General features: G+C 43.8%; 1 protein-coding gene across 1 annotated transcript; it reads right to left on the bottom strand.

Moving 5' to 3' along the window:
- Positions 1 to 24,871: 24,871 nt before the first annotated feature.
- LOC143990164 (anosmin-1-like) lies at positions 24,872 to 68,552 on the bottom strand. Its single transcript, XM_077490307.1, has 14 exons — positions 68,144 to 68,552; positions 67,281 to 67,328; positions 62,669 to 62,731; positions 59,493 to 59,700; positions 59,231 to 59,415; positions 58,127 to 58,256; positions 52,071 to 52,276; positions 51,853 to 51,988; positions 46,951 to 47,073; positions 42,353 to 42,447; positions 35,663 to 35,831; positions 30,412 to 30,614; positions 27,440 to 27,569; positions 24,872 to 25,099 (listed from the first exon to the last, which is right to left on the bottom strand). Exons 1-13 carry the CDS (start codon positions 68,384 to 68,386, stop codon positions 27,441 to 27,443), a joined length of 1,938 nt encoding a protein of 645 aa, XP_077346433.1. The 5' UTR covers positions 68,387 to 68,552; the 3' UTR covers positions 24,872 to 25,099; position 27,440.
- Between the last annotated feature and the right edge of the window lie 3,537 nt (positions 68,553 to 72,089).

Below are 72,089 nucleotides of genomic sequence, written 5' to 3'. Positions count from 1 at the left end.
ATAATATTACAGGATAGTTGCATCTCAGCAAATACTTAATTGATGGTCCATGCTTCCTCTAAACTTTGGGTTCCCCTTGAAAAACCTATGGCAGGCTGCAATCTGTCATATGCACCCTGGGTGCCTTTGGGTGATAGAGGCCTCTCCGACTGGGTATCCCCATTGACCATTAAAGTCTGGGATAGATTGAGAAGGTCCTTATCGCTGGATCCTCTTGTGTTACTGCTGGCACCTGTAGGGGGTTACCCATGGCTCCACCTTGGAGAGACTTTGAACAGTGTCAGTCTGACACCCCACATCTCCAATCTGGGTAAAGAGCCTCTGATGGAAACCCTTTACCATGTGATCAGCTGTGTCCAATCACAGCTGATCACAGTGTAAACAGGAAAAGCTGCGTAGCCGTGCTTTTCCTCACTGGCGTCTGAGAGCTGAGAATGCCCACCCAGGGATGCCACCACTGATGACCACCAGGTATGCAACCCATGGCCACCAGGGATGCCAATGTGTGTCCACATATGATGCCAATCAGTTCCCATCGGCAATGCCCATCAGTGCCACCCATAAGTAACCATCAGTGCTGCATATCAGTGCACATTGGTGCCACCTTATCAGTGCCATTAGTGCAGCCTCATCAGTACCCATCAATGAAGGAGAAAACATACTTATTTACAACATTTTATAACAGAAACTAAGAAAAACTTTATTTTTTCAAAATATTCAGTCTTGTTTGTTTAGCAAAAATAACCCCAGAGGTGGTCATATACCACCAAAACAAGGCTCTATTTGTAGGAACAAAATTATAAAAATGGTGTTTGTGTACAGTGTAGCATGTCTGCGAAACTGTCATTTAAACAGCGAAAGCGCAGAAAGCTGAAAATTGGCTTGGGCAGGAAGGGGTGAAAGTTACATAGTTAGTCAGGTTGAAAAAAGACAAAAGTCCAACCATAAAAATAAATAAATAAATAAATAAAATAAAAAATATCGCACAATCCAATATACCCATTTCCATACCCACAATTGATCCAGAGGAAGGCAAAAAACCCCAGCAGAGCATTCTCCAATTTGCTACAGCAAGGGACAAAATTCCTTCCTGATCCCCCAAGAGGCAATCTGATTTTCCCTGGATCAACTTTACCTATAAATGTTAGTACCCAGTTATATTATGTACATTTAGGAAAGTATCCAGGCCTGTCTTAAAGCAATCTACTGAGCTGGCCAGAACCATCTCTGGCGGGAGTCTATTCCACATTTTCACAGCTCTTACTGTGAAGTAGTGGTGGCCGAACGGTTCGCCCGGTGGTCGTTTCGCGGCGAATTTCGGCTGTTCGCGGTCCGCCCGTTCGGCGGACTATTGGCGCCGTTCGCCCGGCAGACTTCCGTGTTTACTGTGTAAAAGAACTTTGACCTATGATGACACATCCATCATGGGGTACAGGACAGCCAATTGAGACATTACAGCACATGGACACTTGGACATTCCCCCTAACTTATAAATACACCCGATCCGGTGGCCATTTTACATTCTTTCTTCTGTCACTATAGGGAGAGGTTGCTGTGTGGAGCAGGGAGAGATTGCAGTGACCCAAATCGCTAGCTATTTGGTACACAAAAGTTATTTTCAGGACTGGTATAGGTGTTAGGTGTATATAGGTTTGCTGTGCTACTGATTGTTGCAGCAGCCAGAGTGTCTTTTGTCAGTTTAGAGAAAGGGACAGGATGGTGTGTGCTGCAGGGAGAGTCAGTTTAATCATTAGCTGTTACTATCAGGTCCATAACAGTGCTATTCCAGTAACCAGTTATTGTTCCAGCAGCCTCTGTTTTGTCAGTTTATATAGGGACAGGCAGGAAGCAGTGTGTGAGGCAGTGAGGGTCAGTTTAATCAGTAGCTGTTACTATATTAGGTCCACAAAGGTTCTTTTCAGGACTGGTATCAGTGGTATGGTAATAGGTTTGTACACGTATAATATTCTTTCTTCCAAATATAGAAAGAATATTATACTTGACTGCTGCCCTTCTGCTGCAGTCTGCTAATCATTCACAACCTACTTGTTCCACAAAGGTCCTTTATAAGGACTGGTAATAACCTGGTGTAGGGTGCTATAGTACATAGGGTTGAGTGAGGTACAGTCTGCTATTCTATAAGGACTGGTATAGGTCCATAATACATAGGGTTGAGGTGCACTACTGCTGACCGCTGCCCTATACTGCAGCAGTCCTTCATCAGTATAGGGACTGACGTACAGTCTGCTAATCAGTCAAACACAACCTACTTGTTCCACAAAGGTCCTTATAAGGACTGGTAGCTTGGTCTGTCTAGGGTGCTACAGTACATAGGGTTGAGTGAGGTACAGTCTGCTATTCTATAAGGACTGGTATAGGTCCACAATACATAGGGTTGAGGTGCACTACTGCTGACCGCTGCCCTATACTGCAGCAGTCCTTCATCAGTATAGGGACTGACGTACAGTCTGCTAATCAGTCACACACAACCTACTTGTTCCACAAAGGTCCTTATAAGGACTGGTAACCTGGTGTAGCGTGCTACAGTACATAGGGTTGAGTGAGGTACAGTCTGCTATTCTATAAGGACTGGTATAGGTCCACAATACATAGGGCTGAGGTGCACTACTGCTGACCGCTGCCCTATACTGCAGCAGTCCTTCATCAGTATGGGGACTGACGTACAGTCTGCTAATCAGTCAAACACAACCTACTTGTTCCACAAAGGTCCTTATAAGGACTGGTAGCTTGGTCTGTCTAGGGTGCTACAGTACATAGGGTTGAGTGAGGTACAGTCTGCTATTCTATAAGGACTGGTATAGGTCCACAATACATAGGGTTGAGGTGCACTACTGCTGACCGCTGCCCTATACTGCAGCAGTCCTTTATCAGTATAGGGACTGATGTACAGTCTGCTAATCAGTCACACACAACCTACTTGTTCCACAAAGGTCCTTATAAGGACTGGTAACCTGGTATAGCGTGCTACAGTACATAGGGTTGAGTGAGGTACAGTCTGCTATTCTATAAGGACTGTTATCGGTCCACAATACATAGGGTTGAGGTGCACTACTGCTGACCGATGCCCTATACTGCAGCAGTCCTTCATCGGTATAGGGACTGACGTACAGTCTGCTAATCACTCACACACAACCTACTTGTTCCACAAAGGTCCTTATAAAGACTGGTAAGGTATAGGGTACTACAGTACATAGGGTTGAGTGAAGTACAGTCTGCCATTCTATAAGGACTGGTATAGGTCCACAATACATAGGGTTGAGGTGCACTACTGCTGACCGCTGCCCTATACTGCAGCAGTCCTTCATCGGTAAAGGGACTGACGTACAGTCTGCTAATCACTCACACACAACCTACTTGTTCCACAAAGGTCCTTATAAGGACTGGTAAGGTATAGGGTACTACAGTACATAGGGTTGAGTGAGGTACAGTCTGCCATTCTATAAGGACTGGTATAGGTCCACAATACATAGGGTTGAGGTGCACTACTGCTGACCGCTGCCCTATACTGCAGCAGTCCTTCATCGGTATAGGGACTGACGTACAGTCTGCTAATCACTCACACACAACCTACTTGTTCCACAAAGGTCCTTATAAGGACTGGTAAGGTATAGGGTACTACAGTACATAGGGTTGAGTGAGGTACAGTCTGCCATTCTATAAGGACTGGTATAGGTCCACAATACATAGGGTTGAGGTGCACTACTGCTGACTGACCGCTGCCCTATACTGCAGCAGTCCTTCATCGGTATAGGGACTGAGAGTTTTGTCACAGGGTAATTTAAAAAATGACAGGCAGAGGAAGAGGCAGGCCCTTCCGCAGGGGTGGTAGGGGTAGGGCAGGAGCAACAGGCTTGAGCCAAAGTGGGAAGTTGCAGAAGGTGTGTTCAATTACTTTAAAGGACGCACCAGACTTGGTTGAGTGGCTCGCTCAGCCTTACTCTTCTGCACCCTCCTCATCCTCTCGATCTGCACCCTCTTCTTCACTCTCTGCTATGTGCACCCCCAAAGACACTACCACCAACAACACCACCACCACCACCACATACCTTCCGCTTGAGTCACAGGAATTATTTTCCGATCCATATCAAGAGGACATTTCTGATGCGCAGCCACTCTTGGCATTGGATCAGGAAGAGGAGGTAGCAACAACCGCTACTCAGCAGTCTGACGACAGTACCCAGATCAGCCCAAGGAGGAGGTTGGTCCCCGGTGTTGCTGCCTACTCCGAGATCTCTACTTATAGCGGTGGGGAAGGTGACGTTGATGATGACGTGTCTAGTGATGTCACATGGGTGCCCACAAGAGAGGAAGAGGAGGATAGTTCAGAGGGAGATATGGACCAGCAGATAGGGAGGAGAAGCAGGAATAACTTACATTGCACAGGAGGGACAAAGCAGACTGCAAATGTATCAGGAGCGAGTCATCGACCATGTATGGTCACATCTGGCGCTCCCAGGACACCGGCACATGGCTCTGCAGTGTGGGCTTTTTTTAACGTGTCCGCTGACAATAGCGTTGCCATCTGCAATCTTTGCAGTCAACGCATTAGTCGCGGTAAGCCCAACACTCACCTAGGGACCACCGCCTTAAGAAGGCACATGAGCAGCCATCACCGAGCCGAGTGGGAGCAACGGAACACACAAAGCCACACTGCAGGCTCTCACCGTCCAGCCTCATCTTCTACTTCTCCTTCTCCTCTCTCCTCGCAATTGTCCTCCACTCCACCTTCCATCACGTTTTTCTGCAAAAAGGCAGGCTTCCGTGGGCCTAATGTTCGAGCGTAAAAAAATGATGACGCCGGATAACCCTCTTGCCCAACGGTTGACGGCTGGCTTGTCATAACTGATAGCCCGCCAACTACTGCCATATAAACTGGTGGACTCGGAGGCCTTTCGCAAATTTGTGGCAATTGGAACACCACAATGGAAGGTCCCAGGAAGGAAGTATTTCTCAGAGAAGGGCATCCCAGAGCTATATGGCCATGTTCAGCGGCAAGTGAATGTATCTCTGGCACACAGTGTCGGTGCCAAGATACATCTGACCACAGACACGTGGTCTAGCAAACATGGGCAGGGAAGGTATATCCCTTTTACTGCCCACTGGGTGAACCTTCTGACAGCCGTCAAGCATGTAACTCGTGGCACCCGTGTAGATTTGGTTTTACCGCCACGGATTGCATGCAGGCCTGACTCTTCTTCTCCTCCTCCTCCTACTCCATCCTCCTCCCTCTCCTCCTCGGCTGACTCCTCCTTTTCTGCTTCTAGCGTCTCTTCCGCTGTGCCGCCCAAGCTCCCCAGAACCTATTCGACATGCCAGGTGAGACGTTGCCATGCCGTGCTGCGTCTGTTGTGCCTGGAAGCCAAGAGCCACACTGGCCCGGCACTCCTTTCAGCTTTGAGTTCACAGGCAGACCAGTGGCTAACACCACTCAATTTGACAGTTGGTAAAGTGGTGTGTGACAACGGTGCCAATCTGCTTAGCGCATTGAAACAGGGCAAAATCACGCACGTGCCATGCATGGCACACGTCTTAAACTTGGTCGTGCAGCGATTCCTTGTCAAATACCCTGGGGTCCAGGACATCTTGCGGCAGGCAAGGAAAATCTCGGCCCATTTCAGAAGATCTTACACGGCCATGGCTCGCCTTGCTGACATTCAGCGGCGACACAATCTGCCGGTCAGACGTCTTATTTGCGATTGCCCGACGTGATGGAACTCAACCTTCTATATGCTTGATAGGCTGCTCCAGCAGAAACGCGCAGTTAACGTCTACCTGTATGAACTCTGCGGCAGAACCGGTTCTGGGGAGCTGTTTTTTTTTTCACCGCGCCAGTGGCTGCTCATGCGCGACGCATGCAGACTTCTGTGCCCATTTGAGGAGATCACCAAACTGGTCAGTCACAGCCATGGCGCCATCAGTGACATGGTACCTTATGCCTTCTTTATGGAGCGTGCATTGCGTCGTGTCATTGATCAAGCTGTGGAGGAGCAGGAGCGGGAAGATGAGGAAGTCGCAATGCTGGATGAATTCCCAGGGGGGGGCTACTCTATCTGAGACAAGTCAACAACAGGAGTCTGAAGAGGAGTCAGAGGAGGATGGTGCCGGGGTGGATGAGGAGGAGCAAGAAGAGCATGCTTTAAACCTTTCTGGGATCCCTGTTGTGCGTGGATGGGGAGAGGAGAATGAAGAGGACGACATTATCCTGGATGATGAGCAGGAGCCAGGCCACCACACCGCTTCCACTTTAGTGCAAATGGGGACCTTCATGCTCCAGTGTTTTAATAGGGACCCCCGTATAAAAAGCATAAGGGTCAAGGACCAGTACTGGGTGGCAACGTACTTAGACCCCCGGTACAAACACAAAATGGCGGAAATGTTACCGCCGTCACAGAGGGCTGTCAGAATGGAGCACTTTGCTTCGAGAAATGCTGCATTCTGCTTTTGCGTGCGCTGGCAGAGGAGCAATTCCCACTCCCAGAGAAGGAGTTGCGGGTACCAATCCAACAGCGCCTGCAAGAAGAGGCCGGTTTGAAGATGTGTTGGTGACTTCGGATATGAGGTCATTCTTTCAGCCGACCCATCGACAGGTGTCATCCGGATCCAGCATCAGGGAACGCCTAGACCGCCAGGTGTCCGACTACATCGGGTTAATGGCCGATGTGGACGCTCTGAGGAGTGATGAACCCCTGGACTACTGGGTGGGCAGGCTTGACCTCTGGCCAGAGCTTGCCCAATTTGCAATCGAACTGTTGGCTTGCCCCTCATCCAGTGTCCTGTCCGAAAGGACGTTCAGCGCAGCAGGGGGGATCGTGACCGATAAGCGTACTCGCCTAGCTCACGACAGTGTTAACTACCTCACATCTAAAAATGAATGAGGCATGGATCTCGGAGGAATTCAACACATGTGACCAGTAGACCATGTATACGTCTATAAACAATTTTTTTAATCGAGCACAGAGGCCTTCTTTCTTCATTTGGCTCACTTCCTTGTCCAAAAAAAGCACACCGTACTATATGCCCGTACCCTCCTCTTTGAAGAGGTTGAGCGGTGTCATATTTCTACTGGGGCTGCTTATTATGAGGGGCTCCCACCATCCCTGTGCTATGCTGACATCCTCCTGGGGCTGCTTATTATGAGGGGCTCCCACCATCCCTGTGCTATGCTCATTATGAGGGGCTCCCACCATCCCTGTGCTATGCTCATTATGAGGGGCTCCCACCATCCCTGTGCTATGCTCATTATGAGGGGCTCCCACCATCCCTGTGCTATGCTGACTTCCTCCTGGGGCTGCTTACGGTGCAGGTGTCAGTGCTGTATATCACGGTGCTGATGTCAGTACTCTTTATCACGGTGCTTCTGTCAGTGCTGTATATCACGGTGCTGGTGTTAGTGCTTTATGTCACGCTGCTGATGTCAGTGCTCTCTATCACGGTGCTGCTGTCAGTGCTGTATATCACGGTGCTGGTGTTAGTGCTTTATGTCACGCTGCTGATGTCAGTGCTCTCTATCACGGTGCTGCTGTCAGTGCTGTATATCACGGTGCTGATGTTAGTGCTTTATGTCACGCTGCTGATGTCAGTGCTCTCTATCATGGTGCTGCTGTCAGTGCTGTATATCACGGTGCTGGTGTTAGTGCTTTATGTCACGCTGCTGATGTCAGTGCTCTCTGTCACGGTGCTGTTGTCAGATGACTCTATCACGGTGCAGGTGTCATTGCTGTATGTCATGCTGCTGGTGATCATCTCCTGCACCCTCTTCTTTGCCTACCCTGGTCCCTGACCTTCCCTCTCCTCCATTGCCTTCATGCGCTCCACAGTCCTGAATTGTCACAACAATTTCCCATATAAAAAAAGAATGCTTGTAGTTGTCGATCCCAGATTCACCTCATACATGTGTTATGTCATTGGCCATGTGGTGGGACTATGTTTGCACAGCTATTAATTATTTTGTGGCTGCAAATTTGACCTGTAGGTTTACGAAGTTTGCCTCCCATTGAAGTCAATGGGGCCCGCCACAAATGTTCCGGTTCGCATACTATCGGCCGCGTTCGCGGTCCGCGTTCGCGAAACGTCCCGTTGGAAGTTCGTCCATCACTACTGTGAAGAAACCTTTCCGTATTTGGAGATGAAATCTCTTTTCCTCTAGATGTAAAGAGGGCCCCCGTGTCCTATGTGTTGACCGTAAAGAGAATAACTCAACACCAAATTCACTATATGGACTCCTTATATATTTGTACATGTTGATCATATCCCCCTTATTCTCCTCTTCTCAAGAGTGAATAAATTCAGTTCCTCTAATCTTTCCTCATAGCTGAGCTCCTCCATGCCTCTTATCAGTTTGGTTGTCCTTCTCTGCACTTTCTCCAGTTCTCCGATATCCTTTTTGAAAACTGGTGCCCAAAACTGAACGGCATATTTCAGATGAGGTCTTACTAATGATTTTTACAGGGGCAAAATGATATCTCTCTCTCTGGAGTCCATACCTCTCTTAATACAAGAAAGGACATTGCTCGCTTTGGAAACCGCAGCTTGGCATTGCATGCCATTATTCCCCCTAGCATGTATGATGCATGCATATTCTTAGCCCCCAAGTGCATAACTTTACATTTCTCAACATTAAACCTCATCTGTAGGGATGAGCTTCGTGTTCGAGTCGAACGTACGTTCGAGTCGAACGTACGTTCGACTCGAACATTGGCTGTTTGGGCGTTCGGCGAAATCCGAACTCTTGGTCCGTTCGCGTCAAAATTCGTATATGGCGCGCGCGGACCACAATGCACTGCGATGGCGCAGTGCATTGCTGGCTCATAATTGGCCAAGCATGCACTGTGACCCCGCATGCTTGGCCAATCGCAGCGCCAGCAGCGAGGAGAGCCATGATTGGCCACAGGCATCCTGCCTGTGGCCAATCATAGCTCAGGCTGTGTAGTGCACGCCCCACATTATATAAGGCCGCCTTTGAGGCAGCCTCGTGTAGTGTGTTGGCATCTGAAGCAGTGGGTGTTCTGTGTACCTTCAACACAGTTACACACCAATCGTTTTTGGCTGATTTCCTATCTTGCTCTTGTGTAGTGGTTATTGTCTGTGCCCTTACCGCAGTATACACCACTATATTCACCTCACCTATATAGCTAGTGATCTAGCTTTAATAATAGAGCTTGCAGTCAGTAGTATTAGGAGATAGTGTGTGCTGTCTGCGTGCTCTGTACCCAGTACATACCGCTATAATCCACCTACATAGCTGTTCTCTATTTGGGCCCAATTGCCATCTGCAGGAGTTATTGGAAGTTGTGTGTGCTTCCAGCACCGCACAGTATACATCTGTATATACCCCTTTAACTCTGCTGTTTTCTGGTTATTGTCTGCGTGCCCTGACCGCAGTATACACCGTGATATTCACCTCACCTATATAGCTAGTGATCTAGCTTTAATAATAGAGCTTGCAGTCAGTAGTGTCAGGAGATAGTGCGTGCTGTCTGCATGCTCTGTACCCAGTACATACCGCTATAATCCACCTACATAGCTGTTCTCTATTTGGGCCCAATTGCCATCTGCAGGAGTTATTGGAAGTTGTGTGTGCTTCCAGCACAGCACAGTATACATCTGTATATACCCCTTTAACTCTGCTGTTTTCTGGTTATTGTCTGCGTGCCCTGACCGCAGTATACACCGTGATATTCACCTCACCTATATAGCTAGTGATCTAGCTTTAATAATAGAGCTTGCAGTCAGTAGTGTCAGGAGATAGTGCGTGCTGTCTGCGTGCTCTGTACCCAGTACATACCGCTATAATCCACCTACATAGCTGTTCTCTATTTGGGCCCAATTGCCATCTGCAGGAGTTATTGGAAGTTGTGTGTGCTTCCAGCACAGCACAGTATACATCTGTATATACCCATTTATCTCTGCTGTTCTATAAAAAAGGCATCTGCAGGAGTTAGTGGGTGTTGTGTGCCTCCAGCACAATATAAACTACCCAACTACTGTTTTACCCAACTCCCTTCAGGCCATTACCATGTCTGGAAGGCCAGCAAGGAGAGGCAGACAGGCGCGAGCCGATAAAAGAGGGCAAGCAGGCTCTGTGTCTAGAGACAACAGTGCTGGTCGTGGACGCGGTGCATTGTCATCAGCACGTGGCCATGGGACATGCTTGTCCTTCTTTTCTGCAGCTGGACATGTTGAACCGCAACATGCCAACGACTTGGTAGAGTGGATGACCAAGCCCTCTTCATCCTCCTCATCCTCTCTCACCCAGTCTCAGGGTAGTAGCAAAGCAGCTGCCAACACATCGTCTTCCCTCCTCTCAATGTCATCATCAGTGACTCCTTCCCTAGACCCACCACGTTCTCCTGAGGAGTCTCCTGAACTCTTTGAGCACAGTGTTGGGTATATGCTCCAGGAGGATGCCCAGTGTTTGGTGGGCTCTGATGATGACACTCAGCTAGAGGAAGGCTGTAGCGTGAGCGCAGAGAGAGGGGATGCTCAAGAAGGACAGCAATCTGGCAGTCATGTTCCACAAGCTGCAGCATACTGCCAGGTTTGCTACAGCGATGAAGAGGGAGGGGATGATGAGGGCACTGACTCCACGTGGGTGCCTGGAAGGAGGGAGGAGCAGGAGGAGGAGGAGGCACATGTCCAACGAGGCAGGATGCCCTCCGGGGGCCAGCTTAGGGGCAGCACACTGACTGAATCACACCGCAGATCTCCGCCTGTGCAGAGCGCTTCCTCTGCGCGTTATTCTAAAAGTTCTTTGGTGTGGGCCTTTTTTGAGACGAGTGCATCAGATCGCACCGCTGCTATTTGCAACATATGTCTCAAGCGTATCTCACGTGGCCAAAACATCAGCCGCTTGGGCACCACATGCTTGACCAGACATATGTTGACCTGCCATGTAGCTCGTTGGCAAGCGTACCTCAAAGACCCACACCAAAGAACAAAGCGGACCTCTCCTTGCCCCTCATCAGCTGGCATCTCCAACCCCACTAGACCTTCAGTGCTCTCTGAAACCTGCTCTGAGAGGAATGAAGGTGTAGAATTAGGTGTGTCACAGCCAAGTGCTTCCGGGAACTCTGCTAGTGGTACATCCACATCCGATTATAGCAGGCAAATGTCCCTGCCCCAGCTGCTGGACCGGCGGAAGAAGTTTACTCCCAGCCATCCACATGCCCAGCGGTTGATTGCTAGCTTGGCTAAATTGCTAGCACTTCAACTGCTGCCTTTTCAGTTGGTAGACTCGGCCCCCTTCCGTGAGTTTGTACAATGTGCGGTTCCTCAGTGGCAGGTCCCCAAACGCCACTTTTTCTCACGGAAGGCGATTCCGGCTCTCTACCGGCATGTGGAAGGCAATGTCCTTGCCTCGCTGGACAGGGCGGTCAGCGGTAAGGTGCATATTACCGCTGACTCATGGTCCAGCAGGCATGGACAGGGACGTTACCTGTCTTTCACGGCCCATTGGGTCACTCTTCTGGCTGCTGGGAAGGATGCAGGACAAGGTGCAGTAGTGTTGGAGGTTGTTCCGCCACCACGCCTCCAAAATGCTACTATTGGTTGTGACACACCTCTCTCCTCCACCCCCTCCTCTTCTTCTTCCTCCATGGCCTCTTCCAGTGCTCTGTCCTCAGAACCAGCGGTGCTCCGTAGGCGTTGCAGGGGCTACGCAAGTACGCAGGCAAAACGAGGCCATGCCGTGCTTGCGCTGGTTTGTTTGGGGGACAGGAGCCACACTGGGGCGGATGTTTTGTCAGCTCTGCAGGGGCAGGCCGAGAGGTGGTTGACGCCACGCCAGCTTAAGCCAGGAATGGTGGTTTGCGACAATGGCACCAACCTCCTCTCCGCCCTCCGACAGGGACAACTGACCCATGTGCCCTGTGTAGCTCACGTCCTTAACCTGGTGGTGCAGCGGTTCTTGGGCAGGTACCCCGGCTTACATGATGTCCTGAAGCAGGCCAGGAAAGTCTGTGTGCATTTCCGCCGATCATTTAATGCCTGTGCTCGGCTGGCTGAGCTCCAAAAGGAGTTGAACCTGCCCAAGAACCGCCTTATATGTGACATGCCCACCAGATGGAACTCAACATTGGCCATGCTGCAGCGGCTGCACACGCAGCAGAGGGCCATCAATGAGTACCTGTGCGACTACGGCACCAGGACAGGGTCAGGGGAGCTTGGTTTTTTCTCACCACGCCAGTGGGGCATGATCAGGGATGCATGCACTGTCCTGTCACCGTTTGAGGAGGCCACAAGGATGGTGAGCAGTGACAGTGCATGCATCAGTGACACTGTACCTCTTGTCCACCTCTTGGAGCATACGCTGCGTGGAATAATGGACAGGGCACTTGAGGCAGAACAGAGGCAGGAAGAGGAGGACTTCCTTGCCTCTCAAGGCCCCCTTTATCCAGACAGTGTTCCTGCTGTGCCACCCATCACACAGGAAGAGGGTGAGGAGGAGGAAGAGGAGGAGGAGGATGATTGTGTCAGCATGGAGGTGGAGGCTGGCACTCAGCATCAGCATCAGCAGCAGCAGTCTTATAGGGATGATTTACAGTCCCAAGAAACACGTGGACTTGTACGTGGCTGGGAGGAGGTAGCTGCGGATCATGTTGTCCTTAGTGACCCAGAGGACTCCGGACCGAATGCCTCAGCTAACCTACGCTGCATGGCCTCCCTGATCCTGCAAAGCCTGCGGAAGGATCCTCGTATTCTTCGGATCAAGGAGAGGGACCATTACTGGCTGGCCACTCTCCTTGATCCACGGTTCAAGGGTAAGGTTGCCGACCTTATCTTGCCATCGCAGAGGGAGCAGAGGATGAGACATCTCCGGGAGGCCTTGCAGAAAGCTCTGTGCAACGCGTTCCCAGAGACTGGGAGGTCATAAACTCCTGGTCCTGGACAACGTGTTGCTGAGGCATCAGTCAGAAGGAGCGGTGGAGAAGGTGGCCGTCTGACTGATGCTTTCAGACAATTTTTTAGTCCGCAGCCCCAAGGTATGATTGGTTCCAGCACCCATCGCCAGCGTCTAATTTACATGGTGCAGGAATACCTAGGGGCAAGGTCAGACTTGGACACCTTTCCCACCGAAAATCCTCTGGCTTACTGGGTCTTGAGGATGGATCACTGGCCAGAGCTTGCACAGTATGCAATTGAGCTACTGGCCTGTCCTGCATCCAGCGTTCTTTCGGAACGCACCTTCAGTGCTGCTGGTGGCTTTGTTACCGATCACAGGGTGCGCCTGTCCACCGAATCAGTTGATCGACTGACCTTCATCAAGATGAATCAGTCTTGGATCACCCACAGCTACCAAGCACCTGAAGCTGATGTAACCGAATAATTTTTTTTGAAATATCACATCCCTTCAAGACTGCCTATGCTGATGCTGAGTGACTGTCCTGTTATATTGATTGTCTATCCTCTTCCTCCTCCGCTGATATGTTGGAAGAACATTTTTGGTTCTGGGTGATGCCAGCAGCCCAATTTTTCTGCCCCTGTTTAACAGGGGCGTTTAAGTACAATTTTTGATGCAATGCTTTGCAGCAGGGCTAATTCCTGCAATAAAACTAGAGTATATGGCAGAGGTTGCAGTGTGATGGCACCAGTGCCTAAGGCCCAATTTTTCTGCCCCTGTTTAACAGGGACATGTAATTACAATTCTTGATATAATATTTCACAGGAGGGCCCCTTCCTGTGCCCACCCAGAGTAACGGTGAGGACTTATAGTGTTGTGGCACCAGCACCACAACCACCAAAGGTCAATTTTTCTACCACTGTTCAACAATGGAATGTAATTACAATTCTTGATATAATCGTTCACAGCAGGGTGCTCCAGCGCCCACCAAGAGTCACTTTGAGGGCTTACAATGTTGTGGCAAAACCAACACCTTGTTCCGCCATTTCTGCAGAGCATATAGCCCCTACTTTCAAACATCTAACTTACAAACATCTCCTACTTGCAAACGCAAGGAGACAGCAGAAAGTGAGATGAAAAAAGATGGACGACAAAACAAATTATACAGGGGTGATAACCCTTCCCTATGTTTTCCAAAAAGCTTAAAAATAGTTTTTTTGACTGGAGCTACACTTTAAAAATGTACCAGTTGAAAATTACAAACAGATTCAACTTACCACAACAAACCTACACAGTCCCTGTCTTGTTTGCACCGCCTGTATACTGCTGTTCTGAGTATATAGGGCCTGGGGGCCACACGCATTTCCTTTTTTTTATATGGGTACAGGGTTCCCCTTAATATGTGTACAAGACCCAAATAGGCTGGTAATGGGCAGGGAGGGCTACCCATGCCATTTTTCTCAATGATTTTCAACCATATTGCAGGAACCAGATATAACATTAAAACCGCAAGCAGTTTTAAATGGTGTTATTTCCGTTTAATGTCATCTTGTGCAGGGACTGTTCTAAACACGGGAAACACGTGGCACTTCACAGGCATACTACAGACACCCCCCAGGCACCATATTTAAAGGAATATTTCACTTTTTTTTTCACTTTAATCGTCATTAAAATCAGTGCTCCCGCCAAAACGGCCGTTTTTAAAACTTTATTTTGCATTGACCCATGTCCCCTGAGGCAGGAGTCAGGTCCCCAAACCCTTTTTAGGACAATATCTTGCATATTAGCCGTTAAAATTAGCACTTTCCATTTCGAACGTTCGAGTCCCATAGACTTCAATGGGGTTCTAACGTTCGTAACGAACGTGGGGTCCGTTCGAAAGTTCTGGTGCGAACCGAACTGGGGGGTGTTCGGCTCATCCCTACTCATCTGCCACATAGTCGCCCAATTAGGCAGAGCATTGAGGTCGGCTTGTAAATTGGAGACATCCTGTAGGGACGTTATTCCACTACATAGCTTGGTGTCATCTGCAAACATGGAAATTTTACTTTTGATCCCAGACCCAATATCATTTATAAAGATATTGAAAAGTAAGGGTCCCAGCACTGAACATTGGGGTACACCACTGATAACCTTAGACCATTGACAGTAAGAATTATTAACAACTACTCTCTGAATTCTGTCTTTTAGACAGTTTTCTATCCATTTACTAACTGATATTTCCAAACCTGTAGACTTTACCTTACACATGAGCCATGTGTGGGGTACTGTATTGAACGCTTTTGCAAAATCCAAGTATACCACGTCCACAGCCACCCCTCTGTCCAAGGTTTTACTTACCTCTTCATAAAAATAAATGGGGTTTGTCTGACAACTTCTGTCTCATGAATCCATGCTGTCTGTTGCTTAAAATATTTTTTTTTCCTGCAAGAACTCGTCTATGTGGTCTTTTATTAAACGCTCCAGTATCTTCCCGACTATAGAAGTTAAACTTATGCCGCATACACACGTAGCCGACTATCCGATGGACTTAGACTGGTGGACTTCCCGCCAGACTGTCCGTTGGACTTTCCGAACGGGCTACTTGCCCATACACGGCACTTTTTCAGCGGACTAATACGGCGTACTAAGTCCGCCGTACTATCCGCCCTACTTTTGAAATGAACGGACTCGCCCACACACGCGGAGGAAAGTCCGATCATTTCGAGCGCGTCTCCAGGTAGGCGGGGCCCGCGAAGGAGACGTCGCTGGTCCCGCCGCCTGGTATGGACTTAAAGGGGAACCCCAATGCCGAAAAAAATCGGCGTGGGGGTTCCCCCCAGGTCCACATCAGACCCTTGTCCGAGCACGCTACCCGGCCGGCCAGGAAAGGGGGGGACGAGTGAGCGCCCCCCCCCCACCTGAGCCGTACCAGGCCGTGTGCCCTCAACATGGGGGGTGCCTCGGGGAAGGGGGGCCTCGCGGCCCCCCCACCCCAAAGCACCTTGTCCCCATGTTGATGAGGACATGGGCCTCTTCCCAACAACCCTGGCCATTGGTTGTCGGGGTCTGCGGGCGGGGGCTTATCAGAATCCAGGAGCCCCCTTTAATAAGGGGGCCCTCGGATCCCGGCCCCCCACCCTATGTGAATGAGTATGGGGTACAATGTACCCCTACCCATTCACCTGTAAAATAAAGTACAAAAAAAACACAACACACAAGATAAAATAATTTATTGCACAGCTCCGGGGGTCTTCCGTCTTCGGGGGTCTTCTCGCCGGACTCCTCCGCTATCTTCTTGTAGCTCTTTTGCTAGCGGAGGAGCCCGGCTTTCTTCCTCGCCGCCGGCCTCTTCTTCCGACTTCGGGGTCTTGTCCCCTTTTTCGGTTCTTCTGCCGGGCCACCGCGCCTTCTTATAGCTTTTTTACAGGCGGTGGCCCGGTCTTCTGTCGCTGCTGCCGCCGCTTGATGTCACATGGGTTGATGTCACATGGCGACAGCCCCAGCATCCTCCGGGACTGTGACATCGTAAGGGGGCGGGGTCACCATGTGACATCAACCCATGTGACATCAACCAATGACCCCGCCCCTTGTCCCTATATAATTCGCCGCGCAGTGCGCCCCTGGCATTGCGGCCCGAGAGAGCTTCGAGTCAACATCACCAGGAGAAGAAGGAGAAGAAGAAGAACGGAAGGCGGCGGCGGCGACAGAAGACAGAAAGCCGGGCTCCTCCGCTAGCAAAAGAGCTACAAGAAGATAGCGGAGGAGTCCGGCGAGAAGACCCCCGGAGCTGTGCAATAAATTATTTTATCTTGTGTGTTGTGTTTTTTTTTGTACTTTATTTTACAGGTGAATGGGTAGGGGTACATTGTACCCCATACTCATTCACATAGGGTGGGGGGCCGGGATCCGGGGGCCCCCTTATTAAAGGGGGCTCCTGGATTCCCATAAGCCCCCCGCCCGCAGACCCCGACAACCAACGGCCAGGGTTGTCGGGAAGAGGCCCTTGTCCTCATCAACATGGGGACAAGGTGCTTTGGCGTGGCCCCCCCTTCCCCAAGGCACCCCTCCATGTTGAGGGCGCGCGGCCTGGTACGGCTCAGGAGGGGGTCCGCTCGCTCGCCCCCCTTTCCTGGCCGGCCGGGTAGCGTGCTCGGATAAGGGTCTGATGTGAACCTGGGGGGGACCCCCACGCCGTTTTTTTTCGGCGTTGGGGTTCCCCTTTAAGTCCATACCAGGTGGCGGGGCCCGCGAAGGAGCCTACCTGGAGACCCGCTCGAATGAGCGGACTTTTTTACGGGCGGAAAAAGTCCGTTCATTTCAAAAGTACAGCGGACTGGCACACACACGGCCGGATTGTCCGCCAAAATGCGAGTCCGGCGGGAAGATTGGAGTGCAAAACTACTTTCTAAGTCCGCCGTACTTTCGGGTCAAAAAAGTATGCCGGAGGCTACACACGGGGGGATTGTCCGGCGGACTTGAGTTTGCCGGACTTTTCCACCCGCTTGTTTGATCGTGTGTACGTGGCATTACATGTCTATAGTTATTTGGTAAAGACTTTGATCCCTTGTTAAATATAGGCACAACGTTCGCCCTGCACCAATCAAGTGTAACTATTCCTGTCATTAATGAGTCCCTAAAAATGAGATACAATGGCTTTGAAATTACAGAGCTCAATTCTTTTAGGATCAGTGAGTTGATGGAATCTGGTCCAGGTGCTTTATCCACCTTTATTCTGTCTTTATTTCTGGACCATATCACTTTTGAGCCATTGTGGATTTGGGGCTGTGTCACTTCCTCCTCCATTGTGGACATGAGCTTCCCAATGCTCTTTTGTATACACAGAGCTGAAGAAAGTATTTAATAAATTAGCCTTCTCTTTGTCCCCAGTCACCCACTCTAGATTATTTTGTAAAGGGCCTACATGCTCAGACCTGACCTTTTTACTATTCATATATTTGAAGAATTTTTGGGAGTTTGTCCTACTATATTTTGAAATCTATTGTTTGTTTTGAATTGTTGCATCCTTGATTTCCTTTTTACATATTCTGTTAAATTCTTTGTAACATTTAAACGACACTAGTGTTCCTTCATTTGTATATTTAGTGCCTGGTATTGAAGTGGTTAACAAATGTTTTTGTTTACTTTTTTGTTGTGCATTGATTGTAGACAGGTTTATGCAGTATTTGCCGAAGATTTCCTATTTTTTGTGGTAAATGGCACATAAACCTATAGTGAATTGACATTTTTCATATCACTTGCAATATTTGGGCTAAATTTTCCCATGACCCAATAATCTCATGTAATATATTATTGTATATTGACCCCAATGTCTTTCTCTTTCACACACACAGTAGAATTATAGGGCCGTGTCTCAAGCACTGAGGCAATCTCAGGACAGACTCTTTAATACACGCACTCCCATGGCAATCTGTCTTTTACTTGAGTAAGCTACCACTAGACAGTCTATGGTCCAGTGTTGGACTTTTCCTTGCATCAGATCTGCTACTTTCTCTATAAAAGTATATAGGAATGTAAAGGCACCTGCAATAAATTATAGTCTGAGAGCAATTGACACAGACCATTTCTTTGTGACAGGGGTCACAAAGGGCATTCTCACTAGACAGTACCTCTGTGTCTCACATAGGATCATTCTCACTTTCTCACTGGACTGAGATATGGCAGAGTAGAAGTTGCTGATTTAAAGCATGCACAAGAGGTGTCATGGTTATGCAGTGATCTTCCTGTTTGCTTACCTCCCCTCATGTGTTCAGACTAAGAGGCCAGACACTTCCACCTGGTGGTTTTTATAACCTCTCCTCTAAGCATGGCTCCACCCCAGGCCCTATCAGGGAACCTTTATTAACCTGTGCACTGCAGGCCAACAGTGCTGATCAACCATTGTGTATTCCTTTGTGTGTTCAGCTTCCTGTTTCCTGCTGTGTGCTCTTCTGTTGTTCCGTTACCGACTTTGGCGTGTCTTTGACTATCCCTGTTTGCCTGTGATCCTGACCTTTTGGCGTGTCCCTGTCTATTTCTGTCTGTTTGTGGCCCCGACCTTGGCTTTGTCCCTCACCATCCCTATCCTCCTGTTGCCTACTGTGGGTGTGAGCTGGGGGACCCTGGGGGTCGCGACCTGGAGCCAGTTGCAGCCAAGTCCATCCTCACCACTCGAGGCGCCGGTGAACACCTGCTGGCTCTTAGACTCCGCGCCCCAGGGAATCTTACGCTCTAACCCCGGTGGGACCTGTCTCCCGTCCACAGCAGTCAGCCCTAGGGTCCACAACCTTGCGGTGCACTCCTGATCCCTGCGGTGTGCATCTGTCATCTCGCCTCAAGGTGACCTGACAGTTTGATCAGCCATGGACCCAGCTGACGTGCCGCTTCCTGCAGATGATCCATTGCAGAGCTTAGTTCGCAGACTTGAGACCCAAGAATCGCATCAGACCCAGGTGATGCGATTCTTTCAAGATCTGGCTTCCCGCTTCAAGCAGCTACAGGCTTCATTGGGAACCCCGAACCTGCAGCCTCAAGTACAGTCAGCAGCTGCACCTATCGCACCAGTTGCATCCACGCATGCATTATTACTGCCAGCTCCGTCCCGTTTCTCTGGGGACTCCAAGGCTTGCAGGGGGTTCCTTAGCCAGTGCACGATTCATTTTGAACTTCAGCCCCAAAACTTCCTGTCCGATCGGGCAAAAGTAGCATATATCATATCTGGACAGTGTCATCACCTTGTGTAACCAGATCGATATTCGCTTTCAGGAGAGGGACCTGGAAAAAAGACACCAGCACTCCCCATTCTTTAGGCAGCCTGAGCCCCCAGTCCCTTCTCTTCGATCCGAGGAGCACCCCCTGCCTACCGAGGAACCTATGCAATTGGGCTGGACTAAGTTATCTCCCGAAGAACGTGCTAGGCGCAGAACTCTGGGCCTATGCCTCTATTGTGGGGCCAAAGGTCATTTCCGTGACACTTGTTCTCTTCGTCTGGAAAAACGCTCAGGGCTAATACATCTGGAAGGTGGAGTATTAGACCCTGAAATATCACCTTCACCTTCTCGTCTTCTCCTTTCTGTGTTGCTTCATGTCGGTGCTTCCTCTCATTTGGTCTCAGCACATCTGGATTCCAGAGCAGCTGCCAATTTCATGGATTGGAAAACTGCATCCTCCATGAGACTTACCCTTTTGCCCCTTAATACACCATTTGTGGTCTTGGCGATTGATGGCACGGTTCTCCCGGGGGGCCCTATCCGCTTCCAGACTTTTCCTGTTAAGATGTCAGTAGGGACACTCCACCAGGAGTGGATATCCTTCCTTGTCTTACCTAAGGCTTTATCTCCTATCATATTAGGTCTTCCTTGGTTACGGCTCCATTCTCCACACATTGACTGGTCTGCTGGACAGATCCTGGCTTGGGGTTCCTCCTGTTCCTCTTCCTGCCTACTCAAGGGTACACCAAAGGAGAAACTTCCTGTTACCACCATCCCAGTATCTTCTGCTCTTCCCGCTGTATATAGCGATCTCTGGGTTGCGTCCTGCAATAGTCGAACTAATGCACTCTCTAGGTCATGTGGTACTCTGGATGAGGGGCCCACCTATGAACCTGAGTCGATCATTCACTCCAGTTCACATAACCATTTACCTTTGCCTGTCCCTAATCTCCCTTGGACGCACAGCCAGGCTAACTTGTCTGCAAGTTCCACAGTTGCTATGCCCTGTGATGCGATTGAGATGGTCGCTACACCTGACAAGACTATTCAGTTGACCTCTGCACCAGTTATGCCAGTCCAGCCCATGCCCAATGAGCTTCCTGCTTCTTGTTCAGCACCTTCGGTGACCTGGCCTCACCCTACTGCTACTATGTCCATTCAAACCCGTTTAAGAGGCTCAATCCATCCTTTGGATAGAATACCTCATTCGGCCAGGAGGGGTTTTCAATCTTTTTCTCAGGGTTCTCTGCATTCTGTTGGTGTTGCAGCTATCCAGCTTGACTCTTGTGACATGTCACCTTCTAACCAACCTGACCTCAGGGATCCACTGACCTCTGCCCAGTCTGGTGGACCTGTTATGGATGCCCATCTCATCTTTAAGGGTGTGGGGGACCCTGCTCAGACTCCTGATCTTCTCATGCCCTTACCCATTCCTAAAAAGCCTTTAGTCCTCAAGTCCTCTCGTCCTCTCCCTACCTCGGTTTCGGTCTCTGAGGATAATCTAAAATACGAGGTTAGTCAAGTTTTGGATTCCCGGCTCCGTAAAGGCATTCTTCAGTACCTCGTACTTTAGAAAGGGTTGAGTCCTGAGGAGAGGTCTTGGATCACTGCATCTGAGGTCTTTGCTCCTCGTCTATTGAGGAGGTTCTATCTGGAGTTTCCCTTTAAGCCTGGACCCAGGCGGGGGAGGGGGAGGCCTCGTAAGAGGGAGGGTACTGTCATGGTTATGCAGTGATCTTCCTGTTTGCTTACCTCCCCTCATGTGTTCAGACTAAGAGGCCAGCCACTTCCACCTGGTGGTTTTTATAACCTCTCCTCTAAGCATGGCTCCACCCCAGGTCCTATCAGGGAACCTTTATTAACCTGTGCACTGCAGGCCAACAGTGCTGATCAACCATTGTGTATTCCTTTGTGTGTTCAGCTTCCTGTTTCCTGCCGTGTGCTCTTCTGTTGTTCCGTTACCGACTTTGGTGTGTCTTTGACTATCCCTGTTTGCCTGTGATCCTGACCTTTTGGCGTGTCCCTGTCTATTTCTGTGTGTTTGTGGCCCCGACCTTGGCTTTGTCCCTCACCATCCCTATCCTCCTGTTGCCTACTGGGGGTGTGAGCTGGGGGACCCTGGGGGTCGCGACCTGGAGCCAGTTGCAGCCAAGTCCATCCTCACCACTCGAGGCGCTGGTGAACACCTGCTGGCTCTTAGACTCCGCGCCCCAGGGAATCTTACGCTCTAACCCCGGTGGGACCTGTCTCCCGTCTGCAGCAGTCAGCCCTAGGGTCCACAACCTTGCGGTGCACTCCTGATCCCTGCGGTGTGCATCTGTCACCTCGCCTCAAGGTGACCTGACAGGGGGCTCCCGGAAAAAAGCATGATTTGCTAGTAAATGGGCAGGTTGGTAATGTTAAGAGCCTGTTACTAGGCTAGAAATTAGGGTTCTATCACACATGCCAGATCAGCTCATTTGATTTTATTTAATTGCATTTTGACAATGGACCTTTTGAGACCCCAGTTTAATCTACGGTGTCCACTTGCATGAGGTTACCTCTGATGCATCATGCTTATGCTCAGAAAATAAAAACAATTATACAGTCCTTTTCCATTTTTTCTGGACCAAGAAGGACTAGGAGGTAAGCAGATTTAAATGGATGCACTTCTGTTTATATCTGCCTTCCCATATACCTATATGTAGCTTCTGATCAGTTCTGCTTGAAAAACTGACAGGTGGATCTGATCAGAAAGCCCTTTGGAATGGAAGGTGTAAGGGGAGGTCAAACCCATTAGACTCACGGAAGGGAGTTTAACAAGACACGTGGCCACTCATTAAAATTAGAAGAAAAGAGGTTTAACCTTAAACTACGTAGAGGGTTCTTTACTGTAAGAGTGGCAAGGACGTGGAATTCCCTTCCACAGACGGTGGTCTCAGCGAGGGGCATCGATGGTTTCAAGAAACTATTAGATAAGCACCTGAATGACCACAACATACAGGGATATACAATGTAATACTGACATATAATCACACACATAGGTTGAACTTGATGGACTTCTTTTCTTTTTTTTTCAATCTCACCTACTGTTTAACTATGTAACTATGTACATTTTTGCAAGCATATAATATGCCTAGCATAAAATTCCTGATGTTTTCCTGCAACCTTAGGTGGGGTGTACAGCCAGCCATAGAAGTAAATGGCTTTGTACCCCTGTACTTGTTTAAATGCATTACTTTTATGCATCAGTGTATACCCATGCATGTGCCTACAAAACATTTTCTGAATGAGAAACATCCACTTTTGGAAAATAAGCTGTGCATGCATGCATGCATGGGTGTAGCACCCTGTCCTAAACATGGATTACCACCTAACTTTAGCTTTGGTGGATGGTAGTCAGCCCAAGCTGAATATGAAGTTTCTTTCATCACTTGCTTTTCTCCTAAACTCAGAGCTGTGATTTCTCTCTGCTGCTACTGGTGTCACTGTTACCACTGACAATAGTATGAGATCCACAACAAGCGTTATGACAAGATTTATGAACCAACCAACCCAGTAGGAGGTTATTTACCACTGACGTATGATGGGTGGGGGAGAGGAGGGATATAAATATTTGGGGCAGACCTTTTCAGGCTCTTGCTTCCCCTAGGCTGCAGCCTGGGATGGTGCTGGTGAAGTGATCTATTAGGCCCAAAGCCTGTGTGGGGCCTACCATGTGCTCTGGCTGTGGAAATAGGCTTGAAGTAGTCCTGAAGGCTGTCCTGCCTGTCAATGTAAGAAGCTGTGCAAAGGTCAAGACCCAGAAGGAGGACTTTGCTGGAAAAGGCTAGGATAAAGGCTGACTTCTCACAGACCTGATGATTCTCTTAAAGAGAATGCACAGAAGCTTAGAAAACAGGGAGAGAAGTCTGTGAACCAGCTAAGATGTTTCCTACAGTGCTACCAAGTTGGATTAAAGTTTATGATACTGTGAAGCTGGAAATGGATCTGGAAAAGTCTGAAAGTGTTCGTCTGGGTATGTGGGATCCCTAACCTCACCTCCTTATGTGTGATGACCAATAAATCTGAAAAGACAGAAAGTGACTGGCGCCCAATGTTTTTTCAGTCCTTTATTTTAGCTATGGGCTCAGCCCTCAGGTGAAATGCTGGCCCATCCTTGTCTCTGGAGATGCCACCATGCCTCCAGGGGTCAGGGGGGCGCTACATGGGTAAATGCAGATCCACAGAATTTATGGGAGTTTACACAAGTACTAGGTCACTTCTATGGCTGGCTGTTTGCTCCACCTGTAGCACCTTGAGCATGGGTAAACACTGGCAATTTGAAATTAGGCATATTTTTTGTAAGCTGAATAAAAAGCAGCATCACTCACATACTCTTGTCAGATACACCAGCCAATTCAAACATTGCTGCTGGGTCCTAGGTCACTGACAACAACACATCAAGTCCATCCATATAGCCACATATGTTTCCCAGGACCCCAATAAAATGAATCACAAAACAAATGAACACAAATTGGCTTCAACTGGCTCTCCACTTATAAGGTTAGCACCTCTAACATGTTTCACCCATACAGGGTTTAATCATAGAGGCCCCAATGATTAAGCCCTATATGGGTGAAATATATTAGAGGGGTTTTTCTGGTGGTTGAAGAGCCAGCTGAAGCCATTTTGTATTTATTTGTTTTGTGATTTTCTTTATTGGTGTGTGTTCCTGGGAAATAATTGAGGCATATTTAATGCATGCAAACGTCCGTGCATGAAGCCTTAGCCCCTGTACACACGGTCGGAGATTCTGCCAAACAAATCCATCGGAATTTGTCCATCGGATTTAGTCCGACGGATTGTGTCCGAAACTGTTGCATACACACGGTCGGACTAAGTTGTCGAAAAATCCGATCTTTCAGAACGTGATGACGTAATTTCATTACGATGGGACTACATTCAGGCTAGTAGCCAATAGCTTTGATGTAGGAATTTGATCTGAGCATGCGTGGCACTTGGTCCGATCAAAATTCTCTACACATGATCGGAGTATGTCCAATCGAACCAGTTGGTCGGGAAATATTTCCAACATGTTGGAAAATTGGGTCCGACGGATATTCGGACGGAATCAGTCCGATGCATACCACACACAGTCGGATTATCCGACGACACGGTCCGATAGGACACATTCCGACGGATTCTCCGACCGTGTGTACAGGGGCTTACTCTACCACAGGTCCCATTTAGTGATATTCTGGCCCACATAAACATTTATGTAAAAAAATGTATTTTTTGTTCCCCAAATGAAGACAATTTTCCTTTAAATAATTTATATGATATAAATACAACAAAAATAACATATTTTTTTACACAAAATGCATTATCAAAAGATCATTTAAAATGTATAAATAAAATCTAAGACAGGTATAAAATAACTCGGATGTCTGGATTCTTGCAACAATTATTTTCAATAGGTGAAGTGGAAGCAATAATTAAGGGAACGATAAATCATTTTTTTTTGTGATGGTCTAGGATGTCATCTCATATCCTTTCCTAATGTATGGTTACATGTCAGCCTGTCATTTACCTGGGAAAAAAGAGGAAACAAACATAAATCATATAGTTAAATAGTGATAAAGTTTACATTTTAAGGTAAAGTTAAACTTCAATAAAAAAATAAAATAAATCAAATCATCTCTGTATTCTAAACTCAAAATATCTTCCTTTTGCTCTTGGCCTCTACTAAATCTTCAAATTTCTCTTTTGCTGATGTGATCCAATTTCCTGTTGGAGGGTGGCTACATTTATTCTCCATGCTCTCATTGTATGTAGGAATGTAGCCACTTGCTCAATGAAGTGGAGTATGGACTAGGAATTTGTAGTGTGCATGGAGCAGTGTACATGACGGCACATACATTGCCTTATCATATAGTGTCACCTTAACCAGTTCCCGACCGGCTCACGCAGATTTACTGCGGCAGAATGGCTCTCCTGGGCGAAATTCCGTACATATATGGCTTTGCCCAGGAGAGCCACCAGAGGGTGTGTGCCCGCTGCACACCAGAGCCACCATAGGGAGATCGCTGCCGGCCACGCACGAGCACGTGCACGAGTGGCAGCCAGGGGTTTGTGTGTGCTGTCAGAGGAGAGATGACAGATTGTGTGTTTCTACAAAGTACAAACTGCGATCTGTCATCTTTCCTAGTTAGTCCCATCCCCCCACAGTTAGAACACACAATAGGGAACACAGTTAGCCCCTTGATCGCCCCCTAGTGTTAATCCCTTCACTGCCAGTGACATTTGCATAGTAATCAGTGCATATTTATAGCACTGATCGCTCTGTAAATGTCACTGGTCCCAAAAATGTATCAAAAGTGTCCTACCTGTCCGCCGCAACATTGCAATACCACAAAAAATTGCAGATCACCGCCATTAATAGTAAAATAATAATAATAATAAAAACGGCATATATATGCCATAAATCTTTCCCATAGTTTGTAGACGCTATAACTTTTGCACAAACCAATCAATATACGCTTATTGCGATTTATTTATTTTTTCTACCAAAAATATGTAGAAGAATACATATCGGCCTAAACTGAGGAAAAAATATATTTTTGTTTTTAAATTGGGATATTTACTATAGCAAAAAGTAAAACATATGTGTTTTTTCAAAATTGTTGCTCTTCTTTTGTTTATAGTTCAAAAACACACTGCAGATATTTTTCTTGCAACCTTGGGTTGCATGAAAAAAAAACGGACCAATCCGTTGGGGAGCCGTTGTACTAACCATGTGAGGTTAGCCAAGCGATCTCCCCTGCTGCTGTTGTGTTCCGAGAGGGACGGCCCCCTTGCCAGAACACTGATCAGCGATCTCTGCCATTGGCTGAGAGCGCAGATCAGGAGTCGGTTGGCTGCTGGTTTTCCTGCATGAATGTCCGAAATAAGCTGACCGAATGGCCGGCTACTGTCGGACAGACCAGTGGCATTACTAGGGTTGGTGTCACCCGGTGCAAAAAAAATGGCGTCACCCCCCACCCCAGTACAGACCCCCCTCCCACAGTATAGATCCCCCTCCCTCGGTACAGACCCCCTCCCTCAGTATAAACCTCTCCCCTCAGTACAGACACCCCCTCAGTGCAGACCCCATCCATCAGTACAGATACCCCCACCTTGGTGCAGACTCCCCATTGGTACAGCAGACACCCCCCACCTCAGTGCAGATCCCTCCATCAGTACAGACACCCCACCTCAGTGTCAACCCCCCATCAGTACAGACACCGCCACCTCAGTGCAGACCTCCCCTCAGAACAGACCCCCTAGTGCAGATCCCCCCCACATGTAGACACCCCTACAGACCCCCCTCAGTGCAGACCCCCCCATCAGTACAGACACCCCCATCTCAGTACATACCCCCCAGCAGTACAGAGACCCCCCTCAGTGCAGACCCCTCCATCAGTACAGACACCCCTACCTCAGTGAGGACCCCCCAGCAGTACAGACACCCCCCCTCAGTGCAGACTCCCCCAGCAGTGCAGACCCCAGCAGTACAGACTAACTGTCCTCTAATGATCAGATTTGTGCTGACACGCCCCCCCCCACATCGCCATTCACTGGGAAGATTAGTATGCTGCTATTTCTCCACCCCCACCTCTCTAAGACCCTTATGCAGCTGAGAACAGAGATTATGTGATCACTTATAAAAAAAATAAAAAGGTATTTATAATTATTTTTATTAACTGTATATACACATATGTTTTGCCTTTTATTTCTATTTTAAACAGAATGGCTTGTTGTACAAGACTTTGCCTGGATTGGTTTGGTCAAGAAGTAACACAGGCAGGCATATTGATTAAAAGTGCAAGCAGTTCAATTCAAGTGCCATATTCCATCCAACCAGTTTGAATCTCTTTTTTGGTTAACTAACCTCATCTAAATATGGGAGTGTTGAATGTTTTTTCTATAGACAGTTCTTCTTGATTGCTGTAGATTGCTCTCAGTTTAATGTGGTAGGCCGTAGATGGTTTCAGGTTCTCAATAACCACACGGGCAAAGTCCTGTAATACATGGCCTGTGAATTAATGTCATGTAAAATACTTTTTAGGTGTGTTAATACAATGTTATAGTAATTTAGAACATTATTATATATTTTTTCCAGAATATTGCCATTTAAAATATCAACATTTATGCCTCTATAGGCTTACAGGACCACTGAACCCCAAAAAGATGTTTAGGCTGGCAAATATTAAATTTCAAAATTAATTTAGGTTCTTCTGGAATAGCTGAAAGGGATGCACAGATTCTTGAAGAGGAAGTAAACCCTGATGGGATTCACAGCATGTCCTTTAATGAAAACGGCACGCCATGACCCTTCTAAAGTGCGCATCCTCGTACAGGGAATTGTAATGCTGCGTACACACGATCAGCCGGACTTTCCGAACGAGCCAACACACGAGCAGACTTTTCTGGTGGACAATCCGCTGGACTTTTGAAATGAACGGACTTGCCCACACACGGAGTAAAGTCTGTTCATTTTAAAGGTGGCTCCAGGTAGACTGAACTATCGAAGGAAGTGAATGTCACTGCCTCCATCAGGGAGATTGACACCTCGCTAGCCCCGTCACCTGGTATGGATTTAAAGGGGAACCCCTACGCCAAAAAAAACAGCGTGGGGGTCCCCCCAAAGTCCATACCAAACCCTTATCTGAGCATGCAGCCCGGGCGGTCAGGAAAGGGGGTGGGGATGAATGAGCGCCCTCCTGAGCTGTACCAGGCCGTGTGCCCTCAACATGGGGGGTGCTTTGGGGAAGGGGGGCCCTGTGGCCCCCCCACCCCAAAGCACCTTGTCCCCATGTTGATGAGGACAAGGGCCTTTTCCCGACAACCCTGGCTGTTGGTTGTCGGCGTCTGCGGGCGGGGGGCTTATCAGAATCCGGGAGCCTCCTTTAATAAGGGGGCCCCCAGATTCTGCCCCCCTACCCTACGTGAATGAGTATGGGGTACGATGTACCCCTACCCATTCACCTGGGGAAAAATGTGTACATAAAAAAACACAACACAGGTTTTTAAGTACTTTATTAGACAGCTCCGGGGGTCTTCTTCCTTCTTCATGGGGTCTTCTCGCCGGGCTCCTCCACTATCTTCTGCTCTTTTACTAGCAGAGGAGCCTGGCTTTCTCCTTCGTTGCCGCCGCCGTCCGGGGGTCTTCTTCCGACTTCGGGGGTCTTGTCCTGCTCTTCGGTTCTTCTTGCCGGGCCTCCACTTTCTTCTTCCAGCTCTTTTACTAGCATTGGCCCAGTCTTGTCTTCTCCTCTTCTTCTTCTCCTCTTCTTCCTTCCGATGTTGACATGACGATCTCTCCAGCCTTAATGGCAGAGACACTTTGTGCAGCGACTTATATAGGGATGAGGGGTGGGGTCACGGGGTGATGTCACATGGTGACCTCACCCCTTGTGATGTCACAGTCCCAGAGGATGCGCCGTTGTGTCAGCATCGAAAGGAAGAAGAAGAAGACGGTGACAGGGACAAGACCGGGTGGACCGGGCCAACGCTAGTTAAAGAGCTGGAAGAAGAAAGCAGAGGTCCGGCAAGAAGAATCGAACAGCGGGACAAGACCCCCCAAGTCAGAAGACCCCCGGGTACATCATACCCCATACTCATTCACATAGGGTAGGGGGTCGGAATCTGGGGGCCCCTTATTAAAGGGGGCTCCCGGATTCTAAAAAAAACCCCACCGGCAGACCCCGACAACCAACAGCCAGGGTTGACGGGAAGAGGCCCTTGTCCTCATTAATATGGGGACATGGTGCTTTGGGGTGGGCGGCCGCAGGGCTCCCCTTCCCCAAAGCACCCCCCCATGTTGAGGGCATGCAGCCTGGTACGGCTCAGGAGGGGGGTCCTCGCTTGTCCCTACCCCCTTTCTTGACCGGCCGGGCTGCATGCTCAGATAATGGTCTGATATGGACTTTGGGGGGACCCCCACGCCGTGGGGCTAGCGAGGTGTCAATCTCGCCGATGGAGGCAGCGACATTCACTTCCTTAGCTAGTTCCGTCTACCTGGAGCCACGTTCGCAATTAATGGACTTTACTCCGTGTGTGGGCAAGTCCATTCATTTCAAAAGTCCGGCGGACTAGCACACAGACAGGCGGATTGTTTTAAGTCAAGACTTCTTTCAAAGTCTGCCGGACTTTTGGGAAGAAAAAGTCCGCTGGATCCCACACATGGGCGACTTGTCCGCCGGACCAAGTCCGCCAGATAGTCCGATCGCATGTACGTGGCATAAATATCTCCTAAACCATGTAGGTTTAGGAGATATTTACAGCACCTACAGGACAGCCTGTAGGTGAAAGTGTGTTGTAAGGGTTTACAACCACTTTAATGTCCATAAACCTATGGCTATCCTATTCTAGCACCTTCAGTACTCCTAGGCATAGTCAGCATGACATCACTTCTGCCTTTTTTTAAATTATACTTTAATGCATTCCTTGCATTAAGGTAAAAAAAGTCCTCGCTAACTTTTCCCCCCAAACACTTACTCAGGTACAGGTTCTCTTTCTAGCATCACAGGAGACTTAAGTGGCATGGGAGCCATAGGCTTCTGCTGCTGTCATCAATCTTGTAGGTGGGGGGGTCCAGCTGCGCTTTGTGTCTCTGTGGATGCACACAGCCCGGCTCAGGAGCACATCTGCACGTGTGCCCTCATAGCACCAGGCTTGCTATGGGGGCACAATCAGGAGAGGAAGAGCAGGCAGCGCCAGCAGGGTATTCCAGAATAAGAGGTAAGGGGCCACTCTGTGCAATCCTTTTGCACAGAGCAGGCAAGTATGACATCTTTTTTCTTTTATTACAAAAATTAGGCTTCACAATCACTTTAATCTCAATCTGCCATCCGTACTTACGGCTGGTAGTATCTGTGTACTGTAAACTGCAGTCGCTCCTGATATCTCTGCCCAGCTGAACAGGAAGCTAGTAAGGTTTTGCGTTGGGACTTTTTTAAAGGCTTGCCATTGAAATTCCCCTTGAATTTTGCCATTTACTTTATGAAAGGCAGCAGTTAATGTTTCTGTTTTTTGAATCCCATTTCTGGACAGACGATGGCGACCTAGAGTTACAGATATAAAGCCTGTTTCAGAACTGGACATAAAACAACAAAGTATTAATCTGCAATTAATTTCAAATTAATATTGTTATGGTCTGGTTATTTCAAATAAAAAATTTGTTTTTCTCATATTTTTTCATCCTTTGTTGCATCTCTGAGTTGTTATGGCTGCATGCCATTTTCCAGGCCGGTTTCTTGATGGTTAAAGCAGTAAAGCATGACTGTGTAATATGTTACACACAGCAGCTTGTGGTCTCCAGCTTCTTATTTTTAGTTTTGGATACAGTAAGGAAGTTGTCACAAGAGGCATGGAAAATCATCCAATGGGGACCAATTTCTCGGTGACAACTAAGATTGGATTTCTTTCACCTTGGGGGGGGGAATTTTTCTCTTTTCCTGTTGTGTCTCCAGGAAAGGAAGTGAAGGGAAACCTTCCCAGCAGGACACAGACAGTAAAAAAATAACCCAATAAGGGTTCCCCTACTCCTTCCCTCTTAATTTACTCTTTACCTTTCCCTACTCTAGTAAAAACTTTTAAATAAAGTAAATACAGTGTTAACAACCATTGGGCTTGTGTTGATGACATCAGTATGGCATCAGTTTTGGCTTTCTCTGAGATGATGTCAAATTCATCAACAGGTGCATTTGACCTGAAGTTGTTTTGAGCCTTTTTTGCATATCAATAGACATGTCTGTGAATGCAAACCCTGCTTGAAAAAGCCCATTGACACAGGGCCTAAAGCTTATATGAGAATTTAGTTATTGGGTTTACATATACTTTGAGCAGGATATCCACTTGCCTACTGGGCACTTAAACACCCCTCCTGCCCAGACCAATTTTCAGCTTTCGATGCTCTCACACTTTGAATGACAATTACTCAGTCATGCAACACTGTACCCAAATTAATTTCTTGTCCTTTTTTTCCCACAAATAGAGCGTTCTTTTGGTGGTATTTGATCACCTCTAGTTTTTTTATTTTTTGCTCTATAAATGAAAAAAGACAGAAAATTTCGAAAAAAAGCGCATTTTTCTTTGTTTCTGTGATAAAATTATGCAAATTATTAATTTTTCTTCATAAATTTTGGCCACAATTTATACTGCTACATATCTTTGGTAAAAATAACCCAAATTAGTGGATATTATTTCGTCTTTGTGAAAGTTAGAGAGTCTACAAGCTGTGGTGCAAATCAAAAAATTTATCACATCTGATGTACTGGTGGCCTATCTCATTTCTTGCAACCCGAACAAGCCAGAAAAGTACAAATACCCCCCAAATATCCCCTTTTTTGGAAAGTAGACATTCCAAGGTATTTAGTAAGAGGCATAGTGAGGTTTTTGGCGTTGTCATTTTTTCCCACAATTCTTTGCAAAATGATGATTTTTTTTTTTCCCCCACAAAATTGTCATTGTAATAGGTTATTTCTCTCACATGGCATGTGTATACCACAAATAATTCCTGAAAATACATTCTGTTACTCCTCCTGAGTATTACAATACCACATGTGTGGGACTTTTTCACAGCCTGGCCACTTAGACAGACCCAACATGCAGGGGAAGCAAATACGAGGACGTCCAGGGACGCCCTCCCGGCAGATAGTGTCCACTCTGTAGCCATCTTTTGGCTATAGAGCAGGCGCGAAGTGGATATAAACACATACTGTAAATCTGAATCAGAAATGATGTGTCAGGCCCTCGGATGACCTCTTCTTTAGGGGCCATTCACATTTTTAAGCCGCATTAGCATACTTGCAGTAAAATATTTTATGCTGCATGTAATGTGCACTGCGTTAAAGGCAATCTTTTATTTTGAATGGACTGCCTAATAAAACAAAAAAGTAACAAGTAGCACTTTTTCGCAGTGGACTACACACATAACAAAAATTACCAACTATAACATGATGGTGTGACTGGGCCCAGAGAGGACAGTTAAAAAAGATTTCATGGAGTAGGGATTATTGTACCCAGAAATATTAAAAACATGTTTTCTCTTAATCCTCCTACATACGTTGTACCTGTTTATCTGCAACCTTCTCTTCTCTACAGCCTTTAAAAGTCCAGAATTAATAAAGCTTGTCTGAGATGTCAGAAACAAGGGGGACAGAGAGCTGAAGGTTACACTCTGCAGAACTCAGTGAGGAGAGCTGATTGAAAAGAAGGGACACACTCCCTTCACAAAGCACACAGGAACAGAGCTCATTCTGTCAATCAGCTAGATATCCTTCCCATGTCACCTTTTTTCGCTTAGGCCGCGTACACACGCGCGGACTGTTGGCCCAACTTTGTCCGTCCAACAGTTTGAGCGAACAGTCCGCTCAAACTTAGCATGGACGGACATGGCCACACACGACGGACGAACAGTTTGCTGAAACCGTGCGCGATGACGTGAACGGCACGTACGACGGGACGAAAAATACGACGTCCTATACACTGCAATGCAACCTTCCGACGTGGAAATCCTTTCTGAGCATGCGCGAGACTTAGTTGGCCGAACAAGCCTACACACGAGCGAACAGTCCGCTGAAACCTTGTTTCAGCGGACAGTTTTTCGGAATTTCCGTAAGACCTTGTTCGGCCAACTGTCCGCTGAAACTGTCCGCTGAAGCCCCACACACGAGCGGACTGTCCGCCCAAACACTGTTCAGCAGACAAGGTTGGGCGAACAGTCCGCGCGTGTGTACGCGGCCTAAGTGTCAGGAAAACTTGTCAGAAGTGATTCATGCTGATAGTAGAGGAATAAGACAACAGACAGAGATGACACTTGGTGCTCTTTATTGAGACAAGTTCATGCTATAGAGGGATATACTTTGTTTATATTTCATGTCTGGGGTTTACAACCACTTTAACTGGTTCCCGACCAGCGCACGCCAATGTACATCGGCAGAATGGCACGGGCAGGCATATTGGCGTACAGGTACGTCCAATTTTTAATGCCGCCCTGCCATCGCGAGCGCACCACCGGCGGCGCGCTCGCGTGCCGGTCGGGACCCCCGTGAGTCCGGTCGCGGGTCCCGCAGACTCGATTGCCGCAGGCATACCCACGATCGTCTCACAGGGCGGCTGAATGGAGAAATGCCGTTGTAAACAGCATTTCCCCATTCTGCCTAGCAACTAGTGATGCTGATCTCTGCTCCATGTGATTGGAGCAGAGATCAGTGTTCACTAAATGAAAGTCCAGCCCCCTACAGTTAGTAACACACCCCTAGGAACACTTAACCCCTACACTGCAACCCACTGGTTAACCCCTTCACTGCCAGTGTCATTTACACAGGAATCAGGGCATTTATATAGCAGTGATTGCTGTATAAATGACAATGGTCCCAAAAATGTGTCAAAAATGTCCGATGTGTCCGCCATAATGTTGCAGTCACAATAAAAATAGCTGATCGCCGACATTACTAGTAAAAAAAAAAAATTATTAATAAAAATGGCAAAAAAATATCCCCTATTTTGTAAACGCTATAACTTTTGCGCAAACCAATCAATAATCACTTATTGCGATTTTTTATACCAAAGATATGTAGAAGAATAGGTATCGGCCTAGACTGAGGGAAAAAAATTTTTTTTTTATATATTTTTGGGGGATATTTATTATAACAAAAAGTAAAAAATAATGTGTTTTTTTCAAAATTGTCGCTCTATTTTTGTCTATAGCGCAAAAAAAAAAAACACGCAGAGGTGATCAAATACCACCAAAAGAAAGCTCTATTTGTGGGAAAAAAAGGCCGCCAATCTTGTTTGGGAGCCAAGTCGCATGACCGCGCAATTGTCAGTTAAAGCGTCGCAGTGCCGAATCGCAAAAAGTGGTCTGGTCTTTGACAAGCAAAATGGTCCGGGGCTGAAGTGGTTAAGCAAGAGAAGTATACTTTAGTCTGGGTTTACACTATTGTGAATTGGATCCGGGTTGCCCACATCCTATTCACAATAGCAGGAGATTTTGACCAGCTCTCTATGGAGCTGGTTCACATATCTCCGCTGAGGCTCCGTGTGCGAATTTACACAGGAGCCCTGTGCGTTTTTTGGTTAGTTTCAGGTCCAAATTCTGAAAAAATCCAGGCTGAAATTGGGCCTGACACTGTGAATGAGGATGCACCAGACCCTGCTGTGAGCCGCATGCAAAGATAGTGTGAATCCAGCCTCAAATATGAAACTTTAGCAGTGTTAGGGCCTTGGTTCACTAGTGACTTTATCACTGGCAACCAGCAATAGAATTGTGTAAGCCCCTGTACACACGGTCGGAGATTTCCACAACCAAATCCGTCGGATTTTGCCCGTCGGATTTTGTCTGTCGGATCTTGTCCGAAACTGTTGCATACACACGGTCAGACAAAGTTGGCGAAAAATCCGATCTTTCAGAACGTGATGACGTGATTTCGTTACGATGGGACTATATTCAGGCTAGTAGCCAATAGCTTTGATGTAGGAATTTGATCTGAGCATGCGTGGCACTTGGTCCGATCAAAATTCTCTACACATGATCGGAGTATGTCCGATCGGCCCAGTTGGTCGGTAAATATTTCCAACATGTTGGAAAATTGGGTCCGACGGATATTCCGACGGAATCAGTCCGATGCATACCACACACAGTCGGATTATCCGACGACACAGTCCGATAGGACACATTCCGACGTGTGTGTGTACAAGGGACTCAGTTCACCTTCCCTTATGACATCACTCTGTCTCTGCCCAAACCAGCGAGATTTATTTCAGCACAGCTCTCTCGCTAACAATAGAGGTTCAGAAGCATTTTGGCCAGTGATGAAGTGACATCCATTAGCTAAAGTGGCAACTTCATATTGGTGATTTGGCCAATGGAAAGGTGTTGCTAGTGGCAGAACCGCCATTGTAATATGGCCCTAAAAGTGTACCTGTTATATACACATGCTAGACATGTTTAAGTCAACATATTAATATTGCAGACAGTAATTTCATGCCTTTTTACATGTTAACTTTTTGGCAGGTTTTAATAGAACTTTGAATACTTCACCTCTGACAGATTGAACACACTGTTAATATGTTTTAAATATTTGCCTTTGTTTTAATGGTCACTCACCCTGTCTTGGACACTGTGCATCTTTCAGGTTTTTAACTTTCATGTTGTTGCACCTTGGTGTCTTTACAAATGTCATCTCTTCGACTGATGATGCCTGAAGGGTGAATGGCCGTACTGTTACTTTATACTTGCATGCAAACAGGAGCCCAGAAATAACAAAGTTTGAACCCTGCAATGAGAAATCCAAAAGTCTTTAATAAACTCAAGTCCCATAGGATTAGTGTATGCATCAGGAAAATAGGTGCTTTTTTACTCAGAGTATAATACATTATAAATTGCTTTTCAAGTGAATTATGTATGAAAGCTAGCTACTGGCTTTGTTTACATAGCAATTCCAGATATTTCTCAGACAGTAGGGATAATACATTCATTTTTAATTGTTGTAAATAATAAATAAATATTAAGACTTATCTTTTCACTGCACTTTAAAGGGATTGTAAAGTGAATTTTTTTTAAATAACAAACATGTTATACTTACCTCCACTGTGCAGCTCGTTTTGCACAGAGTGGCCCGAACCTGCTCTTCTGGGGTCCCTCGGCGGCTGTCTCTGCTTCCTCCCACAGGTACTTCTCACTTTCATGCGAGCTCCCTCGCATGGTGAGAAGCATCTGCAGGAACGCTCCCGTGATACAGCCGGTGGCTCGCTGTATCACACGGCCCCGCCCCCGGCGCTCCGCGTCAGTGGATGTGATTGACAGCAGTTCGAGCCAATGGCTGCGCTGCTTTCCATCCATCCACTCCAGCCAATCAGCGACCAGGCTGAACGGTGGAAAGGATGTCGGGGGACGAGCGCGGGACTTTCGAGGTGTGAGGTAAGTAAAACGGGGGGCTGGGGGCGCAGGCACTGTCAGATGTTTTTCCACCTTAATGCATAGAATGCATTAAGGTGAAAAAACATTTACCTTTACAACCCCTTTAAGGCCTCATACACTGGATGTTAAAATAACGTTATAAAAACATCAGTAGCTTTGCAGTGAGTTTTTCAACTTTTTTCAATGTTTTTGCAATAGCTTTTTTAGCGTTTATTAGCGCATTCACAGCATTGGGTTGCTCTACAGTGACATGAAATATACTTTTGTACACTTCAAATAAAGTTTGTACAAAAACAGCACACTACTTTGTCCCCTAGTTGGGAATGGATAGCTGTCGGAAAGGTAAAGCGCTCCAGCAGCTGCCCTTTCTAATGTGAATTTTGTCCTAAGTCAGTTATACTCAGAACCCAGCTCCTTGTGTAATGGATAAAAAGAACTAACTTCTTTGCTTTCAGCCTCACCAGGGCAGAGATTTTCCAGCTCACAGGACAATCTAAGTATCAGCAGACTGAGAGCAATCCTCACTGGTGCAAGTTAACTCTGTAGTTGACCCCTAACACACAAAGAGCAGCCACCACCGTGTGTTTTGTTGGAAACACACACTATTTACATCATATGCTTTTGCAGTTCTGAGCTTCAAGAAATGTTTGCCACTCGCTGCCATGCCTAGACAGGAATGTAACAGGGATTTAAAATGCGGTAGCCCTCACAGAAGCAAAGATTCTTTAATATCTGATTTATTCAGAGATTCAACTTCACAAATTTAAAATATTTTAAAGACAAGAAAATAAACTTTAGATTTTTCTCCAGAACAAAGGGTGGGGTAAAATCTTCCAAAGGAAACACTTGTTCCTGTGACAAAGGTCTATGAGAGGATTTCTCTCACTTAATAGAAATTTCCTTTTGTTTCATGTTTTGTCAGGGACCAAGACAGCAAAAAAATAAACCAAAGAAGGATTTAACACTTTCCCACTTTATTCAAACAAAACATTTTTTTTTTGGCTTCATCTACATTGTAATTGAAGCAATTGTGACTAGTGTTAAGGAATCGAATGTACATAATGATAATCAGAAAATGTCTATTTGCTTATGTGTATACATGTTCCTATGTTCCTTACTTATTATGTAGTATATAGATTGACTTCTCTGTTCGGAGTTAAAGATGGCGTCTATACCCTACATCCCCGCGTTAGAAGAATGCATTTGAGATAAGGGAACTAGCTTAAACCAAACTTCAAGCATCAAGTTTCTTAATTTCTCTTGTATTGTAACCAATAAGTTGTAACAATTAGACTGACATAGCAATGACGTATCTTTCTGTATAAAATATCAACACCGCCCACGAATAAATCAGAAGTTAGAAGTAACCGAGCTGAACGTGTCTCAGAGAGTGTTTACTTCTAATGTGCATGCACATTTATACTTTTTAATTAGAAATAGCAGCAGATAACCTTGAACTAGTTTGTAGTTCTTATCCATTTCACTAGTAATTTTAAGCATAAACAATGTGATGGAACCGTCCAACACCCAGCTTGGGTCCCTCTGTCAAGATATATACTGTAGCTTCCTACAGTCTGGACCCAGGAACTGGGTATTATGGCTGAACACCCAAGACTAGGTGACACTAGCTTAGATGCAAACTGGAACTCACTTTATTGAAACAGAATATATAGCAAAGTTCCCAGAGTCTGTGTGTTCTGGGAGGACGTGGACTTGAATCCGAAGCAAGACCATTCCAAAGGTCCTCCAGGTACACACTTCCAAAAGAGTAGTGCTCCCTTAAAAGCCAGGGTCCATAGTTGGTAGGAAAGAGGTCACTCTGCAGTCCCATCCAAAAACCCCTATCCTGGTCGGGTCTGTCACAAGCACATCCACTTCTCACAGGTTCAAAAATAAATTCAAAGCATACATACCATGATGACATGTAAGATATCTATCAATGTTAGTTTTAACTTGATTTATATTACTGGGCTATTTGTTTAGTAATTGAAGGTGATTAAATATGGAGTAGAAATGTTATTCAAGGCAACCAAACATTTTCTTTTATTTTCTAATTTGTACTAACAAGACAAGCATTGCACCTCAAAACAGATTTCTGATTTCTTCCAGTAGGAAGTTTGTGTCAATAAACATCAAACGTATAGCTTAGTTTATGTATAAGGGTTTTGATAGCATACATTAATAATTATTTAGGGCTCAATAACATCAGATGCATTTTCATGCGCTTTACACTACTGCACAGGTAAAACGAAAAGACTATTGGTTTTAACAGAGCCAATAGCCATCAACATGTTATATATCTTTATAGTGCATGCTGCATGTTTTGGTGCACTGACCAGCATTTTTTAAGTTGAATGAAAAAGGGTCTCATAAAAATGCATCTAAAAATTATTTGAATTACTAAACATGCATTAACATGTGCATTTTGGATTTTACAATTCATTAAAGCAAGACTGAAGAGATCTAAATAATAAAAAAAAAGATACAGTGCTGTTAGATTTTCAGCAAAACAACCTATGAGCCTCAAACTCTGGCATACCGAAGCACGCTTCCAGCTTCCTGGACACCAACAGTGCCCCTTCTCTGTCAAGATCAATGGCACATCTATCAGTCCGTCCCCCACATGCCAGGGTGCTAGGGGGTAACCTTAGACTCTGAACTGCCCCTTAGCCTCCGCAACATTTCTAGAATACGCCCCTTTTTAACTAATGACACCACAAAGCTTCTAATTCACTCCCTCGTTATCTCTTGCCTTGACTACTGCACCTCCCTCCTAATTGGATTACCTTTACATTATCCCCACTTCAGTCCATAATGAATGCTGCTGCAAGACTGATCCACCTTACCAACCATTTAGTGTCCTTCACCCCCCTCTGCCAATCCCTCCACTGGCTTCCACTCCCCCAACAAATAAAATTCTTTGCCCCCAGCTACATCACTAACCTAGTCCCAAAATACCAACAAAGCCACTCTCTTTGGTCCCTTTGGTCCTCCCAAGACCTCCTGCTCTCTAGCTCCATTGTCACCTCCTCCCATGCTTGCCTCCAGCATTTCTCCAGAGCTTCTCCCATTCTTTGGAACTCCCTACCCCAATCTGTCTGACTAAAGAAGCCTATCCTGCTTCTAACTAATACACTGTTTTACTCTATCAGCTCATCCCCCACAGCTATTACCTTTTGTATCAATTGACCCTCCTTTTTAGATTGTAAGCCAGTGGTTCTCAACTCCTGTCCTCAGGACCCAACAGGCCAGATTATAAGCATTACCTTGGGGAGATGCAGACTAGAATACTGAAATCACTTAGCAGCAAATTATATCACCTGTGATGTATTTCAGTTATCTTGAAAACCTGGCCTGTTAGTGGGTCCTGAGGACAGGAGTTGAGGAAAACTGTTGTAAGCTCTAATGAACAAGGCCCTCTAATTCCTCTTGTACCAAATTGTAATGTAACTGTAATGTCTGCCTTCATTTTGTTAAGCGCTACGCAAACTGTTGGCACTATATAAATCCTGTATAATAATAAAGACCAAAGCAGGGTCCATAGTCCTTTACTGGACGTGATGGTGCTGTAAGACAATCCGCTGCCGGAGCATGAGGAAGCACTATCTCCCAGAACAGTTGGGGATCAGGTAAGCAAAAGTGTTTCTGCTCTCCCTTAGACAAATTTTAAACGTTCTCGGAGTTAGGCTTTAAGACTTTACCCTTTTTGTGAAATGACACACCTGTTTTATGGTGAAAATTGATTGTTCTAAGATGGTTTAAAGTTTACATTATGTGTGCTGTGCTTCCAAAAGTGGGCAATAATGCCCCCTGGGGGCTGGAACGATTCAGAGTATGGCAGCAGCGTCAGGGCATTGAACAAAAATAAGGAGGTGGGGGAAGCAAAGAGAAGAAAAGAGAAGAGATTTTATAAAAAACTATTTGTACATGTTTCATCTATTGTGTAAAATAGAATAAAAATTGTAGTGATTACTTTCTCTGCTAAATAAATACACAAAATGCAAGTAGTGGTTCACTGAAATTAAAATTCTGGACCGAAACGGAAAATTCAGGATGCACTTGGTCAAAAACCGAAATGGACAGTTTTTAAAATATAAATATATTTTTTATATATAATGTTTAATTAATCATTTTTGAAGTGCTTTTGCGTTAAAAAAGCAGAAGAAAAGCTCAAGAAAAAGGCATCCCTTTAAATTCTATGCATGTCTTTGCACTAGTCTGTTGCGCTTTGGTTGTGGTATAACACACCTCCCCATTGAAATGCATTGAAAACGTGGCAAAAACACAGCAAAAATATTTAGACTTTTTGATGTGTTTTTGGAGTCACATGACCTATGTAAATTGTGGCAAAATCGCGACCATTTTTCAGTGGCCTAAACACTGATAAACCTATTTTCAGCTAATAAATTTTGGTGGCCAATATATCGATGCATCTCTAAATGCAAGTCATGAATGGTCAGTGGTCAAGTCTGCTGACAGGTCTTAAAGCCCAACTCTGGCCATAGAAAAATTATCTGTTGCAGTGGTGCTGTACCTGCAGTGCAAGGGTTAGGTACTCATTTTGTCCAGTGGAGAGGAGAAACCCTTATACTTAAACCACCCCCAGTAAGCTGCACTCCCCGTGATCCAGTGGAGGACTGTTCCTGGTGCACTCACTTCCATGACTATTGATGCTGCTTTGGGCTTAACGACATCAGGACTCAATACCACTAGAGTGCAAGGGTGCAGGAGCTGAAGGGATCGGTCTTGTGCGGCGAGGAGTTGCGGATCAGGTAAGTATATCTCCTTTCATCTTTCCCTTAATGCTCATCAAAAGACATTACCATGTAGGTTGTTCTATGTTAGCTGTTAGCCCTTGTACACACGGTCGGACATTCCGACAACCAAATCCGTCAAATTTTGTCCAATAGATTTTATCCGAAACTGGTGTTCCATACACACGGTCGGACAAAGTTGTCGGAAAATCCAATCGTTCAGAACGTGATGACATTATTTTGTTACGATGGGACTACATTCAGGCTAGTAGCCATTAGCTTTGGTCTAGGAATTTGATCTGAGCATGCGTGGCACTTTGTCCGATCGGAATTCTCTACAAACGATCGGACAAAGTCCGGTCGGATCATGCTGTTGGAAAATTTTATAGCCCAGCTCTAAAACTTTGTCGGTCAGAATATTCAGACGGAAACAGTACGATGGAGCCCACACACGGTCGGATTATCCGACAACGCGGTCCGATCGGACCTTTCCCCGTCGGAATGTCCGACCATGTGTACAAGGGCTTAGATGTTTTAAAGGACATATTGTAGGTAGAAATATAGATACATAAAAGAACACAAATTTGTCACTGTATCTTTCTGTTTATTCTACTAAAGAAGGTAGATATCCAGGGGGCACTTGGTAATATATTTTTTTCCTGATAAGTAGGCGGAAGGCAAAATAAGCTTGGAAACCTCTGTATTAGGCCTCTTTCACATAAGAGGTCCAATCTGTTTATCAGACAGACTCGATTGGACTCTACATGCTGTCTATTTATACCCGGCTACTTCTGATCCGATACGGTAAAAACAACAGAAAGGGATTTGTTCCTGTTGTCTGGTGGGATCAGATGGCAGTTGGATGGAAACATAAAACATGTCCATTTATGTCCAGCTGTCCATAGAGCAGACAGGACACAGACTTGTCATTTGGCTGTTATGCTCCGCTCAGCAAGGGATCAGTGGACGGATCCCCTGTTGAGAAACAAAGGTATTTGGCTCATGTGAAATGGGCCTTCTAGGTACATAGCGGCCTTTATGCGAAGATGCAATCATATTGTCCATTTTTTCCTGAGGTTACAGGACTATAAAAGGTTTCCTGTACTATAAACTGAGGTCTCACCTGAACAGTTGCTTTTCCTTCAGGAACATTTTCATTATTCTCACATAACACTGGTTTCCAGTTTATCAAATATGTTTTGAATTCCACATGGTTTTCTGTGGACATAAACATATATGTTTTTGATTAATTATCATTACAGTATGCAACACATGCTGTTTGCACAATCTGGTATTTCACGTAGCAAACTGACACAGTCATTTTTAAAAATAAGGCTTTTGTGCCTTAGATCAAGGTGTTGTTTGCATGGCAATGCCCACAACAACAACATAATAATGTGTGATATCAACCAATTGCATTAAACCCATACCTTCATGACCTAGTCAAAATTTTGAAGAGTAAAATGTAACCAGCAAGAAGAAAAAGGCCATATATTATTATTATACAGGTTTTATATAGCGCCAACAATTTATGCAGCGCTTTACAATATAGAAGAGACAGTATAGTTACAATACAATAAAATACAAGAGGATTAAGAGGGCCCTGCTCAGAAGAGCTTACAATCTAATAGAGAAGAGCTTACAATCTAATATATTGAATATGCATTTTAGTTTACTGACATTTTAATAGTTAAAACTGTACTTCAGGAATGATCTGCATTGTATATGTATATTGGTCCAGCTTGGCACAATGTAAGTATGCAGATGTCATGTCTGATGGACTGTTGGGAAGCTGAAAATCACTAACATAGTCAGAGTTACCACAGTGATAGCTTCAAGCTTCCAGGGCCCCCTCTGGTTCTGTGCGACCAACTTCCCCTCTGTGCACAGAACACAGGGAGTCAGGTGCTTGGAACCACCAACACTGATAAGAAAGCCTTGTATCTTTTCAATGACTGCAAGGCATCCTCTATTGGATCAGGTGGTAAAAAGAGGTTGTGATATCACGATCTCCACCTCCTCTGAGAACATTTTTTATTTACTAAAAAAAGATAAGGCATTCTATGAATGGTGGCAGTGCCAGGCAAGAGACCCCTGTGTTCTGGATGCAGAAGGGAAGCATCTCGCACAAATCCTGAGCAGGACCAAGAAGACTGTGGCTATCACTGTAGTAATGCCAACTGCCACAGTGCTTTTCAGTTTTGCCGAAGGCCCATCGGTTATGACATATGCACACTGACACATTGTGCCAAGCTGGACCATTGTAACTATGCAATACAGATAATTCCTGGAATTTGGCTTTAACAAATAGCAGACAGCAAACTAACAGATAACAAACGACACACTTGCAAACATGAATTTTGATCAGAGAAAAGGTAATTGAAATATAAACAGTCAGCAGTGTATATGCTTGATATTTCCATAGACTGCACATACAGTATATGTGATAAACAATTCAATTACACAAAAAAGGATTTATTTTTTGGCTTGATGTAATCACAGGAGATAATTATTGGTGGTAAAAATGCCAAGGTAATGATATTGTTTAGTTGATAATCTAAATCAAGAATAACATGGCGCTCTGATTTGACCAATAGAAAATGCACGCGACCCTTCTGTTGTGTGTGCGCTGCATTTGGTTTTGTAAATGTGTGGTGTGCAGTGCAACAAATGCTGTCCATCTATGAAATTTCACTTTTGGATGTAGGCATTCTATAAGTGGACACTGCACACAAGGACCTACAGTACATCACTGTGTTTAAAAAACTTTCAGGAGAAAACAGACCATGTTTAATATGCATTTGCAATGCATTTATGACGTGTATACAGTGCATTTGTGATGCAGTTGAAATATTTTTTTTGCAAGAAATATAATATAAAAGAGATCAGGCTGTATTTTCAATGCTAAATGCAGCTATAAATGCTAATTAAAACAAGCCAGTACTTACATATAACATAGTAAACAGCCACCTAGAAGTACATGCACCTTTCCCATTAGACTTCTTCCAGATTGCAGCAGAAGCCCTGACTCTTGAGGTGCTGCAATATTCACGTATCAATTTCTATTTCTACAATCATGCTCAGGCCTGCACACCTCACTTTGGTGGTCGAGAATTTTTTTCACACCTCCAACGTAAGGTTTAAATATTGTTTATGGTTATTTCTTTAACTTGTCTTGCTATCCCCCTAGTGTCCACAATGCACAACCTCATATAAGTGCATAAACTTGTGTAGCTGTGTTTTGATCCAACTGCCTGTCCATACCTGTAGAAGAAACTGGCTATCATCTTGGGCACATGAACAATCACTGGTGATCACAGGTCCAGTATCTACTTGATCTTTTAGCAGAGGCACTATTTATGCTTTTGAATGTCTATATTTATTGTTCCCCCCACCCTGCTCTTTTCAATAAAAAGGTTTATTGGAGATTAGAAGAGTTTAGCTGCATGTTGAGCTGCACACAATCCACAGGGTATCAAGCAGCAAGGATAGAACTGTTATGATGGATGGCCTTTGCATTAAATATGGAGGCACCGGGGTGGGCCCTAGTTAGGCTTCAGGATGTTTGTTAGTTTCCAAGAGTTTGGGGCTTTCAGGGTGCTCTGGTATGATGTGTGGTTTACTATTATTTTCTGATCCATAAGATCAAATCCAAAGTGGAAAGATATTTACAGATCACTTTCCAAATGCAGACACAAAACCTAAACAACTGTATAAAAAAGCATCTGTCTCTAATCTTACAGCAACACTTAATAGGTGGAAAACATTTTAAGCGAACTTCCTGGTCCTTGCAAATATTGTCCTGCCTTCTTCTGTGAAATAATACTGCCCAGTGAGACAGATAAATTGATAATGCAGTTTAGTAGGTAGTAGGAGGTCGGACCATAGTCTTGTTGCAGAAATTTGGGTCAATAGATCATTTTACAAGAGTGCTCCTAGATTAGGGTCACCAGGAGAACTAAACTGGAAATTGAAGGCACTTGCAGGCACTTGGAAGTATCTGTTATGTGCTGCTGGTGCGAATTCATAACCTTGTTTTCCAGTTCAGGTTTTTATGGGGAGTTTTTGGAGTGGTTTTTAAGGGAATGTTTGAGAATAAACATATAGGAGCTGACATTTTTCACTTGTTCTTAAAGGATATGGAAGTTGCCATCCTGATCCCGTCTTAACTGCCTAGTGCAGTGATGGTGAACCTTGGCACCCCAAATGTTTTGGAACTACATTTCCCATGATGCTCAACCACACCGTAGAGTGCATAAGCATCATGGGAAATGTAGTTCCAAAACATCTGGGGTGCCAAGGTTTGCCATCACTGGCCTAGTGAGTAACTCTCCTGGGAAAAACCAGTAATGTCTGAAATGTCTGAAGTCCTGTGATGGAGCCCCATAATAATATAACTAATAAGAAAAAAGCCCAGATCAATTTGGCAGTTTTGTAGCCTGCAAGTCTACAGGCAAGTCTTAAATGGATGCTGTCCTATTTCTAATTTCTGTTAGTCTACTTGTTTAGCTCATGTCTGAAGTCCTGTGATGGAGCCCCATCCTAAAATGCTTGTGCCAGGTAGGTGACTAATAAGAAAAAAGCCCAGATCAATTTGGCAGTTTTGTAGCCTGCAAGTCTACAGGCAAGTCTGAAATGGATGCTGTCCTATTTCTAATTTCTATTAGTCTACTTGTTTAGCTCATAAACAGAGTAGTTTTTCTTTCATTTTTTACTGAGACAAAAAAATATGTTCTGTCATAGATTTTAAAAATGAATCAAGTCTACCATTTTATAATTCAACCTCAAAGTAAATCCGACATTAACCAGGAAATTCAAACAACATATCATGAAAATATGTATGAGCAGAGGTTATGTCCTGTGAAAGCTGTATGTGTAGATGGCAGTTTTATATGCAATCTTCACTTTTCCTTTAAAGGTTCATGCACACAGGAGTTTATAGGCATTTTCTATGCCTAGCAAAAATTCTTGGGGCTCTTCCATTCCCAGGGAGCTGCATGTGCGTGTACAGCCTGCCACCAAAGCGAATGACTGACATTTTTTTGAATCAGAGTTTAGCTGTGCTTGTGCATCTGGTGTATTTTCTGAATGTGGATGGGTAAATGCCCCTTGCGCATAAACCCTAAAGGGTGAGCGTGAGATACTTTTCCCCTGGAAGTTGCAGGGGATGTGGAAGATGGGTGGAGACATGCTCAACTATTATGAAAAAAAAGCTAGCTTACTTATAATTTCCACGGTCTATACCCTGGATTTCCTTATATTAACTAAAGGTAATCTCAACATATGAATTTTTACATCATATGCTCATTGTAATTTGCATAGTTTTGTAACAGACACACCTTAAAATAAACCTATATATAACTAAACATTAACTTCCATTGCTGACTTATTTTTTAAAGATAAAGGCTCTGTGACTGCCATGTTGATCCTCATTTCGCTTCCTGGTATATGGATGTCAAAACAGTTCCCGGGCCAGCATCCTTAAAAGCAAGAAATGGCAGCTTCCATATTTCTTTTCTCATATGGGCTTTAAATGTTTTTTAGTGTCTATAGAGGTAGCACAAAACATTAAACAATGTTCTACGTTTCATATGTATTAGTCATAATGACTAATACATATCTATGACAATATTTAATTACATCTGAACAATAATAAAAAAAAAATTTAATTGCTCCATCACAGTAAATTAGGAATAAGATAAAGGAGATGAGAGATATTACCTGATACTGGCTTCCATGATACTTTTATATGCACCTGATTATTGTGGTAAATAGAAGATGCTTGCAAAGTGCAGCTAGTTTGAAATGGTTTACAGACGGGATGCAATTTTGATAATTTTGGATCTGTTGATTGCAAAGAAAGAGAAATTGGGATATTGGAGTTTTATTCATTATAGTATCTGATGTATGATGTGCAATGTTTGCAAATAAAAGGCCACATGTGAGTTTCAAGTGAGCAAGTTAAATATTCCACAAAAAGGTTGTACACATTCATATATATTCTGGGGTCTGCTAGTTGAACAGCAATGATTTTATTCATACGATTTTCAACTGGATGAACGTAGCTCTAATAAAAAAAATCAACAGACGCAATGGGATTGATTTACTAAAATGAGAGAGTACAAAATCTGGTGCAGCTGTCCATGGTAGCCAATCAGCTTCTAACTTCAGCTTATTTATATAAGCTACAAACAAAACTTGAAAGCTGATTGGTTTCTCTGCTGCACCAGATTTTGCACTGTCCAGTTTTAGTAAATAAACCCCAGTATGTTGAAGTGGATTCAGTGTTGCCAACCACCAGTATTTTTACTGGCAGCCAGTAAAAAATGCCCACTTTTCTCCTGCCAGTAAATGGCAGTGAAAGAAAAAGGTTACCGGTAAAAAATATGGCTGTGATGCTTGGCCGAAACCATCCAAGTGCTTGCTACAGTGTGTTTGAACTGTGCCAGCAGTGTGTCACGTGAAGTCATGATGCAAGGGAACGGAGCAGCCGGAGCCTCATGTGCAGGTCTGCGGAACAGGAGGAAGGCAAGCCGGGTGTGGACTGAAGGGACCACCTGGCATGGAGAGAGAGGGTCACTGTGACTTTCCATGGCAGGAGGGGACGTGTCATGTTGGTGAGGTGCCATCATCATCTGTGCTGCTGCACACTGCTGTCAGTGTCACTGTGAGAGTCAATTTCACGTGTGTGTGCTGTCCATTCTAATTTCTTGCCCTCTCGAATCCTGTCCCTGAGCTACTTATTTACTATATCGAAAAGAAAATAAGAAATATTTTTTTCCCTTAACATCTACCTTAAATCACTTTGCTAATTTCATATTGTACTTGTTTGTAGCCTAAATCCTGAAATTTGCACTTAAAACTGTCATTTTGTAACTTTTAGATATGCCAGTAAATTTTGGGTGTGGTGTCAGTAAATTTCAATCTGGTTGGCAACACTGAGTGGATTATACATGCAGGTTAGTGTCATTAATAACTGGTCTGTGGCCATGGAATAGGCGACTGAATGGTTGCCCAGTGTGTAGGACTTAAAGGGAAATTATGTTTTTATTTTTTGTTTAAGCAATTTTAAATACATTTCTTTAAAGAGAATGTGTAGTGGTTTGTTCATGATTTCTATGTACATATGGTCAGTGCTAAAAATAATAATTAAAAATACATATTTTAGGTTTATATGAAACATTGCATATTAATATTTAGTATTTTTTCTTTTTGAGTTAGCAAGGGGAGCTTTAGCCTCATTTTACAGACTCCCTCTGTTGTGCAGAAACAGAATCAAAGAAATGGTGCGCTGTTGAGATTAGCTGCCCATTCATAGATGAAAACAGTAACTAACACTGACAGGTGATATATTAGTCCAAACATATAAGCTCCTCATTGGCCATATAAATAGTGCATATATTTAAGTCAATAAACTGCTGTTAATACTCTGCACACATCCAAGGCTGCTCCTCATAAGACTGAAGTGATCTCTAAAGGAAAAAGTAGGACAGCAGAGGGCGCTAGGGTAAGTGCAGTAGTATGGGAATACTTTATTGAGGAAAGAAAACTCACATTTGATGCATTAAGTAAAGCATTTTTCCATGTTAGAACACCTTCTTCGATATAGCCAGCTGTCTGATTGGTAAAAGGCTACTGTGATGGCCGCCAGCAAAATGACCATCAAGTGTGTCGATAAACCAGCAAGTCCCTGGAACCAAGCTGGAACAAACAGGGACACTGGTCTAGATGTGACGTAAACATGGAACGTGATGTAACAGAAGCCTATGGGCATGGTAACGCATTTCAAAGCCTTTCAACTCCTCTCAAACCATCAAGAGAAAGGAGCCAAAGAGCTTTGAAACTTGTTACCACACCTCTGATCCATCGTCCTTGTGCATTCCAGCATGGTTCCTGGGACCTCCTGGTTCATCACACAGCAGTTGATTGTCTTACTGGTGGTCCTTACAGTGGCCTCTCACCTCACAGACTGCAGGTGTTCTGACATGAGGACATGCTTTACTTGATGCACCAAATGTGAGTTGCCTATCCTATCTCAGTAAATTTTTACCATACTTCTGCACTTAGTCTGGTACCCTCTGCTGTCCTATTTTTTCACTGTTTTTTTTTATACAGAAATCAATAGCTCAAGCTAACATGTATACAAATACAAGTAAATGAGCCAGAGTAGTCAAAATTACAGTTTCCCTATAAGCTCACAATTTAAAGTATATGAAGTGAAGTATACATGATTAAATATTGTGTACAATACCTTTATTTCACACATACAGTAAGCAATTAATATAGGGCACTTCCAGGATATTCTGTTTGAAAAACCAGCACTAGCTTTATGCTTTCTGGCAGACTGTGCAATTCTACTGGTTAAGATGCAAAGAGGTGAGTGTGAGTTTACCAATTTTCCTGCCAGCTCTGTCTTTTAGTCGATAAACTCTAAGGCCTCTTTCACATGATACTCCTGTTTGAGCATCTACCTTTTTAGACTTTTTTTTATGTATCTATGCGTATTTACGTACATTTTCGTGTATATGCGCTCATACAATTTTGTGCGAATGAGACAAAAATGTATTCTTGTGTTCTCATTCTGCACAATACGTAAATGGGTATTTGCGCACGTTTGTGCGCAGTTGCGGGTATTTGCATGCACGAGGGGTACATTTTTTTACTGATGAATGCATGGCGCTTGTTTACACACCTGTGTGCATAGGCACATTACAATTAATGGGCTGTATTTTAGCTCAGTACAAAAAAAAAAGCTGTACTGAGCTTTTTCAAGCTGCAGTGTGTAAGAGGCCTAAAAGAGTTCACAGAGCACAGGACTGGCACAGAATACCGCAGCTGTTTGCATTTAGTAAATATGATCTATTCACAAAAAAAAAAAAGTAATACATCCTTTAGAAAATGAACATACTGTATATATAGTGAATATAGGAAAGAACCCCCCCCCCCCCCCCCCTTTAAAACAATCACATTTTGTTGCTTTGCAGCCTGTAATGAAGACAGACATGCTTTTTTGTTTTATCCAGCTGTATTAACTAGTGCAACTTATAACATCCAAGTGAAAGATGTCAGAAAAAAAAGAGAAATTAAAAACAGAATCACTGAGTTTGAAAAAGGATCACCCATTGTGTCAGTATTTTGTTGAACCGCATTTTGCTTTAATTACAGCCTTTAATCTGTTGGGATTTGTCTCTAACTTTGCACATCTAGACTTTGCAGTATGTGTCTATTCTTCTTTGTAGAACTGCTCAAGTTCAGTTAAATTTGATGGCGACTGTTTGTGGACTGCAGTCTTCAAGTCATTCCACAGATTTTCAACGGGGTTTAAGTCTGGGCTCCGACTACACCATGCTATAACATTCACCTTTTTCTCCTTCAACCACTGTATGGTCATTTTGGCTCATTGTCATGTTGGAAGGTAAACCTTCTTCCCATTGACAACTTTCTGGCAGAGGGCAGCAGATTTTCCTCAAGAATTTTAAGGTATTTTGCCTCATCCATTTTTCTTCTATCCCGACAAGAGCTCCAGTCCCTGCTGCAGAGAAACACCCCATAACAGGATATTACCACCTCCATGCTTTACTGTAGGAATGGTGTTATTTGGATGGTGAGCTGTATTGGATTTCTGCGAGACATATCGTTTGGTGCTGAGGCCAAGTGATTACATTTTAGTCTCATCTGACCATACCACCCTCTTTCATGTGACCTCAGAATCTTCAAGGTGCATTTTGGCAAAGTTCAGTCGTGACTGCATGTGACCTTTATTGAGGACTTAATTTTTTCTTGCAATCCTCCAATACGAGTCACATTTGTGGAGAATTTGTGATATTGTTGTCACATGTACACAATGACCACTCTTGATCATAAATTCCTGCTGTAGGCCTCTTGTTAGCCTCTCTGACCAGTTACCTCCATCCTCTTTCATCCAGTTTGGAGCCACATCCTGATCCTGGAAGGGTCTGTGTTGTACCAAATACCTTCCACTTCTTAATAATAGACTTCATTGTGCTTCTAGGTATTGATTAAGCCTTAGAATTTTTTTTGTATTATCTCCTAACTTGTGCATGTCCACAACTTTATCTTGTAGATCTTTTGACAGTGCCTTGCCACCCATAGTTGATTGTTTGCGTCAGTTGCACTACCATGGACTGAAATGCTTCAGGAAAGCATTTTCATGCTGAACTTTTCAACTGTGACCACAGCTGATCACAGTTGAAAGTCAAATGACTTTGTGTGCCATTGAGAAGATGATTAGCTACACCTGATTGAGTTTTTTCAGGAAGGGGGCGATAATTTTTCCAACTCAGTGATTCTTTTTTTAAAGTTTTTTTTTTACTTTTTTTCTGACGTGTTGGAGTTATATCTTTCACTTGGATGTTATAAGTTACACTGAGTAAATACAGCTGGATAAAACAAAAACTGCGCATGTCTTCATTTCAGACTGCAAAATAACAAAATATGATTATTTTAAAGGTGGTGATTCTTTTTTTATACCCACTGTAAATATTTTGAAATGCACTATAGATTAACTTTCAGGCACCAGGGTTATGTGCATGCAGTTAGGTATATTGTCTCCATGTACCCTGCACTGGCTAGGTGCTAGGTAAGTCGCGGTCAATACCCTACCTTTCAATGTTGTGCTGATAATAAGCTGTGACTTTGAACTCTTCAGTCGTTTCTGTCCCCAAAATGAGACTGCTTGTATTTTTACTAAATACTCAGTATTAGGTAGCAAATTTTCTAACGAGAACTCCGTGTTTGCCTGAAATTACACAGAACACTGATTATCTGAACAGTGTAATATAAAGGGAGGCTAAAATAACATAGCTTTTAATATTACACACCCCATCTGTTAGCCTCCAGCTGTCTTTTTTGCTTGCAGCATGCAGATCTCTATTGGTCTTACTGCTCCAGGATATTCTGTAATGATGAATTTTTAGGTCTTGTTCTTGTGGTGCAGCCCAAGTAATCCGCACAGTTAGGGTACCATCATGGACAGTTGTTAGGTTTCCATGTCTGAGACCAGTAGGAGCAGCTGGCGGCAATGGATCTGTAAAAAATAATTAAAAATACTGTTCAATTATTAATATTTTAGTACATAGCAGAAAATAAAGGTACTACCCAAACACATGAGAAGTATAACAAAAAGTAAACAAAATGCTGTCTTTTGCACTGGTTATTGGTTAAAGACCAAATACTTATATCTGTTTACCCTATACAGGCATACCCCACTTTTAAGTACGCAATGGGGTTTATGTACTAAAGCTGGAACGTGCAAAATCAGGCTTCCTTCTGCATAGAAACCAATGAGCTTCTAACCCCAGATTGTTCAATTAAGCTTTAGTAATAAAACATCGAAGCTCACTGGTTTCTATGCAGAAGTGAGCCTGATTTTCACTTTTCAGCTTTAGTAAATAAACCCCATTGTGTACTTAAAAGTGGAGTATGCCTGTAATGGTTTAGGGCTCTATTTCCTTCCTTCCAAAAGTCCAAAGTGAACGTGTATCTCTTTCTCACTTGAACTTTTTGTTATTTCTTTATAGTACATTATGTAAATCTCTTTGAAAAAGGCGTGACCCAATTTGCCTGTTATTAGCAATAGTATTTAGGCAGACTTGAAAATCCTGGTGGGTATGAATTTCTTCTAGATTCTGCAGCAGATATGGAGTCAGTAAGAGATATAACTTATTAACAACTGTGTAATATTGAAATATTAGTTTTGGGTGGAGTTGGCCTTTTCTGTAACCTATCACAAGAACATATTGGACCAGTGCAAGTCCATGACATGCACCAAAAAGAAAAATTCTTAGTCACGCGGTTTGTTCTGAGGATGGCATCTCCAAGAGCGCCCAGCTGTCTCAAGAATAAAGCCTGTATGATACTTCTGCACAAGAAAATGTTAATACAATCAACAGCTAACAAAGTAACTCATTTTAACATGGAGATGCTATGTAAATTATAGTGGCAGCAAGCTCTTTCTATTAAAAACATAATGCACTGTATGGGCAAGCAAGCTCTTAAAATTAGAAAAACATACTGCAGATCTTTTGGAATACACTGTATGACAGCTGTAGGAGTATAAACGATTTAAATAGTACATTACAAGGAAAAACAGTTGACACAGAGCAAAAGATTTAGATAATGATTAATTTGTAAAACTGTTATAGATTTACTATACTAGCAAATGGTTAGTTAAAGTAGAACTATAGGCATTTTTTTTTTCATTTTGGATAGAGCAAGGGAGAGTTATAACCCCTGTCAGGTTTTTCGCATTGTAGAAATTTCGCTTCACTTCCTGTCCCATAGCCAAACAGGAAGTGAGAGGAAATCCCTGCAAATTAAGGGAATGCCTTGGCGACCCCCAGGTCATCAGAACTAGTGTCCCCATTGGAAGATTACCCTTTTATTACTTTCCTGTTTTTACTTTCAATGATAACGGTAAACAGGACAAATAGAAAGGGTGAATCTCTCTAACAAGGACACAGACAGCAAACAAAAACTGACAGGGGTTCTTATCCATCTCCATTCTATCCAAAATGAATTTTTTTTTTGCCTTTGGTTATACTTTCAAATTATCCTGGGAATGCAGAGTTAGCAGTGATACTATAAACCAGTGTTTCTCAACCTTTTTCCAGTTGGGGCGCCCTTAAAAAGTATTTTCAGTATTGAGGCACCCTAGTCCAAGGCTTGGTTCTTGTTACTGTGTGTAGCGGAACACACGCAAAATCACACTTGTTCCTGGCACACAGACAAATGCTCTGCTCTTTAGGGGTGCCATCAATTCTTAATGGTACCCCACACATTGGAAAACGTGGGTTGCTTTTAGTGCAGCGCAATTTAAAAGAAAAGGTTGGGGACTTCTTTCCCTGCATTTTTGTGGGTAGTGAAGCCCATTGAAGTGAATGGGCTGCCCTACACGCAGCACACAGCCACAGACATGTGAACCAAGGATTTGTTCACGCCAGATTGGAGGGGCAGTAAAACCACATGGTTGAGCTGTTTTTACCACCCCCAACTTCTCCCCCTTTAGCTGCAGAGGCAGTAGCTGTAGGTATACACATGCTGTGGCTGCAGCTGGAGGTATACACATGCTGTGGCTGCAGGTGGAGGTATACCCAGGCTGAATGGGGCTTCACTGCAACTACCCCATAACTGTGTGTATTGCACTGTTGCGGTGTAGTGATGCTGCATTAAAACAGGTGGTGAGGAGGCAACATAATGCCTCTTTGTCGCCTGTCAAATGCCTCTGAAAAGCGGATGACATGGATTGCTTTTCAGAGGAGCAGAAAGCATTGCTGCTATCACAAACAAGCCCTACAAAAGCAGTTCTGATGGTACAGGAATGGGGGGCTCATGGGCTCATGATTAAAAGTAACATATACACACACACACATAGACACATACACACATACAGACACGTGCACACACATACACATGCATGCATGCACACGCACATGTACACACACACAGACACTCACATGCACACACACACACACACACATACACACACAGACACATGTATAAAGCCCCTTTAAAATATAAATCTAAATCTATATTAATCTAGCTTCTAGCACACTACCTTTCCAGTTTCCTTATTCAGCTGATTACTGCACTGTAGGGGGAAACAGAGAACACAGGACACTCCCCTGCACTTTACTTTTACTTTGCTGAGGTTGACCGAGCTTCTCACAGTGCCAATGTACAGTTCGGCAGGGGATCAGTATAGCGGGCTCATCTGACAGCCCTTGTCTCCCCTGATCCTGCGGTACACCTGATAACCTCTGACGGCATACCCGTGTGGCGCGGCATACTGGTTGAGAAAGGCTGCTATAAAGTTTAGGGAAATCTGTCACGTGGCAAAATACCAGTAATATTGGGCTCCTATGATCTGAGGAGAGGGGTGCTGGTACAAGGAAGTTGTGCAGAAGAGAGGCAGTGGCAAGGCCGGAGTGACCTATGGGAAATGATGGCAGCTGCCTCCAGCAGAGCATGCTACCTGTGGTTGCAGCAATGTCCCCACTGTAACAGTGCTGCTGTCTGCATTCTGCTACATTGACACAAATTTAAATACCAGCTGTCAAAATGACAGCTGAGTCCTACTCTGTTTACACAGCAATTGTTATGACTACTGCTATGTAAAGCCTTGTACACACGATGAGAAAACAAGACGAAAAATTCCTCTTTCCTCTTTCGACATGATCATACAATACTCTGATTGTTAGTATACAGCGGTTGAAAAATGTTCTCGTGTGATACCAGATCTTACGATTTCATTCTTGTTTAGGACACTTTTTCATGGAGAAGTACAAAGTGAGAACATTATTGCTACTCTGATTCATTCATGTGTAGATCAAAGGGGTGATCTCTGTTCTGCCTATGGGGCTTTATTTACTAAAGGCAAATCCACTTTGCACTACAAGTGCACTGCAAATGCACTTGAAAGTGGAGTCGCTGTAGCTCTGAAGGGGACATGCAAGATAAATAAAAAAACAGCATTTTAGCTTGCCCTCGGGCTTTCACAATGGAGCAGCTGTTTGAGGGAGGATTGCAGGCGCTATTTTTAACGCTATAGCGTCTGCAAGACGGCCTCGGTGTGAAAGGGGTCTTAGTAAATCAACCCCAAGCTGTTAGTTGAAGTATATGTGACTGCTTACCTTGTAAAACAATCCATTCGATTTAGAATAGAGATGCAAGGAAAAACTTTGTGTATATATATTAACCACTTCCCATCCCGCGTATAGTAATACGGCGGCCGCAAAGTGGCTCTTTCATCCTGGGCGGCCGTCATATGATGTCTTCGACTTTCCGGCTGTCTAGGCAGCGCTCTTGTACCCGCGTCACTCGGGAGCCGATGGGCATGCCTGGCGGCTGCTATGGTCTTCCGGCACCCGCAATTACTTGTCACAGAGCAGGGACATGGATCTGTGTGTGCAAACACACAGATCCACGTCCTGTCAGGGGAGAGGAGACATATTGTATGTTCCTTGTATATAGGGACACCATTCGGTCACTTCCCCCAGTCAGTCCCCTCCCCTCCAGGTTAGAATCACTCCCTAGGTAACACATTTCGTGTTAACCCCTTCCCTGTCAGTGACATTTATACAGTAATTAGCGCATATTTATAGCACTGATCACTGTATAATTGTCAATGGTCCCCAAATAGTGTCAAAACTGTCTGATTTGTCTGCCGCAATATCACAGTCCTGACAAAAATCACAGATAGCCGCCATTACTAATAAAAAAAAAAGATAAAAATTCCATTAATCTATCCCCTATTTTGTAGACGCTATAACTTTTGCGCAAACCAATCAATATACACTTATTGTGATTTTTTTTTCTTTTTTTAACCAAAAATCGGCCTAAGCTGAGGAAAAAATGTGTTTTTATTTTTAAAAAATTGGGGTATTTATTATAGCAAAAACAACAAAATATTGGGGGTTATTTACTAAAGGCAAATCTACTTTGCACAGCAAGTGCACTTAGAAGTGCAGTCGCTGCAGATCCGAGGAGGACATGCAAGGAAAATAAAAAACAGCATTTTTGCTTGTACATGATTGGATGATAAAAAATCAGCAGAGCTTCCGCTCATTTAGGATCTTGCCCTCAGAACTAAAGCAACTGCACGCCCAAGTGCACACGCAGTGCAAACTGGATTTGCCTTTAGTAAATAAACCCCACTGATAAAAGTCACAAGACTGCTATATACTGCTGATGAGAAAAGATGTTTAGCAGTTTATATTTACTAAAATATTTGCATTTCCATGTTCTGTGCACTGTGGGAGACCAGATAGTGCAGGGTCCTGGCTTTAGTAACACTTTTTTGCACTGTTATTTTTTTTTCTGTTTTAGGTTGTTTATATCATGCAGATGCCTTACTTCACAGACAGCTCAAGGGCATCCCCAGGCATGTTATTTAAAGGAATTTTGGATATTTAATGTTGCCCTTTAAACATTTTTAAAATCGCTGCTCCCTGACAAAACTTTTAAACTTTTTTTGTTTTGGTACATGTTCTTCAATCCCCTATACTAGTTGCCAATTCCTTGCCTATTAGCCTACAAAATGGGTATTATTTTTTTTAACATTTGGCTTTAATGAGGTTTGGATTCGACACCCTAACTTCAGTAATATTCTGCAAACCTGATCCCTGGTATGTTTGGCTCATCAGTAGAACCGCTGTTGGTCTTTGATAAAAGCGCTGTTCCCGTTACAGAGATTCTCTGCAGATACTGATATGGGAACAGAATAGGAAGTGAAAGGAGATCTTACACATAAAGAGAGTGATAACAACGAAAACTTGTCACAGGTTGTAACATTTCCCTACTTCTTTGAAAACTTCAAATCATTGTTAATAATATTTTTCTCTACAAAAACAAGTGATCTAGTAACTTAGGCCGCGTACACACCGTGTTTCAGAGGACAATCCGCTCGTGTGTGGGCTTCAGCGGACTTTTTCAGCGGACTGTCTGACGAACAAAGTCTTACGGAATTTCCGTAATTTTGTCCGTTCGAACTTGGTTTTGTCCATCCAAACTTGGTTTCAGCGGACAGTCCGCTTGTGTGTAGGCAAGTTGGACGGACTAAGTATGGCGCATGCTCAGAAAGGATTTACACGGCCGAAGGTTGCATTGCAGTGTATAGGACGTCGTTTTTCTAGTCCCGTCGTACGTGCTGTACACGTCATCACGCACGCTTTCAGCGGACTGTCTGCTCATCGTGTGTGGTCAAGTCCGTTCATTCAAATTTTGAACGGACTGTCTGTCGGATTGTCTGACGAACTTAGTTGGGCAGACAATCCGCCCGTGTGTACGCGGCCTTAGTTCAATCTGTGTTCCTCATACTCACTATTGGTGGTGCCTGAGGACAGTACTGTACTGGAAAACTCTATGTCTTGATTCTTACCTTTCCTCGAATGGAAATGTTTACTTGGGGTGGTGAATCCTAGGGTGCCATGTACATTCACTGCTGCCACTCTGAACTGATACCATCTGTTTGGCCTTATGTCAGTCATAATGAAATGGTTTGTTGCTGTCTGTGGAAAATTAAAAGACACACTTTTACTGCCTCTTCTGACTAATTTTCATACACATAAATTATTATAGAAAAATTGCCTTGATTTTCAACATGCAACTACACAAAATGGAGAAAAAATCTTCCTTTCAAATGTATTGTTTTTTTTTTTGCATTTCAAGACATAACTAACTACAGACATACCCCACTTTTAAGTACACAATGGGGTTTATTTACTAGAGCTGGAAAGTGCGAAATCAGGCTCCCTTCTGCATAGAAACCAATGAGCTTCCAGGTTTTATTACCAAAGCTTAATTGAACAAGCTGGGGTTAGAAGCTCATTGGTTTCTATGCAGAAGTGAGCCTGATTAAGCACTTTCCAGCTTTAGTAAATAAACCCTATTGCATACTTAAAAGTGGCTTATGCCTAGGGTGACCACATGTCCCGGATTGCCCGGGACTGTCCCGAATTTTGCAGGTCTGTCCCGGGTACCTTCATTCCAGGACAATACAGTGTCCCGGAATGAAACTGACACAGCCACCCCGGGCCAATCTGATTCCCTCCAAAAACGCCGTCACGTGACCGCTGTACTTTTTTGGAAATGGTTGGATGGGGGGGGGGGGGGGGGTCCCTGAATGGCAGTTTGGAAATGTGGTCACCCTAGGTACGCCTGTATTTGTCATCACGTCCTTATCAAATGTTGAAATTATACTATCAAACTTATGGAACAGCCTACACATTGCAGATTCTATTTTAGCAAAATAATAAACCAACAAGAATAAGCCATGCTATCAGGGTCCATGTGTTTTGTTTATTTCTAATGCTCTTTACAATTACATACAGTATAAGCCAAGTTCGCATATAAAAGACACCAGGGCTTTTCCATAAAGTCAGCTATTATTAAACTTTGAATGTTCTTCTTGAAATGTTTCTTTGCAGAAATCAAGCATTTCGACTGTTACATACTAACGATATTATCGAAGGTCAACACTGACCACTGTTATTGTTTGCCAAGATGTAGACCGATCCTCACTAGGCTGAATGCCATAATTCCATCTTCTTTGCAGGATGTACAAAACTGGTTCTGCAGAGACATTGAATCTAGACTTCCATGTGATTCCTATGCTTCCATTGAAATGTTCATTAAATATGAAACCAGTGTTAGGTTTTAATGGCATGCCTGTAGGATAGAAAGGAGACTTTAGATACTCATGTGAATGCTATGATTTAAGTCTACCCCCTCAGCAGATAGATTACCTTTATTCTTATTAATTGGCACCTGGCAGGTAAAACCACATCCATTGGCACAGCACTTCTTTATGCCAGGGCAGTCTTTGTCAATACTGCAACTTAACACACAAGCAGCAGTGAACCCAGATGCTCGGTGTGGAGGAGGGCAATCTCCCTGCTTGTTCATTTTAAGAGATTTCAAAAACTCACAGCTGGTCACACATTCATGGTGGTTCTACATAGTGAAAAGAAAATACATAGAAAAGTTTTATTACATTCAATGAAATACTTTGACTTAAATTAAAATGTTGGGTTTGGTTGCCTTTACTAGTACGCATGTTCCCTATCTACCCTTTATATTTCCACTGTTGCACTTCTGTAGGTTGTGTTCCCTTTAGGCTTTGTAAATGAATTGAACAAAGGCATACTTTAAAGAGGAATTGGAGCCCTAAAACAAGTACAATGCAATCATTGATATGTAGCTAGTTGGACCCATGCATGGAGCATCTAAAATTCTGTCTGACTGTCATATATGAAAGGGAACTTTTGTTCACTTTAACATAGGAGGGCTCAGGAAGTTTATACAGGGAAGATGTTGTTTAGAACAATCCCCTGCAAGGTATAGCCATAAACAAGTTCCGTGTTTTACATATATTTCTAGATTACCGGTAATCAATTTACAAATAAAATCTCTTACTTTGCCATTCCTTTGCTGTTTATCATTGTGATTAATGACCAAAACCAGTGTAAGCATTGCTTTGTTTACATTTAGCCTATCTGCAGTCTGCACTGTTGAGCAACATTCATGCAGATCGGGACTAAAACAGCAAGAATGGCATCTGATCACACATCAGTCTGATTCATGTCTTCATTGCCAGGGGCCATCAATGATGATTTCTAATCTATAGTACCCTTATGTAATCACTGGAGAAACAAATCTTAAATTAGTGGAAGAAAGCAGTCTGTGCCATAAGCTTAATTATGCGCTGGCCATCACCTATCCTGTGTTATTCCATACAATCTTGTTCTCAAGCTGACAACTACACCATACAGTGCAGACTACAGACAGGACAATGTTTACACTAGTGAAGACCTGAAAAAGAAAAGGCAGATAGTAAATTAGGGTACATGCGTTTTTTTTTTTTTGTTAAATCAGCGGGTTAAACAAGAAAAATTGATAGACCCATGCATCAACACAATGTGTGATGCAAGGATCCATCCCACTGAACTATTGTAGTCTGACAGCGGGTACCCCCCACCCCCTACCCTGTCAGAATGCACTGATCAGTGCTCTAGCCATAGGTTGAAATAGCTGATTGAACGCTGGTTTTCCAACATGACGTTCGACAGAAGGCAGTGATTAGACCAGCTTCTGTTGAACAGTTACAGGTACACATGGACCAAAAGTCAGCCTGTTCCTGCTTGAAGTAGGAGTAAACTCCCGTGCATGAATTTCACCTATAGATAAACTTATAATAAGGCTTACCTATAGGTACTGTAAATAACTCCTTAACTTCCACCGTTTAGGAGATATTTACTTGTAGATGCAGCCAATGACGTTACTGGCGCATGTGCTCTAAAAAGAACGGGCGCAATGCGTGGAAGTGATAGCAGCTTACAAAGCCGGAGTCCACAGACCCGGAAGGAAAAACGGGGGAAAATGGGAGCGCCTTCAACGGTGAAACTGTGCCGCTGAAAGGCTTCATATTCAGGTAAGTTTCATATAATGTGGTAGTATGCTATGCATACTACCACATTATGACATTACCTTTCAGGTTTAAAAAAAAAACACCCAGCAATTTACTACCACTTTAAGAGGTTATATTTTTCTTCTTTGTAGTTTCTTATTGTTCCTGGGTATTCTAATGAGTTGTTACTATACTGCCACTAGAGCATTTCTAAAATTATAAGAAGCTCCACAATTAAATGATTGATTGACCACACAATTTCAGAAAAAAAGTTTTTTAAGATAAAAAGTAAACAATGAATTAGATACTTCTTAACTTGCTTGGTAGATGGTACAGTATATATGAATACAATGCTTTTGGTATAGAAAAGGCTTTGTTTATTGTTAAAAAAAAAACTGTAAAAAAGTAATTTGAACATAATACTTTCCAGTAGCTACTATTAAATGCCAAATTGGATTTTTTGGTGGTGGGCCTGGTAATGGTAAGAAATATACAGATAATGTTTTTATTACATTGGGCCAGTTTTTCTTTAATTATAAAAAAGAAAACAGGTGGTATCCATTACCATGTACAAGGTATCATTTGCCTGATTATACTAAGTATGAAATATACTAGCAGGCTCCTCCGTGTGTAATTGCTAGTCTTTGTTGGTTTTAAGGACATTTTTCAATATAGGTGGTTTCAGCACATGGTCGTCTTTATTTCCTTCTTTTGATATCTCCAGTTAGGATCTGAACCGGCACCTGTTTGCAGCAGATTCAGGCGAAAAGACCTGGAGTGGTGTTTTCCTTTCTACATGATTTTCTAAGTAGTTGTACTATACAGTTTTGTATGTACAGTTTAACTAACAAATGTCAACATTGGAAAATTGGGTTCTGGTGGTAAGGTTTGTTTTACCTTCAGGCATTAGGCGATTAAGCTGTCTCATACACCCATGTAAGCATAAGTGAGGTCAAGATTCCAAATATAACTCACAAGGGTTATTGAATATCAACACTTGCAAGTGATGTACACACTACCGGACTTTCCAGCAGACTAAGTCTGATGGAATCAATCCGTTGGACAATCCGATCATGTGTGGGCTAATCCGATCATCTTTCATTTAAAAAATCTGACGGACCTAGAAATAGAACATGTTTAAATCTGTCCAATGGACTCAATTCCTATCAGGAAAACCATTCGTCTGTATGCTGGTCCGATGGACCAAATACGACGCAAAGGAAACTATTGGCTACTGGCTATTGAACTTCTTTGTTTAGTCCTGTTTACATCACCACGTTCATAACAAACGGACTTTCAAACGGACTTAGTCCGTTTGTGTGTCGCAAAGTCCGTTCGTTCGGAAAGTCAGTCGGAACTCCGCCGAAAGTCCGTCGGGACAACCGTCAGACCTAGTCTGCCGGAAAGTCCGGCCGTGTACACGTGGCATCAGAGTCAGACGTTGTATTTAGTTGGTTGAATATGCTAATCCAGTCTTAATAGAAGTCAAAAAGTTAAGATACCATTCAACATTACCTCACATTTCTTGTGACACTGTTGTGAAGCTTCTTCCCACTGGCCCATGCATGGCTGCATACACTGAAAAATGCTAGACTTGTTAGAACATATCCAGCAGTATTTAAACACATCACTTTTATCATAAAATCAAGAAATCCCCTTAAACCACAGGATATTATATTAAAGAATTCCATACATATTTATCTTTTATAGATGTATTAAAAGTAGATCTTTTAAGCCTGCGTGAATACATTTCAGACACATCACAATGTGCAGCGACAGTAAAATCTTTTCATGAAGCTCTACTTTTTATAATTAAAAGCAGTCTTTGTACTCCAGTCAAGTGACTTTGCTAAGATAGGGTTATCATCTTTTCTTCAAGCCAAACCCGAACACTTTAGTGGCACACAGAACTTTTTTTTTTTTAAGAGGGAACACTGTGGAGGCGCGCGAGAGCGAAATTCTGGGAGGACGTCATATGACGGCCTCCCAGAGTTAAGAAACCGCCCTGTAGCCGTCATTCGGCTATAGGGCGGTTGTTAAGTGGTTAAATATGCCTGCTTAAAAAAATGCAACTTGAGCATTTTTGCAATTTTAAGTCATGCCTTTCATCACATACCAACTTAACATAAACAGACCACGAGAATGTAATCTAATATATATAAAAACATAGATTGTATGGGAGATCTGGTTGTTCGCCATAGCCTTGGACGGCGCGCACAGAAGCTAGATGTCACTTGTGCAAGGGGCCTTAGAGCTAAAAGCTACCAGTCTTGCTCCTGGATGCAAAAAGCCAAATGACTGCCTGTTTGATCCTGTAATAATCCACACTTGTAGCATTGCAAAAGACCACGCAATATTATTTTTGTTGCTATTAGTATTATTATTACTGTTTCTATTATCCCTACACTTTTAATCTTTTTTTTTTTTTTTTATATATATATCAGTATCTTGTGAAGGTCTGGGTAGCACTCCTGGCTTTCATTGATTTAGCATTCTTATTAACTGTCTGGGTTATTTCATAGCAGTAGCTTTGTCTTGTTTATACACTATATTACAAAAAGTATTGGATACCTACTTTTACACGCACATGAACTTTAATGGCATCCCAGTCTTAGTCTGTAGGATTCAGTATTGATTTGGCCTAGCCTTTGCAGCTATAACAGCTTCAACTCTTCTGGGAAGGCTGTCGACAAGGTTTAGGAGTGTGTCTATGGGAATGTTTGACCATTCTTCCTGAAGCACATTTGTGAGGTCAGGACAAGGCCTGACTCGCAACCTGCGCTCTAATTCATCCCAAAGGTATTCTATTGGGTTGAGGTCAGGACTCTTTGCAGGCCAGCCAAGTTTCTCCACCCAAAACTTGCTCATCCATGTCTTTATGGACCTTGCTTTGTGCATTGGTGCACAGTCATGTTGGAACGGGAAGGGCCGACCCCAAACTATTCCCACAAAGTTTGGAGCATGAAATTATCCAAAATGTCTTGGTATGCTGATACCTTAAGAGTTCCCTTCACTGGAACTAAGGAGCCAAGCCCAACACCTGAAAAACAACCCCACACCATAATCCCCCCTCTACCAAATGATTTGGACCAGTGCATAAAGAAAAGTCCATAAAGACATGGATGAGAAAGTTTGGGGTGGAGGAACTTGGCTGGTCTGCACAGAATCCTGACCTCAACCCAATAGAACACCTTTAGGATGAATTAGAGCGCAGACTGGGAGCCAGGCATTCTCATCCACATCAGTGCCTGACCTCAGAAATGTGCTTCTGGAAGAATGGTCAAACATTCCCATAGACACATTCCTAAACCCTGTGGATAGCCTTCCCAGAAGAGTTGAAGCTGTTATAGCTGCAAAAGATGGGCCAACTCAATATTCAACCATATGGACTAAGACTGGCATGCCATTAAAGTTCATGTGCGTTTAAAGGCAGGTGTCCCAATACTTTTGGAAATAAAGTGTATGTCCTTATTAGGAATTTTGTTAAGCCTGGTAGAATGCATTGTGTACGGTGAGGCAAAAAAATACTTGATCACCTGCTGATTTTGTACATTTGCCCACTAACAAAGAAATGATCAGTCTATAATTTTAATAGTAGGTTTATTTTAATAGTAAGAGACAGAATAACAACAATAAAATCCAATAAAACGCATTTCAAAAAAGTTATAAATTGATTTTCATTTTAATGAGTGAAATAAGTATTTGATCCCCTATCAATCAGCAAGATTTCAGACTCCTGGGCATCTTCTATACAGGTAACAAGCTGAGATTAGGAGCACTCTCTTAAAGGGAGTACTCCTAATCTCAGCTTGTTCCCTGTATAAAAAAATCCCTGTCCATAGAAGCAATCAATCATATTCCAATCTCTATACCATGGCCAAGACCAAAGAGCTGTCCAAGGATGTCAGGGACAAGATTGTAGATCTACACAAGGCTGGAATGGGCTACCAGACGATCGCCAAGCAGCTTGGTGAGAGGGTGACAACAGTTGGTGCGATTATTTGCAAGTGAAAGAAACACAAAATAACTGTCAATCTCCCTCGGTCTGGGGCTCCATTGCAATATCTCACCTCGCGGAGTTTCAATGATCATGAGAACGATGAGAAATTAACCCAGAACTACAGGGGAAAATCTTGTCAATGATCTCAGGGCAGCTGGGACCATAATCACTAAGAAAACAATTGGTAACATACTACGCCATCAAGGACTTAAATCCTGCAGGGCCCACAAGGTCCCCCTGCTCAAGAAAGCACATGTACAGGCCCGGCTGAAGTTTGCTAAGGAACATCTGAATGATTTAGAGGAAAACTAGGTGACAGTGTTGTGGTCAGATGAGACCAAAATCATGCTCTTTGGCATCAACTCAACTGTTTTTGGAGGAGGAGGAATGCTGCCTATGACCCCCAAGAACACCATCCCCACTGTCAAACATGGAGGTGGAAACATTGAATGAATGAATGAGTAACTTGTATAGCACTACCTATGCGAACTGAATTGCCTCAGGGCGCTTTCTTGCCACTGGTGTCCATCTGCAGCTTTTACGTGGGCCTTTGACCTGTAGGGTCCTGACACGCTTACAACACATACAACATTGACATACACATATTATGGCCATTTTTTTTTTTTTGGACAGGGTCTAATTAACCTACTAGCATGTCTTTGGAGTGTGGGGGGAAACCGGAGTACCCGGAGGAAACCCACGCAGGCACAGGGAGAACATGGAAACTCCAGGCAGATAGTGTCGTGGTCAGGATTTGAACCAGCAACCCTATTGCTGCTAGGTGAAAGTGCTAACCACTACATCACTGTGCTGCCCTGGGGTGCTTTGGGGGTGTTTTGGGGATGTTTTGGGGGTGTTTTTCTGCTAAAGTGACAGGACAACTTCACTGCATCAGTGGACGGGGCAATCTACCATCAAATCTTGGGTGAGAACCTCCTTCCCTCAGCCAGGGCATTGAAAATGGGTCGTGGGTGGGTATTCCAGCATTACAATGATCCAAAACACACGACCAAGGCAACAAAAGGAGAAGCAAATTAACGTCCTGGATTGGCCTAGCCAGTCTCTAGACCTTAATCCCATATAAACTATGTGGAGGGAGTTGAAGATTTGAGTTAGCAAAGGTCAGCCTTGAAATCTTATTGACTTGGAGAAGATCTGAAATAAGGAGTGGGACAAAATCCCTCCCAAGATGTGTGTAAATCTGGTGGCCAACTACAAGTAATGTCTGACCCCTGTGATTCCCAACAAGAGTTTTGCCACCAAGTGCTAACTGTTGTTTTGCAAAGGGGTCAAACACTTATTTCACGCAATAAAATGCAAATCAATGTATAACTTTTTTGAAATGCATTTTTCTGGATTTTTTTGTTGTTTTTATTTTGTCTCTCACAGTTAAGATAAACCTACCATTAAAAGTATAGACTGGGCATTTCTTTGTCAGTGGGCAAGCGTGCAAAATTAGCAGGGGATCAAATACTTTTTTCCCTCACTGTATGCTTACACAGGTTCCTCCTTAAAAATGTAAATATGGTACATGTTTTATATATGGTATATAGAGTATATAGAATGAGTATGTTATCAGAAAGCAGAATTCACCAACATATAATGGTGACATTCTTTAATGTAATTGTAAACATTTGAAGGGTCATACATACTAACACTCGGTGCACAAGCATATCTAGTCTCTGTATTCATAAGCCACATTAAAACTGGCCATACACTAGTATATTTTTAAATTAATATTTGCCAAAAAATGAATATGAACGTTTGTATGAAAATTCCTGAACTAAAACCACATACACTGTTAGAAATTTGTTCTTTGGAGAAAATATTTCCATCCTGCTCCTATTAAATGTTCTTGTCACTGCTGTCGAATGAACATTTATTTGACCTCACTAATGATTAAAAAATTTGAAAGAACATATTTAAAACGATAAATGTTGAACTAAATTCTACAAGCATATGGCCAACTTGAGCCTCTGCTGATTTCAGGCTCCTGCATTCTCCAAGTTAGGTGGCATTTGTGCATTTCCATTTTAAATCAGCACATTTCTTCTTCCTGGTATCAAAGAAACCACTAATTTCTATTTACCAAACACTATCTATTTCTAGACAATAATTTGTACTTACCTGTGAGCACCGCCGCTTTTTTCCACACCAAGCCAAAATATTATCATCCTAGAAACAAAAAATAATACATACTAAGACCAGCAAATTGATTACAGGTATACAGGCATACCCCACTATTTAGTACACAATGGGGTTTATGTGCAAAATCAGGCTCACTTCTGCATAGAAACCAATGAGCTTCTAACCCCAGCTTGTTCAATTAAGCTTTGGTAATAAAACCTGGAAGCTCATTGGTTTCTATGCAGAATTGAGCCTGATTTTGCACTTTCCAGCTTTAGTACATAAACCCCATTGTGTACTTAAAAGTGGGGTATGCCTGTATATTCCTATATAATCTGTGTTTATGTAAATAACTGAATAAAATTAAACCATCTAATAAATTACAGGTGTAAAGCTCTGCGTAAACTGTTGGCACTATATAAATCGTGTATAATAATAATAATAATAATAATAAATCCCTAGAAAACCTGTGCTTTTTTTTTCTTTGAATTAAAGTATATTTTTTCATTTGTTAGGGATACATTTGCAAATATTTAACTTTTTATTTAATATTATAGATTTTATTTTTACTTCTGGTGATATACAAAAAAAGGCTCCCAGCATGCGGTCTTGTTTGACCATTTGAATTGCTACTATAAATTTACTAAGCAAATAAAACAAAATAACATAGACGCAGTAGGGATGATTTACTAAAACTTGAGAGTGTAACCAATCAGCTTTCAGTTTTTTTTGTCAAAGCTTAATTGCACAAGTTGAAGTTGGAAGCTAATTGGTTACCATGCACAGCTGCACCAGATTTAGCATTCTCCAGTTTTAGTAAATCAACCCCACTATAGATTGTTTATGTTCTGTGTCCCAGATACCTGAAGACTTCTGAAGCTGGTAGATAGCTGTGTGATGTGGAGGGCGAGACAACGTGATGTGCATCTGGCTAATGTTATCTTCTTCTCAGTGTCTCCTTCATCCCTTTTGTCCACTCTCCTGGTAAAAGCAGCACCCATTACAACACTGTACACCAGCAAAACACCAAGGTTCCCATCGAAGAAAAGTACAGCCATTCTTACAGGTAACTGGCACTCTCTCAAAGCTGTACTGCTCTTATACATGAATCTGTTAGCAATCTATGTCTGGGTGGGTGCTACGTGTAGCAGGGTCACTCCCCCGGCTATAGGACCCCACAGCATACTCTGCCTTCAGAATTCAACATATATCCTGGCTTTTCTCAGATTCCTACATATGCTTTGTAAAATGAATGATTTAATTGGAGTCAGGGGTGCAGGTGACTCTTCAATTTCATGATTTACAGTAGCATAAATAAATTCATTTTGCCACAGTGGCTGTCAGTATTAAGCACACAAACATAATATATTCTGATGACATTTTGAATTGGAATTGCAATTAAATAACAAACACATCACCATTGGCAATAGAACACTTTTTTTATGTAAGAGTTGTGTGTAGGTATTTTATCATTTACATATACGTCTATACCAGTGACAAATACATCTTTTAAAAGTAAAAAACAAACAAACAAACAAACAAAAAAAACGCATACCTGTATTCTTATACACTAAAGCTGGCCATACATTATCCTTTTTTTTTTTTTTTTACAGTTATATCAAAACTGTATAATATGAGGTCAGACCTAAACACTTTTAATTTTTACGTAATCAGGCAGGCCCTTGTACTACATAGTTGAAGGTAAACCTAAAGGAAATTGAGTAAGAAACTTGTATAATATATGTCTATCCTAAAGCTGGATACACATTATACAACTTTTGTTGTTCGATTTCCTTTAGATTTGCCTTCAACTATATAGTACAGGGGCCTGCCTGATTACATACAAGTTGAAAGTGTTTAGGTTTTACCTCATGTTATATGATTTTGGTTAATCTAAAGGAAAAAAAATAAAGAAAATTGTATAGTATGTATCCAGCTTAAGGGGTTGGCTTAAGGGGTTGGCTTATTAATACTGGAGTGCAAAATCTGGTGCAGCTGTGCATTGTAGCTTCTAACTTCAGTTTGTTCACAAAAATTATGGAAGCTGATTGGTTCAGATTTTGTCATCTTCAGTTTTAGTAAATGAACCCCCAGGGCTTGCATTGAAAAATTATTTAGCAATGCAACTAAATATTTTAAATTGAGCTAACAGGTTAATTATAGCTCCCTACTGTCCTTCATTTGTGAAACTGAATCCCTATGTCCCTCGTACATCCTCAATTGTCCCTCATTTTGGTTGGATATGTATTTCTGTATACAAAATGTAATATTTTACTACCAAAAGTGCTATGCTGCACTAAACTTTTTATCCAACCTCTAGATTGCTGAATTTGATATTTTGAATAGCCAATATAAAGGAAAAATAGAGGTAAAAAGCCTATGTGTGGTTTTGCCAAACATTTTATGCATATTATATCTTTGTGGTTCGTGTAACCAGGCCAAGGCAGGGATGTGTCCTTTGCCATTGTGCTAAAAGATATCCCTCTTTATCATTTCAGAAAGTTAGGAGGCATGGGTTCATGGGCGTAGCATAAGGGGTTGCAGGAGTCACAATTGCAACCCCGCCCCTAGCTCCAGGGGGCCCCTGTAGCCTCCCTATCATATTATCATATCCTCCACAGAATCCAGCTCCGATCTGCCCTAGGGCCCCACAGCCATGCTCCAGTACTGGGCTTCTACTTTGTATTCCACAGTCCACACCCCTCTGTTCCCATTGGCTGGGGAGAAGCTGTGAGCCATTTCCTGAATGGAGAGCAGCATGGGGTGAGAACAGCCCAGGATGGGGTAGTGTCTGTGCTGTGTGCTGGCAACATGAAATGGTAACCAGGCTAAGTGAGGCAAGAGGAGGAGAGTGCCATCCTGTAGCCGATGGGACCGATGCCACTGGTGAGGTAAGACACTGCTCCATGTCTCCTAGTCACCAGCTGGGATTCTCTGTACCTCACCCGCCCGGGGATGTCTACTTACTGCACTTCCCTGACAACTGGGGGAAAGACACACACCTCCGGGAGGGGACATTTCCCAACACCTGCCAACACTGACAGAGAAACCTTCAAAAATGCTAAAACAAATCCCTTAAAACCTCCTTGGGGCCCCTGAAGGGCTGCAGGCTCAAGATTTTGTGTCAAGTGGCTTTGCCCCCCAAAAACCCCCTGATCACCCCCTCCACCCTGCATGCTATGCCCGGATGCTGAGCTCCTTTCCCATTACAGCCCTCTATACTGCTCCTCCTCCGCAGGGCTGAAATCACATTCCTTTACAACACAGCCAGTTAGCCACCATCTGCACAGGGTGTATCTGCCTACTGCAACTACACTACCATTCTGACCAGAGAATTTCACAGGTCAGAAGGGCAACATAAAAGCCAGATATACCCTGTACAGACTGATAGAATGTGTGTAAAGGAATGTGATTTCAGCCCTGTGTGGTATGGGGAGGAGTTGTATACAGTGCTGGGATGGGAAAGGAGCTCTCCCAAGTTACCTGCCAGGGGTCCCTGTCCTCTGATTTTCCAGTAGTAATCCCTGTTCTCTGATGTAAAGAGGATCTCTGGCAACTCTGAAGCCACTTTGAGTATCTTGGCGTGCGGTGGTCGCCGGTGGATGTATCTTCACGCACGTTGGAAGTAGTGGGGGCGGGGCCCAGGTCAACTTTTGCATCGGGGCCCACAAGCTTCAAGCTATGCCTCTACATGAATTAATTATATTTATGAACCAAACTAAATATTCTCACTAATAATACATGTTTATGTGTCATTTTAATGTAAATTTTAGTATTTTTGTTAATTTAATGGTAGTCATACTTATAGAAATGTCACAGGTTAAGTTTTTACATTTCACCAATATAACTTTTTCGTTATTTCTAGATCTACTGCATATCCTGAAAATTAAAATGGTACTAAACCCACAACAGTAAAATCAGTGTATATATGCAGTAAAGCATGCTTGTTATAATGTGGAACCTAAGGGGTTAATCCTCTGCATTGTGTAAAAAGGCTGCTTGATACTATCTTCTCTGATCCTCCCCTTCTTTTGCTGTCTCCATCAATCTGCTCATAGAACAGAGCCTTGGAGGCACTCTGCACATGCTCAGTTTGGTATGTATTGCTAGAGTTTTTCTTTTTCTTTTTTGTTAGGGTGCATGTGATCAGCATGGGGCCAATTTGCACTGTGCAGACAGAAAGTCAGGGCTCATTCAACCTCATAGGACAGTCAGAGGAGAATGAAAATCCCTTCTACAAGCTTTAACCAGTGCTCAGCCAGATACTGAGGCTGGGTTCACACCTACAGATGCAGCTTACAGCAGGGGCAAGGTGTGTCCCTGTGCTCCGTTGCAGAAACAAATGAGGCTCGAATTTTTGCCTGAATTCGGACCTGAAACAGAGCCAAAGACACACAGGACCCCATGCAATGCGCTCTGCGACTGCCTCAGAGCTGTGTGAACCGGCTCCATTGAGAGCTGGTCACAGTCTTCTGTCATGTGAATTGGATGTGAAAAAAACTCGCATCCAATTCGCAATAGTGTGAACTCAGCCTGATAGAAGCCACAAGTCTGCTGTATACTTCTGATGATAAAAGGTATTTAGCAGTTTATATTTACTAAATAAGTGTATTTTTTCCTCCATTGACAGTTTATTTTTTTCCTCCCATTGTAACTGCCCCCATTATATTCTCCTGGGTCCCTGCTTTTAACCTTTTGTACTTTATGGAGGGTTTACAGTATTTTCTAGCAAGAAATGCAGATTTTAAAGTGTGTAAAAAAATGAAAACAAATTGCAGCTATAGACACATGATTACAGCTTCAGTGTAC

This window comes from Lithobates pipiens, unplaced genomic scaffold, assembly GCF_037356315.1.
Source record: "Lithobates pipiens isolate NorthernLeopardFrog02 unplaced genomic scaffold, aLitPip1_a1.2 Scaffold_18, whole genome shotgun sequence".
NCBI classification, from domain to species: domain Eukaryota; kingdom Metazoa; phylum Chordata; class Amphibia; order Anura; family Ranidae; genus Lithobates; species Lithobates pipiens.
Note: the sequence above shows the minus strand (reverse complement) of the source record. Positions and strands in the feature narration are given on the sequence as shown.

What these genes read in the sequence shown, in the direction of transcription:
- LOC143990164 (XM_077490307.1), bottom strand. Translation starts at nt 68,386, where the DNA reads ATGTATAAGAGCAGTACAGCTTTGAGAGAGTGCCAGTTACCTGTAAGA. An exon ending in AAAAGCGGCGGTGCTCACAG is followed by an intron (nt 62,732 to 67,280) that starts GTAAGTACAAAT and finishes AGCATTTTTCAG; the next exon opens with TGTATGCAGCCATGCATGGG. An exon ending in ATCATGGAAGCCAGTATCAG is followed by an intron (nt 42,448 to 46,950) that starts GTAATATCTCTC and finishes TTATGTCCACAG; the next exon opens with AAAACCATGTGGAATTCAAA.